The 72,089-nt window shown below is 47.7% G+C and overlaps 1 protein-coding gene across 4 annotated transcripts; it reads right to left on the bottom strand.

The window, feature by feature from the left end:
- Window positions 1-26,762: 26,762 nt before the first annotated feature.
- PER1 (period circadian regulator 1) lies at window positions 26,763-64,267 on the bottom strand. 4 transcript variants are annotated; one of them, XM_069216262.1, is made up of 23 exons: window positions 64,073-64,267; window positions 51,174-51,725; window positions 50,388-50,486; window positions 50,137-50,291; window positions 49,021-49,142; window positions 48,421-48,622; window positions 47,304-47,355; window positions 41,864-42,006; window positions 41,204-41,282; window positions 40,198-40,304; window positions 39,921-40,074; window positions 38,901-39,009; window positions 38,608-38,739; window positions 38,354-38,462; window positions 37,819-37,975; window positions 37,543-37,670; window positions 36,376-36,576; window positions 32,569-32,817; window positions 31,606-32,420; window positions 31,182-31,362; window positions 30,212-30,407; window positions 29,338-29,488; window positions 26,763-27,956 (listed from the first exon to the last, which is right to left on the bottom strand). In XM_069216262.1, exons 2-23 carry the CDS (start codon window positions 51,497-51,499, stop codon window positions 27,735-27,737), a joined length of 4,089 nt encoding a protein of 1,362 aa, XP_069072363.1. In that variant the 5' UTR covers window positions 51,500-51,725; window positions 64,073-64,267; the 3' UTR covers window positions 26,763-27,734. The 4 variants fall into 4 exon arrangements, with proteins under 4 accessions (XP_069072363.1, XP_069072362.1, XP_069072365.1 ...); XM_069216261.1 differs by having other exon boundaries at window positions 51,174-51,569; window positions 64,073-64,230; XM_069216264.1 differs by lacking the exon at window positions 36,376-36,576.
- Window positions 64,268-72,089: the final 7,822 nt, after the last annotated feature.

Here is a 72,089-nt window from a genome sequence, read left to right as displayed (position 1 = left end):
GCTAGCCCCTTCTTCACCTTGGCAGATGGCGGTATGGTTTGGTCCTTTGCAGGGGTTGGTGGTACACTGGCTTTCCTGATGGGTGCCCCCTTGAGCCTCTGGGAGCTGCAGGGTCCACATTGGACGGCGACTTGGTGGCTGAGGTGGCGTGCTGAGTTCTGGGCACCCTAGGCTGAGTGGAATGACAGGGGGAGGGGTAGGGAACAGGTCAATGTTAGCTAGGAAAAGTTTTTTAGACACACTGGGGCGGGACGAGGGAGAAGGTTTGGGAGTGGAGAAAGAAGAAGTGATTGTAGGAGGTGTCTGTCTGCTGAGTTTGGGTGAAGGTGCGTGTGCTGGATGCTGTTGTGAGGTCGGTGGATGTTGGGTGGGTGTGTGCTTGCGTTTGTGTACTTTGGGAGGAAGGGTTACAGACACAGTGGGAGAGGACACAGGGGACGTATGGTTGTGGGGGTGGTGATTGCTCGTGAGGGGTGTGTTATGATGGGCGTGCTGGTGATGGCGGTAGTGGATGAGGATGTAGTGCATGCAGGTGTGAGAGGAGATGATACTTGGAGGGAGGTGGATGACAAGGAGGAGGGGGACACAGTAGAGGCAGAGGATGTTGGTGTGTCTGCATGGGGATGGTGCTTGTGTGAGTGCCTGTGGGATGATGTGTGGTGCTTGTGTTTGCCTGAACCACTCCTGTGTGTTGTCTTGTGTACATGCTGGTCTGAAGATGTGCTTGGGATAGGCTGGGGTCGAGGGGATTGGGACTGGGTAGAGGAAGTTGGAGGGGGAAGGCTAGAGACAGGGACAATGGCTGCCATCAGTGCTGAGGCCAGAGCCTGAAATGCTCTCTGCTGGGCTGCCACGCCAGAGTGAATGCCCTCCAGGTATGCATCTGTTTGTTGCAAATGCCTCTCGACACCCTGGGCGGCATTCAGAATGGTTGACTGCCCAACAGTGAGGGATCTCAGTAGGGCAATAGCCTCCTCACTGAGGGCAGCAGGGCTGACTGGGGCAGGGCCTGAGGTGCCTGGGGCAAAGAAGATGCCCACCCCCCTGGGTGAGCGGGTACGGGAAACATGCTGAGGGGCTGCTGGGAGGGCGGTGCTGGTAGGGAGGGTGGCGGCTGTACCTGTTGTTTGGGTGGGCACAGAGGTGTCCGCCATGGCCAGGGAGCTGCCATCGGAGGAGGAGTCGCTGTCTGTGGTGTCCCCTCCTGTCCCAGTCATAGAGCTCCCCTCCGTCCCACTGGTGCCCTCACCCTCGGTGGATTCGGCCTCCAGGCCCATGTGGGATGCAGCTCCCTCCGTCGCCGGTGCCTCTGCTCCTCCGCCAGATGATGTTAATGCACATAAGGACAGGGTGACAAAACAAAAAGGTTGGGAGAGACAGAGGATACACTTGGTCAATGCCAACAACAACACTACCGTTGGCGGACACAACACACAGGGAGCAGGCCAACCAGTTCCTAAGATAGCCACCAGCCCATGGGGTACAATGCCTAACACCATCAGCTGCACCCCAGAATCCCAAAGTACCCTGCCCAGTAGTAGATGCCAACTAACACTATTGGTGTAGGTGTGCCTCAGAGCCTGCCCAACAAGGGACCTACCCTGCCATCTTCGCCCTAGCCTAGGGGCACAAATAGCCCCCACCCAGGTAACTCTTAATGTGCGCACAGCAGGAGTAAGATTCAGTACTCACCCCCTTGTGGCTGCTGTGATGCCTTCAAGCGCCCATCCAACTCCGGATAGGCCACCGCCAGGATGCGGAACATCAGGGGGGTCATGGTACGATGGGCCCCCCCTTCCTCATTGGGAGGCCAGCTCCAGCTGGGCATCCGCAGTCTTCTTTGCCCAGCGGCGCAGGTCCTCCCACCTCTTGCAGCAGTGGGAGCTCTGCCTGTCAAAGACCCCCAGGGTCCGCACCTCCTTGGCGATGGCACGCCAAATACCCTTTTTCTGGTGGGCACTGACCTGCAGGGAAAAGACAGCAGAAAAGGGAATTAGTCACCCGTCCGGACCATCACACTCATTGCCCACAAGATCCCACCCATCCCCTGACGCACATACATGGACCACCTTAAATGCTGCACTCTGGCCAGGACCCCTCAGCCCCCCCCAACATGTGGCTTACACACACAGCACTCCAGACAGTCATGGCCCACGCATCATGCTCACAGTGTACTCACCTGTTTGTCTGGAGGACAGTAGAGTAACTGGTACTGGGGTAGGACCCCATCCACCAGTTTCTCCAACTCCTCTGCAGTGAAAGCAGGGGCCCTTTCCCCAGACACTCGAGCCATTGTCGCTTCCAGACACAGGTCAAAGCAGCATGTGCAGTGTAGGTCCTCTCTTGTTGATGGCCAGGTAGCAAGTGAGTGGATAGATAGAAAATGGCAGTGACGTCTGTGGCGGTGCGTACCGTCACCTCCGGCGTACATCGCCATTGGCTCCTGGAACCCATAGGGCCCAATGATAACCAATGCGAAATTGCGCGGCGGTGCGCACAACGCCAGTGCAATTACCTCATTTCCACTTGTCCCTCCTCACAGGTCAGGCATCTGCCATTTCAGGGGGCTACAGGGCATGGCACATAACTGCGTCACAGCAGACATTGGCATGGCAAATGATTTTAGGATTCACATTTTGTTTCTGTAAAGTTAAAAAAACAGCATTAGTGCAATAGATGTGGGAATGTGACCCTCTGCTCACTGTTCTCTTCCATAGGCTCCAACCGCTGAGGCTGCATATGAGATGGCGGCATCCTCTGGTGTACAGACCCCTGGTGGACCTTGCAACAATGGAGGACAGACACATTATCATTACCTACAGACTTGATCGTGCCACAATCCAGGAACTGTGTGCCCAATTGGAGCCAGATCTGATGTCAGCTATCTGGCAGCCCACTGGTATCCCCCCTCTAGTGCAAGTTCTGTCAGTGCTCCATTTCCTGGCAAGTGGTCCCTTCCAAACAACAGTTGCCATGGCATCAGGAATGTCTCAGCCAATGTTCTCCAACATGTTGACCAGAGTGTTGTCAGCCCTGCTAAAACACATGCGCAGCTACATCGTGTTCCCCCAGGTGGACGATTTGGCCACAGTGAAAGCTGACTTTTATGCCCTGGGACATATCCCCAACATCATAGGTGCCATTGAAGGTACACATGTGGCATTTGTCCCCCCACCCCGGAGAAATGAGCAAGTTTTCAGGAATAGAAAAAGCTATCACTCTACGAATGTGCAGATGGTGTGTTTGGCGGAACAGTACATCTCCCATGTGAATGCCAAATATCCTGGCTCTGTGCATGACGCCTTTATCTTGAGGAATAGCAGCATCCCATATGTGATGGGCCAACTCCAGAGGCACCGGGTGTAGCTAATAGGTGAGCCCAAGGTCCCCACACAGTATGAGTAGGTGTCTGGGTATGGGGTTGTCCCTAAGGGTTAGTGTGTGCCTAACAGGTATCCCTCAATATTTGCAGGTGACTCTGGTTACCCCAACCTCTCATGGCTACTGCCCCTAGTGAGGAATGCCAGGACAAGGGCAGAGGAACGTTACAATGAGGCACATGGGCATACAAGAATGATTATAGAACGGACCTCCGGCCTCCATCTGACTGGTGGAGCCCTGTACTACTCACCCAAGAAGGTGTGCCAGATCATCGTTGCCTGTTCATGTTGCACAACCTGGCCTTGAGACACCAGGTGCCTTTTCTGCAGGAGGATGAGTCTGGAGATGGTGTTGTGGCAGCGGTGGAGCCTGTGGACAGTGAGGAAGAGGAAGCAGAGGAAGAAGATGTCGACAACAGGAGCAACATTATTCTGCATTACTTCCAGTGACACACAGGTAAGACATAGTACATTCATATTACATTTCAGTTAACTGTTGGACATTGTACAAGACAGCCTATTACCCTATGTCTCTGGCCACTGACTTTACCCTTTGTCATCTCTATTTTCAGATCCATGTGCCCCACTCTGGTTCCTGCTATGTGTACTGCTACCCACTACAGGTCATACCAATGTATATATAACTGGACATACGGATGGAAATGTTTACAGCTTGTTCACCTAATACATTTTGCAATCAATTGACAGACTCTGTACTTGTATTTGATCAAAGAGTGTTTATTTCAGTGCTAATAAGTAGAGGGGATGTGCAATGGGGAGGGGTGATGGTGGAGGAAGGTCCAGTTAGAGTCCAGTCTCTTGGTATCACAGGTGCATTGTCCAAGGGGGCATAGGAAGGGGAGTAATGGCAGTTCAAGGTGGACAGGGTGACATAGTGGCACAGAAGGGTGACAATCAGGAGAGTCTTATTTCCTGGCGGGGTCTTGGCAATGTTCTCTGCCTTCTGCCTGGATCGCAGGGACCATTTGCGGGGTGGTTCTCCTTCTGCAGGGGGTGGGGTGCTAGTGGCCTGTTGGTCCTGTGGCAGTGCCTCCTGTCCACTAGCGCCAGCGGAGGTGGAGGGCTGTTCATCTGTGTGGCTAGTGTCAGGGGCCTGTTGTTGTGCCACTGCCTCCCTCATGGTCTTGGCCATGTCACCCAGCACCCCTGCAATGGTGACCAGGATGGTGTAGATGTTTCTTAGGTAATTCCTGATCCCTAGCCCAGCCGCTGGGTCTCCTGCAGCTTGGCCAGTATCTGGCCCATGGTCTCCTGGGAATGGTGGTATTCTCCCAGGATGTTGGAGAGAGCCTCGTGGAGAGTGGGTTCCCTGGGCCTGTCCTCCCCCTGTCACACAGCAGTCCTCCCAGCTTCCCTGTTGTCCTGTGCCTCTATCCCCTGAACCGTGTGCCCACTGCCACTAACCCCAGGTTCCTGATCGTCCTGTGTTTGTGGGGTTGCCTGGGGTCCCTGTAGTGGTGGACACACTGCTGATTGATGTGTCCTGGGGACAGTGGCATGGGCCCGCTGGGTGGGTGCTGTGCTGGTGTTTCCTGAGTGGGGAGGCTCTGTGGTGGGTTGGAACTGTGGCAGGGGAACCGACTATCCAGAGGTCCCTGATGGGCCAGGCTGGTCATCCTGATCCAGGCATGCAGAGCTGCTGTCATCACTGTGGGCCTCTTCAGGGGGTGGACTGGTTGTAGCTGGCACCTCCTGTCCGGTGACGGTGAGTAGGGGTCCTGTGGGGATGCAAATGCAGTGTTAATGTATCTGCATGTGCCATCTTGTGCATGGGTGTGTTTCCCTGTATGATTGTGAATTCCCTGTCAGCTTGACCTTGTGTTTGTGGTGGATTTTTGTGCTGGGTGAATCTCTGTGATGGACATGCTGTGGTGATGGGTGTCCATGCATTGGTGTTGCATGCAGGGCTTGGTATTGGGATGGGTGGGTTGTGATGGTGGAGTATATGTGAGGTGGTGGAGTGATGGGGGTGAGGGTAGGGGTAGGAGTTTGTGATGGCATGCAGGTAGGGTGGGGGATTTAGTAGTAAAGATTTGACTTACCAGAGTCCAGTCCTCCTGCTACTCCTGCGAGGCCCTCAGGATGCATTATTGCCAAGACTTGCTCCTCCCATGTTGTTAGCTGTGGGGGAGGAGGTGGGGTCCACCGCCAGTCCTCTGTACTGCTACCTGGGGTGTCTTGCAACCACGGAACGCACCTTACCCCGTAGGTCTTTCCACCTCTTCCTGATGTCATCCCTTGTTCTTGGTTGCTGTCCCACAGTGTTGACCCTGTCCACGATTCTCCGCCATAGCTCCATCTTCCTTGCAATGGACGTCTGCTGCACCTGTGATCTGAATAGCTGTGGCTCTACCCGGATGATTTCCTCCACCATGACCCTTAGCTTCTCCTCAGAAAACCTGGGGTGTCTTTGGGGTGCCATGGATGTGGTGTGAGTGGTAGGTGTGAGGATGTGTGGGGTGATGTGTTGTGGTGTGTGGTGTGAGGTGCGTGGATGGTGTATGGATGATGGTGTCCTGTGCCTCCGATTGAGTGGGCGCTCCTGCCTTGTCTCTCTCTCAGTTGTCAAATCCTTTGGGTCGTAAGGGGTTGTGGGTAATGTGGGTGTGTGTTTTATATTGGTGTGGGTGTGGTGTGTGTATGTGTGTCAGGTGTGTGTAGTTTGAATTGTCCAATGTGGTGGTGTTTTGTAAGTGTGTGCATATTTTGAGTGAGGCGCAGTGTACTGCCAATGATTTACCGCGGTTGAAAGACCACTGTGGTGATTCGTGGGTCGTGATACTGTGGGCGTATTCCTGTTGGCGTAATGGTATGGGTTTTGGTACCACCAGTTTATCACTGACCTTTGGTGTGGCAGACTTGAGTTGGTGTCTGTATAGTGGCGGATTTCTCTGTGTGGGTCATAATACCTGTAGCGTATTACCGCCGCGGTCACGGTATGCTGGTGGGTGGCATTTACCACCAGGGTTGTAATGAGGGCCTTAATCTGATGTATTAATAAAGTCTGCAATTATTCATTAATTGCTTTTACACATTTGGATGGGATATTATTAATGTTGAACTCATACGTTTGCATATTATGTATTTTATTAATGGTGATATTAATGCATTGTATTTCTTGTGTTAGCATAACTAGACCTGAAGTCTTCACATTTGCAGCAGCAGTAAAATGCCGTCATATCTTTTTCTCTAACATGAATTTATCTACTAGGTTGTTTCACGCAATTACTCTGTGCCGGAATCAACAAGAAACTCCAAACTAGACTTCAGAGAATACAGTACACCGTGGCCAGACTGATCCTGGACATCTCTGCCCACCAAAGAGACCTCCACTGGCTCCCCGCAAACTAACGCATCACTTTCAAGCTCCTGACACATGCGTACCTGTCCCTTCACATCAGACCGCCTACCTCAACCACTGCCTCTCCTTCTACATACCCTCCAGGCAACTCCACTCTGCTCAACTGGCCCTCACCACCATCCCCAGGGTCCGTAAGAACACGGCTGGAGGAAGATACTTTTCCTACCTTACCGTGCAGACCTGGAACACGATGAAGCTCCACCTCAGGCAATCCCCCTCGCTGGCTCAGTTCAGGAAGGACCTCAAGGCCTGGCTCTTTGACTGACCCACATCCATCAGCTAGCACCTTGAGACCCATTGGGTGATAAGTTGCGCTTTATAAATGTTGATTGATTGATTGACTGATAAGCCTAAGGATGCTCAACCGCACTACCACCTTAAATGAGTATCTTGGAATTGCTAAAGCAAACCCTGTCCACTAGTAAAGGAATCCCTGGACTCTTTGCACGATATATCTCAGTTTGGAATATCATATAAAGAGCCAGAAGCCTACAATACGTTCTGCTTTTAATCCACCAGGAATTAAAATTAAGAAAAACACACCCATGAGAGACCCTTCTGTAGTATTACTGGTGGTTAGCTGGAGTTGGTGGAGAGAAGAAAGATTTGTCTTCTTGCCCAAATAAACAAAATAAATTCACTAAACAAGATAAAGGCAAACCTAGAACAGCAAAATGAACGTCTAAGATCTAAAGTATTTGAAGACGTCCGTGAAGCTAGCATTCGTCCCTAGTGGCGGGGGGGGTGTGGCCCATGATGGCTTGTATTTATGTGTTATACAGCGATAAAACCATTGGTTTCAATGTACTATACATAAACCAATTAAGAAACTTGTTACTTGTGGCAATTGTTTGGCAGTATGGATAGTATCTTGTGCACATGCTGTGGTATCCTGCCTCTTAGTGCTCGAGTTGGAAAAGACTATTTATTTTTCTAAAATGTGATTAGAGGTTCCCCGAACCCAAAATGTATTTATTCGGCTGCATTAATCTGTTACAGATGCACATGTTGCGCACTGAGAATCGGACGGCATCCATTGTGGAAGAGGGGCCAACGACTGGAGCAGGACTAAACATGTTTTTTAGTGCAGATGGTCCCACCTATAATACAATAAATAATGCGACATTAGAGTGTGAGCGGAGGTCCGTGTAGCCAGTTGCTTTATCGTGTGTAAAGAACTCCGCGAGAGCCAGGTTTAGTGCTGATTAAACAACTACAGGAAGACGTCGCCAGGACCAGCTCCAGGCATCACCTCACAAAAATACAATGCCCAGAGCCCCATCCTGGAACACAATGACATCGCAATGTATTATGGAAAGAAATGGAAAGCGGACTCTAGCAGACACAGAGCTTTTCTAGAACGGCGTCTGCGTGTGTGTGCAGCTGTTTATCCTAAGCAATACGATGCCTGTGGCAGCTCACACCCCACCTAGTGGGACGCCCCTTCTGTTTTTTTTTATTTTTATAATGTGTGCAAGAAAATGTGTGTAATCCTCTAGGATCTCTTTCTCCTAGCTAAACTGTATATTAGTGATCTTTTGACACTTACTTTGGGTAAAGTGGGTAATTCCATAGCTTGGCTGACATGAGAAGCCAGGAAAATGTTGACTACCGACCTTAGGTGTGTACAATAATCCTTCCGGTCCGTGTGGAACTGTACGAAAGGTCCCAGTATGGCAACGCTTGCCATTTACTCATCTTGTGTCATGCCAGGCCCTGCTGCATGTTTTTCTGCACTTATTATCACATCTTTTTTCCATCAGAATGTGCTTTCCTGTGTTTCTCCTTCCTAATGCTTTGGGCTTTTCTTTGATTCCCGTGGACTGCTTGAGAGGAAGGATCCCTGGTCTCCTGGCTGTGTCTGCAACATTCTCTTTGCTTGCAAATGGGTTAACAGTGAGAGATACAGCTTTGCTATATTATGTTGGTTCATAAAGGCCACAATGCAAAGCTGGGCCCGTATCTCTGTGCATGACTCCCTAAGCTGTCATCCGACACATCAGTGTTTGTGTCCCTAAAGGGATCTGACATATTCTTTGTGCTCGATTTTCACTTCCACTGTGGGCCAGTGACATGATACGATCAAAATAGCTGCAGTACAAATAATCAAGCTTTATTTCAAATAACGGTGAAGCCCAGCAGCCTGCCCAGCCGCCGCCTCAATCTCCTTTGCAATACCTCTCTCTCCAACCCCAACAGATGAAACTCCCACGAGGGGGCATTTCTCGGTTCTATATTACTACAGGGCAGGAAGCAGACTTCAAAATCCCTATATCATAAACTCAGTGACACAAAAACCCTAGTGCAATTCTCCCCCAGGTCACTCCATGATAACATGTCTTCTCTGTATATAACAGAAACAAATTACATTAAAAATGGAACTCGCTTCCAACACGTTCACTTACGAAGTTCTCTGACTCCAGAAAAATTCAACACAGAAGCAAATGTAGTTGTGCAGGTATTATACGACTGAAAGTCCCTCAAAAAAGCTTACTATTTACGACAACACAAAATTTGGTGGGAATACTTTCTTCCAGCCTACCTTTTACCACATTGCGGCCACGCGCCTCTTGCAATCCACGCTCAAGGTCCTCAGCTTTCATCATACTGCTGCGTTGTCCGCCACTCCCCCTCACAGACTCTAAGGCAAACCTCACCAGTGTTGCTCCTTTTTACAATAAAGGACCTCTAATCTCCACTTCCATGTCTGTCCGCCTTCAACACAACATACCAAGTATGCAAGGTTTCTACACCCAGCGGGTCAAAAACTATGTTGGGACCTTCGCCTCTCCTACTTAACTTGATCTTGGTCCAATCTCCAGGTTTAACTCTATGTACAGTCCCTCTGCCCTCCACGTATCTACCTTCTTTTTACTCTTTTTTCTGCCACCTGCTTCCAACCAAATGAGAAATCGCTTCTTTTTTGTCTCTCTTCCTCTCATTATCTCAAACTGTGACTTGCCTATAGCCCCACTTCGATTAGCGTGAGTCACAATTCGCCCTTCATTTTACCATAACATCGTAAATTGGGGTTCAAATCTCATTCCCTCTTCCACCCCATCTTTACAGAATTAGCTACGTTTTGCAAAATAATATCATCCGCATAGCTCTTTCCCATTCCTCATGCAAAACCGTTCCACCTTCTTCCTCTACTGCGCCTTCCACGCTCACCACTGCCACTCCAAGATGTTACTGTTTAAAGATGTGTGATCTGTTTCACCCCAGTTCAGTGGCAGTCTGGAGAGGGAGTCAGCTTGCTCATGTCTCAAACCATCTACAAACTCCAACTCGTACCGAATCTCTTGTAACCTGACAGCAAATATCGCTAACCTTGCTGAAACTTGACTTGCACCTCCCGGCTCTAGTGCCTTCAGAAACATTTTGAATTGAGTCCTGAATCTGAAGGAGATGCTCCACAGATATGTGCAAAGGCATTCTGCACCCCAGGTGGCTGCAAGTGCTTTCCTCTCTATAGCAGCATAGTTATGCTCAGATGCTCTAAGGGATCTAGAGGGAATTTCTACTGGTTTTTCAACACCACTCCATATTTGAGAAAATACAGCTCTAAGACTGTATGTGCATGCATACACTGTCGAGATTACTATAGCTTTAAGGTGAAATTGAGGGAATATTTTCACTCCCAATATATCTCTCTTAATTCACTCAAATTTCCCTTTCTTCATCTCAGACTACTTGATTTCTTTCACTTTCCTTAACAGGTCTCTCATAGCCTCTATCTTAGTTGCAAAATTATTTAAGAATTTGGGATAATATTCTGTATGTCCCAAAAAGGAGCATAATTGATCTTTCACTTGAGGTTCATAAATGGATTCCGGGTGGAGGTTGCACCCACATACAAGTACTTGGGATTCACTATGGACCGTCTCTTGACTTTCAAGCCGCAGCTTGCTGTCGCTCAAGCAAAAGCCCTCTCATTGACCTACGGTTTTAAAGTTCTAAAACAAAAACTGAGCTGCCCTTGATACACTCACCTGCTTTCAGTCTTAGCAGAGCGGCTAATGCCCACCATCACTTATGGCACCGAAATCATGCTGGGGAAGGAGGCAGTTTTTATCAATCAAGTCCAAACGAAGGCTTACAAAACAGTTTTTCAGATAACACGACTAGTATCTCCAGCTCAGGTTCCTTTAGAATTGGGTCTGAAAAACTATGAATTTCAGAGTAGATGTGGCTTCATTAAGCTATGCTGGAGGATGGGTGCAGCTGAGGCTGGTACACTAAACAACTTATGTTGGATGGAAATTGAGGAGCAACAGCGTCACAATGATAAAAGCACCTGGGGTCATCACTTAAATAACTGCATTACAGCACTAGGTTGGCTAGAAGCCTGGGACCTGATCTCGGACAAAAAGGAGTTTTTTCGGAAGGCAAACGCTGTCACTAAAAATAAATCTTTAAATTCTGACAAACAAAAACTGGCAAGTAGACAGCACGCCTGGACTATAATAATATCATACAAAACTTTACGGGCACAGGAATATCTAGCAGCAACCTTCAACCAGTCGCTGAAACATCGGTTCATGCTTTTCCACTTTGGGTTGATGGAAACAAAGGATATGGTCCCTTCAAGGAAACAGCAGGACCTGACACATTCCTTTCGATTGTATGGGTACAGTCAAGAGTCATTAGAACATATTTTTTGTGTGTGCCCGGCTTTGCTAAGCCACAGGACATTTTATCTGAAAAACATTTTAAAGACACTGAACATACGCTCATTTAGATTGCCCATTATTAGCTGGCTTAGCGGACTTTCAATCCTGTTTTCTTGTTTAGGGACCAAATTCATGGTTCAGGCCCAGAAAGAATTAGTGAATAAAGCTGAAGCCGAGTGTGCAAGGGCCATCATTTTATGATTAGTTTCAAGCCAGGAAACAGCCCTAGGTACTATTTAGGATGCTCGCTCAGCTTCACTCATCTACTATAATAGGGTTTGTAAGGGAGCAAGAAAGTCCTAAGGTTAAGTTTAAGACCAAGTTTTGGAATTAGTGGTGAACATTTTAGATATGCACAACTCTTTACCATGCCATGTTTCAGTTTTAAATAAGCTTTGATGTTTTTATGGGTCTCTACTAATATAATGAGAAGGCAAAGTTTTATGTCATTATGTATTTTGGAATTGCGATGGTTTTAATTAACTGTGTCAATAAACTTAAACTTAAACTTAACTTAACTTAAAACTTAACTCACTTGAGGTGAAGGCACTAATCAAATAGACTTAACTAAGGGCCTGATTTAGAGTTTAGCAGAGGGGTTACTCCATCACAAACATGACGGATATCCTGTCTGCCCTATTACAAGTTCCGTAGGCTGTAATGGAATTGTAATATGGCAGACAGGATATCTGTCACATTTATGACAGAGTAACTCCATCTGCAAAACTCTAAATCAGGCCCTAAGTGTCATTTTGGATTTACTCACCTACCCAAAATGATGTATTGCTAATATTCAATTTCTTGTAACAGAAATTGACACTTGCATTGCCTATGTGGAAGACCAACCTTTCCTAATATTTAAAGAACCTCTTCCAATGCATGATAGTATTCCTTTTCTGTTGAACCAAACATTAAAATGTCTTCAAGGAAGAGTCTGACACTGTTCAAATGGTGCCAAGGCAACAGGCAACCTATTGCACTGATTTGTACCTACCATAGTTATAAAAGTAGTAAGGGAGTTTGACTTTGGGATGCGGATGAATCTGATGGTAAGCTGCCTTTAAATCAAGTCTTGAGAAATACCTAGCATTATTGAGTAGTAATATAATTAAATTTATGTTCCGAAATATTTGGTAATGAGAAGCTATCCAGAATTATGTTTTATGTGAATGAGACTTCTCAAATTCACACAAAACCTTAAGTGCCTGTTGGCATTTTTAGTCATACCAATCTGGGTGAGCCTCTCCAGTGCTCCTCTGCCTCTGTGATGCCTTCCCTTTCCATACCTTCCAGATTGCTTTTAACTACACTTATCACTGCTACTGGAGTCTTTCTCTTCCCATGTCCCATGGCAGTACAGTGCCCTCTCTTGGCTTGATTTCATGTCCCTTCTCTATCCTACAAACAGTCCTATCTACTCCTGAAAGGAGTCATAATATTTAATTCCTTCAAGGACTGACCCCTCCTGTACAATTAACCATTGTTCAGATGACCTGGAACAAAGAACAACATGTAAATCACATTGATGCATCCACCACAGGATCATTGGCCCAGTTTCTGCAATGTAAACTTTTCTTTCAGCCCCCAGGTAATATACAATGTTCAATTCCATGCACATTTATATCTTCACCTCCATACTTCTTTGGGTTTATGTCCCTAGACTATAACTCTTCATTGGGCCACAATCAATTCATTTGAGATATTAGTATTCATTGTCCCCAGATGTACCATTAATTCAACTTCTCTATCATCAATTGTAAACATTGCCTTTGGTCTGGGACTTTTATTTCTTCCTTGTTCTCTGTGCACAAGAATTTAGATTCGACCACTATAATCTTCTTTCCCCTCCTACACTACTGTTACTCATACTCTACTTTGGTTCTTGCAAACCCTAACAATCTGACTTCTTTTCTCACACTTGCTGAAGTATTTACCTCTAGTAAAACATCCTTTGAAATGTGCTTTACTGGAAACACTCCCACACCCATGCTAGCCCTTGAATCACTATCTCTGATACACAGAATTGGATTTTGCAGATGCCATTTTTGTACAACTTTTCCTACGTTTTGGGTCTCCACTCCTAAAAGCTTTAAAAGAAGACATAAATGTTTTTAGACAAAATTCACTTCAGTTCATCTTCTAAGGTCTGACTGTTTCATCTCTTTCATACAAAATTCAGATTCCTCTACAATTTTTGCTACGCTGATGATTTACTGGAGGGTGGAGTTTCTAGCAGCCTATAATCTTTCTTACACCTTCTTGTTTCTGCTCTGGACATTTAACTGGTCACAGCATGCAGTCTACACCCAAGTCACCGCAGTATGTCAGCTATGTTGCCCCACACCTTCCACTGAGGAGACAAAATAGATGTCAGGCAAGAAGTGGAGGAGGGCCAGACACTTCCTGTCCAGCTAAGATCTGGGGAGGTAGTCATCTGTTAATATGCCTCTGTTGGCTGGGTGGTGGCTGCAGAAATAATTGCAATATGTGTTTTTTACATTGCACTTCAAACTTCACTTTTGCCGCTTTTATGCACTTATGTGATTTTACTACTACTCAGTTTAAAGTAATCAAATTAGTAATGTGCACTAAGCATAACTTCTTAATCGAATTTGAACACGGTCAACCCAGCCTTTCATCCTTCCAGAGTTGATAAATGGAATATCCATAAATTGGGGAGTAGACATGCATTATTCATTGCACATAGAAATAGTAGTATTATTTTCTATATAAATATTTATTATTGCATAGTTTTACTGTACTGCTTTTAAGAAAAATGTCTGCTGTTCTCTCGTCTCGGTGGGGCTTTAAAATCAGCCCCATGGAAGCCCTAACCAAGTACCTTTGTCATCAACTGCTGCATTTGAGGTATTTACCATGTTTTGCTCTCTGTTTTTGGTGAACAGGTCTAGATCAGAATATCTCCATGAAATGATTTGCTAATTTAAGCCTCTGCTCTAAGTGAACGTGCATGTGAGTCTCTGGAGATTAGTGGATTCAGCACACACAGCCATCGTGTGTGCGCAGATAATCCCCAAGTAAGGTAGTGACTGCAGCTCTGTGCTTTGAGTGGGTGCGCCGAAGGGGCCTTTCTTGGTGAGTGTGAGTACCGCCTGCTCTCCGGGCTTCAGGAAACTGACTGCGCTGGCGTAAACTCCTATTCGCAGGCAGGCCTTCTGACCTGCTTCTGGCGTGGGCCTCACTGTCCACATGTTGTTCTGTTCGTTACAGCGGGGGGTCCTGCCCTACATACCTGTGTGAGAGTGTAGCATGAGGAATGGATACATGCTTCGGTGTGTAGTATGTGTACAAAGAGCATGCGTACTGTGGTATTGACACTGCAGAATCCGTCTTGATCCCTATGCATAAGCTTGGGTAGGGGAGCCGGCCAGACCAAGCTAGCATATTGCTGGCATCGCAGAAGCTTCCGGAACACTCCAGACTCCAAGGTGTGCGTGTGTAGTGACAGGGGGTCTCATTAGGGATACAGCAGGAGACTGCTGCCGAGTCATGCCCTTTTCTCCGTGACAGAAGCAGGCCCATTGGTCTAGATAGTTGTGAGAACTGGCGACGGTGGTCCTTTTGTGGAGTAAGACTGGCCTTTCCAGTAACTAGGGCCTGCATTTCTCCAGCCAAAACTGCTATCCATAATGGTTGGATGGTTGTAATTCTAAAAGATGCTCGTGCCTTTCTGCCAGTCAGAGAGAGCCTCCCGACCCCCTCTCCTTCCTGCTGACTTGCCTGGAAGCCAATAAACCAGAAGATGGAACTGACTAGAACTCCAGTGCTGAGGCCAAGACTTTAAGTAACTGTGTGTGAGTAGACAGTATAAGACGTGGCGGGAGGCTCCCCTCAGTGCTCCAAGACTTCTCATGGGCCACGAGGGGTGGGAGGAACTTCCACTGTCCAGGGATGGGGGCTCGGAGTGCCAGCGTTCCAGGGATGAGGGCACATCACCCCAGCAGTCTGCAACTTGCTGCTGACAATCTGCCCAGGAAGATGGAGTGCCGATATTGAGAGAGAGGGGTACTCTCGCTGGGACCTGCACAAGAGTAAGCCTAGCGGGGAACCTAGATGACACTGCCTGTCTGAGCGGCAGCCAGGATACTGCTAGGAAGGGTGTTGGAGGTGCCCTTACAGACGACCACCACCAGGAGGAGGGGCAAGCAATGGAGCATAAGTAGGGTCAGTGCGCCTATGTACCAACAATGTGCCACTCGTGTGCCCAGCCCAGCTGTGCTGCTCATTGTGTGATGGGCGCGGCTCCAAGCAGCTCCTACGAGTCTGACATACCATGCCAGCATGCCTCAACTTGACCTTTGACCCGCACTGGGGCCTCGATGGGATGGAACGCCCTATTACTAGGCTGTCCACTCATTTGGGAGGGCTGGTTTGTTGGGGCCTGAGGGCTGCTCCTTACCAGACGGTACTTTTCTGCTGCCAGCCAGGACTGCGGCCCGCCACTGTGCCCAAGCAAAGGCATCTCAGAAGGGGGACATGACCAAGCAGGAGAAACCTCAATAAGTACCTGCATTCACGAGCAAATGTGACTTATTTCAACAATCCATTTAACAAAGCCCGGGCATGGGGAAAAAGATTGGAGAACACAAGAGACTGTAGGCTTGAGAGAGTACCCAAAGACATCACTGACTGGGGTTAGGGAGAGACCCTGATAGATGTTAAATATCTGACTAACAGTGATTGACACCAGCCCTGGGTGCTCCCTAAGAACTAGTTGGACATTCTGTGTTCGTGTGGGGGAGTACTGGGGTGGGGGGCCTGAGAGGGTGCAGGGTATTGTGTGCACTGTGGAGTCCAAGTCCCTGAATACGCCTTGGGTTGTTCACCCACATGTACCTTGAGTGTCAAGCACTAAGGGGGTGCACTTGGTGCCCAGGTTGCAGAGCTGTAATGGGTCTGGGCCAAGGGCATCAGTGGTAAAAGACCTCAAACCTACGGTTGGGGCCTAGTAACTCATGTATGCCGCGGACCCCCGAACCGAGCTTGACAATGCTGCCCTGCCACCATTTCCCATTCACCAGAGTCTTTCTGTCAAGAGCCTGTGAGGTCATAGACCCCTGCCACACGTTCTGCTGCACGCTTGATTCCACCTTTCATGGCTCTTCAGCTGCGCTTACTTTGGAAAAGGAGGGGGTTTGCTCCCACATTACTGAAGGCTATACATGTCATTATCTATCCTCATCCATAATACCTTCTGAAAGAGGTTCTTGCTGGACCGGAGTAAAAGAACTAGTTTTGCACTGCAGTGGGCTTAAAATGTAGCAGGGCTTCTGTCCTCATCCCATCAAAAATGGTCTCGAACTCGATACTATGGTGTACAACTTCTCTTTTGTTAAAAACAAGCTATTTACAGTCTTCACTAGTGTGTGATCATTGGGCCCAGATTTATTCATGCTTTGCACTATTTTTGTAAAGCAAATCTAGATTTGCATTAGTCAGTTTCCCCAAGTAATGCAAACTTGCAGAATGCACTGCTATGCGTTACTCTGCGTCAAAGGGCATTCCATGGGTGGTACATGAGCATTCCAACCAATCACCCATGGGCTTTGACACAAAACCCTATGGGCAAAAATTTGCAGACAAGCGTTTATGCCAAAATATTATGCAGGCACAGCGAGGAGAACTATTTTCATTTCTGTTTGTTTATCCTACTTTGCATGTGTGCTGCACTGTTCAGAAAACATAACAAAGCAGGAAAAAAAGTTAAAGGATAGTTTTTGTAATGGAAGATCCCTCCCCCCTTTACAGAAGGCAATATGGAGGAAGGGTGTGCGTCGCAGCATGGAATCCTAAATTGCACCTGCACAGGGAGGGAGCAAAGCAGCTCCATATCCAAGTAGGTTTAGCACTGTCAGCCCCCATCCGTTCACGCAATGCAGCGACTTTAGTGGGGTAGTGGCATTGCTGGCGGTGTTGATATTATTCCTACAGGTTGGCGGTGTTGATATTATTCCTACAGGTTTAGGACTGGCAATGGGGATATTGTGGTGATGTTACTAATGGTATTTTGGAGATACTAGAGGTTTGTTTTTTTATCACATCAGGGTGGCCTGACCCAAAGACAGCCGACTGACATGATAACCAAAAAGCAATTAGATCCACATTAGTGAACGGCTCACACTCGAGTCATGGAAAAAGCACTCATAAAACCCTGCTTCAGTTAAACATGCTTCCTCCATACAGTGCATGCACAACTTAAAGTATGTCATGTGACACAATGTCAAGGCTTGTGTGTGTTTTGGATGTAAAACATGCATTGTAATGCAAAATTGCTCTGCGCTGGGAAGTTCTTAACTGTAACTGATGATTCCTCAAGCCAACAGCTGATAGAGCCTGACTCAAGCCAGTGGTTGAAAGAGCTTTACCCTAAGCCCACTATAGGCATATCGTCACCAATCGACCTAGGCTAAAAAACTACACTTTCCAGTCCAACAACTAAATGGAGAGGTATGCACAACAGTGAATCTATGGCAGATTGCAACTGTGCCACCTAAAATGAAATAAAACATTCACTTTTGCCCAACCCCTTAACCTTCCTTTGTAATCAAAGTACGCACTGGCAGAAGTGTGCTTTACCATAAAGGGATTGAATTAAAAGCACACAGGTATACACAATAAACGTCCCAGTGTTAAAATATGTGGTAAAAACAATGGGCAGTAAGGGTATCACACTAATGCGCCAAAATCCATATCTGCTCATTCCACATCAGCAGACTGAGTGCATCTGTAGTCGTTGTTTGATGTAGGACTCAATCCATGTCTACATGTGCATTTTAATGACTAAAAGCACACTGAGCTGATGATGGCAATATCGGCCACTGAATGTATCTGTACTCAGTCACTGTGCACTGAGATCATCTGTGCTCCGTGAGAAAGCTAATTAACACATTGAAATGTATTTTTCTCATGCTGCTAACACTGTAGGCCATTCAAACGTGCAAGACAAATAAATGTGAAAGCATTTCCCCCCCTGTAAAAAAGAAAAATGTTGTGATCTAATTTTCAGCTACTGGTCATTGTGGTTCTGTTTTATCTTTTCCTTAGCGAACACGATTAAACTTTTCAAGTGTGAACCCCGCAGCGGGTTGGCAGAAGTAAATGTCTTAATTGTTTATTAGATAAAGGTTTCTTGTAGAATATTGGTATTTTAATGATACACGTGTCCAAGTGGAAAAAAGAGAAATTACTTTATATGTGGGCAACATGTCCTTTCCTAAATCCATTGGTGACAGAATGTTATGTATTACCAACACATATCAGATATTATTCTAAATATGGATTGTTCAAACCAGAATACATGGATTCGAGTTTATTGTCAGTACTGTTCTTTTTTGTTCAAGTGCATTCAGAGCTCATTTTGTTAGGCCAGTTTATTTGGTGCATTTGTAAGTATTTTTCTCTTAGGCTTTTTCTAGATCATTTTGCACACTTGCTGCCAGAGCTCATTTTAAAATCATTTGCTTTCAGCTTCTATGATCCACATGTACAAACGTTTTTAGCGGTCGTCAACAGCAACTTGGGCTGTCTGCGACTCCTAAAATGCCTTTTGACATGTACCAACCCTATTTCGCAATTCGGTAACCAATTACTGAATCGTAAAATAGAGTTTGTGAGCCGGTATTAGGAAGGGGTGTGTTAGGGGTGTCTCTTCCTAATGGTGAGTCACAGGGGTATGTATGAACGTTTGCGACCAGAAAGCGGTTGCAAAACATTAATCTTTTACTGACTCTGTGAAGGAGGTGGTAAACCATTCACAAATGGGAAGAGATCCCCAAGGGGCCCATTATCCTTCGTGAATGTGGGCACCAACATTTTTAACAGCAGGCAGTGGTTCCACAGACAACTGCCTTCTCTTAAAAAATGAAAAGAACCCAATACTTTTTTATTTTGAAATGGATCCCATTTTCCCTTAAGGAAAACGGGCTGCATTTTCAAAAAAGGCCACCCTCCCTGTAAGTGCAGACCATTCTCAATGGGTTGCAAATTGCAACCTGCCTCATTAATTTTAATGAGGCAGGTCCTTTTTGACCCATTTGGGAATCGCAAACAATGTCCGAGTCACTGTTGTGAATCGCATTTTGCGAATTCCTAACTGCGAGTCACAAAAAGTCGCAATTAGGAACTCGCAAAATGTTGCAATCGTACATGTGGTCTTAAACTCATTTGGTTGTTTTCATTTGAGCCCTCTTTGTTTGGCTGCCTTGCTTTACTTTAATAGGCCCATTGTCCTTATGGTTTGTTGTTTTGCATTAGTGTCAGACATACCCAACATGTGCACATATTATAACGGGCTCTCCGCCCACGCTTTTCTTGTACAGAGTATTTTGTAATTTATTCTAAATGACTTGGCTATTTGACTCTGCCTTTCTAATATGGCGTGTTTATTGTTTCCTAGACAATTTATGTGCTGTGAGCATTCAGTTGATTTTCTGTTTTGCACCTTTTCTTGCTGGATTATCACTTTGTAATGGCAATTGTATTTACCGAATACATCTAATATTGTGAGAAAAAAAAAAGTGAGAGCCTATGATGATATTTAAGGTGAAATTTTTGAACCCCCTTTGCTTCCCACTGGCCCTGAAGATCGACCATTTTAGAAAGAAGAAACGCATCAACGCATGCTGAGTGTATCTGTACTCAGTCCCTGTGACACTGACTCTAGGTATCCTCCGTCTACGTGCAACGTGTGTAGTGAGTGTGTATGCCCTCAGTCTTTACTGAAAGACCACATCGCTCTGCCCCTTATAACATGTACCGGTCACTGACCCAATGCACTGAAACCTGCTCTCTGCCATGAATGTATTGCAGCGGTCACCTTCCCCAGGGCCCTCTGGTGCTAAGATGTCTCCAACATTAGTACCCTTATGCCTTGCGATGGTGACATGCCTTTGGACACGCGGTGGGCTGCTTGGAGCACTCGGCACCCCCTAACTTACAACAATATCCAATTCCCAGCACCTTCAGAAGCTGCACTGGTCACGGCTCACACTCTCCCTATACAGTGTAGTGGTTTTATGGTGAAGTCCACTCGCTGTATCTATGGGGATGTGTACATTGTGAGCCTACACAGAGAGCAGCAGAGTGCTGAACATGGGCGAGGAGCCCAGAGTTACAATTCAGGATTATTTATAATGTTGCACATTAGTCATAGGCAGTGGATTGAAAATGTCACTTACCCAGTGTACATCTGTTCGTGGCATCAGTTGCTGGAGATTCACATGTTCTGCATAGCTCGCCATCTGGTGTTGGGTCGGAGTGTTACAAGTTGTTTTTCTTCGAAGAAGTCTTTCGAGTCACGGGACCGAGTGACTCCTCCTTCTGTCTCCATTGCGCATGGGCGTCGACTCCATCTTCGATTGTTTTCCCCGCAGAGGTTGAGGTAGGAGTTGTGTTGTAGTAATAGTGCCCATGCAATGGAGTGACTAAGTATGTACCTATTTAAGGTTAAAATAACATATATACAAATGTACAAAGTTGAAGCTAACTTCCAAACTGCTACAGGCTCCCGGGGAGGTGGGTGGGCACATGTGAATCTCCAGCGACTGATGCCACGAACAGATGTACACTGGGTAAGTGACATTTTCAGTTCGATGGCATCTGTCGCTGTAGATACACATATTCTGCATAGACTAGTAAGCAGTTATCTCCCCAAAAGCGGTGGCTCAGCCTGTAGGAATGGAAGTGGTTTGAAATAATGTTCTTAACACGGCTTGACCTACTGTGGCTTGCTGTGCGGATAACACGTCTACACAGTAGTGCTTAGTGAACGTGTGTGGCGTAGACCATGTGGCTGCCTTACATATTTCTTGCATTGGGATGTTTCCTAGAAAGGCCATGGTAGCACCTTTTTTTCTGGTCGAGTGTGCCCTTGGTGTAATGGGCAGTTGTCGTTTTGCTTTAAGGTAGCAGATTTGGATGCATTTAACTATCCATCTGGCTATACCTTGTTTTGATATTGGGTTTCCTGCATGAGGTTTTTGGAATGCAATAAATAGTTGTTTAGTCTTTCTGATGTTTTTCGTTCTGTCAATGTAGTACATTAATGCTCTTTTGACATCTAATGTATGTAGTGCCCTCTCAGCTACGGAATCTGGCTGTGGGAAGAACACTGGTAGTTCCACTGTTTGATTTAGGTGGAACGGTGAAACAACCTTTGGTAAACATTTTGGATTAGTCCTTAGGACGACTTTATTTTTGTGTAGTTGTATAAAAGGTTCTTGTATTGTAAACGCCTGAATTTCGCTTACTCTTCTTAGAGATGTAATGGCAATGAGAAATGCAACCTTCCAGGTTAGGAACTGTATTTCGCAAGAGTGCATGGGTTCAAAAGGTGGACCCATGAGTCTTGTTAAGACAACATTCAAGTTCCATGAAGGAACAGGTGGTGTTCTTGGTGGTATAATTCTTTTAAGGCCTTCCATGAATGCTTTAATGACTGGTATCCTATATAGGGAAGTTGAATAGGTAGTCTGCAGGTATGCAGATATTGCCGCAAGGTGTATTTTAATGGAAGAGAAGGCTAGGTTAGATTTTTGTAAGTGAAGCAAGTAACCCACTACGTCCTTTGGAGTTGCGTGTAAAGGTTGGATCTGATTATGATGGCAGTAGCAGACAAACCTCTTCCATTTACTTGCATAGCAGTGCCTAGTGGACGGCCTTCTGGCTTGCTTTATGACGTCCATACATTCTTGAGTAAGTTGTAAGTGTCCGAATTCTAGGATTTCAGGAGCCAGATTGCTAGATTCAGCGATGCTGGATCTGGATGTCTGATCTGTTGGTTGTGTTGTGTTAACAGATCCGGCCTGTTGGGCAATTTGATGTGGGGAACTACTGATAGGTCTAGCAGTGTTGTGTACCAGGGTTGCCTTGCCCAAGTTGGTGCTATTAAAATGAGTTTGAGTTTGTTTTGACTCAATTTGTTTACCAGATAAGGAAGGAGAGGGAGAGGAGGAAAAGCGTAGGCAAATATCCCTGACCAGTTCATCCATAGGGCATTGCCTTGGGACTGCCTGTGTGGGTATCTGGATGCGAAGTTTTGGCATTTTGCGTTCTCTCTTGTTGCAAACAAGTCTATTTGAGGTGTTCCCCAGAGTCTGAAGTAAGTGTTTAGAATTTGGGGGTGAATTTCCCATTCGTGGACCTGTTGGTGATCTCGAGAGAGATTGTCTGCAAGTTGATTCTGGATCCCTGGAATAAACTGCGCTATTAGGCGAATGTGGTTGTGAATTGCCCATCGCCATATCTTCTGTGCTAGAAGGCTCAACTGCGTTGAGTGTGTCCCCCCCGTTTGTTTAGATAATACATTGTTGTCATGTTGTCTGTTTTGACAAGAATGTATTTGTGAGTTATAATTGGTTGGAAAGCCCTTAATGCTTGAAAAACTGCTAGCATTTCTAGGTGATTTATATGCAGCTTTGTTTGATGTACGTTCCATTGTCCTTGTATGCTGTGTTGATCGAGGTGTGCTCCCCACCCTGTCATGGAAGCATCTGTTGTTATTACGCATTGTGGCGCTGGGTCTTGGAATGGCCGCCCTTTGTTTAAATTTATACTGTTCCACCATAGAAGCAAGAGGTAAGTTTGGCGGTCTATTAACACCAGATCTAGAAGGTGACCCTGTGCTTGTGACCATTGTGATGCTAGGCACTGTTGTAAGGACCTCATGTGTAGTCTTGCGTTCGGGACAATGGCTATGCATGAAGACATCATGCCTAGGAGTTGTAATATCATCTTTGCTTGTATTGTTTGTGTTGGATACATGCGTTGTATGATCTTGTTGAAATTTTGAATTCTTTGTGGACTTGGAGTGGCTACTCCTTTTGTTGTGTCTATTATGGCTCCCAGGTATTGTTGTACTTTGCAAGGCAAAATGTTGGATTTTGCAAAGTTGACGGTGAACCCTAGTTTGTAAAGGGTTTGTATGATTTGATTTGTGTGTTGTAAGCACTTTGTTAGTGAATTGGTTTTGATTAGCCAGTCGTCTAGATACGGGAATACATGTATTTGCTGCCTTCTGATGTGTGCAGCCACTACTGCTAGACATTTTGTAAAGACTCTTGGTGCGGTTGTTAAACCAAAAGGCAATACTTTGAATTGGTAATGTATTCCTTTGAATACGAACCGTAGGTATTTCCTGTGCGACGGATGTATTGGTATATTGAAATACGCGTCTTTGAGGTCTAAGGTTGTCATGTAGTCCTGTAGTTTTAGCAATGGTAACACTTCTTGTAGCGTGACCATGTGAAAGTGGTCTGATTTGATGTAGGTGTTTAGTATTCTGAGGTCTAGGATTGGTCTCAGTGTTTTGTCCTTTTTTGGTATTAAGAAGTACAGTGAATAGACTCCTGTGTTTGTTTGTGTGTTTGGTACTAATTCGATTGCATTCTTTTGCAATAGTGCTTGAACTTCTATTTCCAGGAGATCGGAATGTTGTTTTGATAAATTCTGTGCTTTTGGTGGTATGTTTGGAGGGAATTGTAGGAATTCTATGCAATAACCATGTTGGATAATTGCTAAGACCCAAGTGTCTGTAGTTATTTCCTCCCATGCTTTGTAATAATGACCTATTCTTCCCCCCACTGGTGTTGTGTGGAGGGGGTGAGTGACATCTGAGTCACTGCTTGGTTGTAGGGGTTTTTGGGCTTTGAAATTTTCCTCTATTCCTAGGGAATTGCCCTCCTCTGTATTGGCCCCGAAAGCCTCCCCTGTACTGTCCCTGGTAGTTGGACGGTGTTGCCTGCGAGGTGCTGGCTTGTGTGGCATGACCCCGAAACCCCCCTCTAAAGGGTGTCTTGCGGAAGGTGCTGTAGGTTCCTCTGCTCTGCGGGGAGTAGAGTGCGCCCATGGCTTTAGCAGTGTCAGTGTCTTTTTTAAGTTTTTCGATTGCCGTGTCCACTTCTGGTCCGAACAGTTGTTTTTCGTTGAATGGCATATTGAGCACTGCCTGCTGTATCTCTGGTTTGAACCCAGACGTTCTTAGCCATGCGTGCCTTCTAATGGTCACAGATGTATTAATTGTTCTTGCAGCTGTGTCTGCTGCGTCCATAGAAGAACGTATCTGGTTATTTGATATGTTCTGCCCTTCCTCAACCACCTGCTTTGCCCTCTTTTGTAGTTCCTTGGGAAGATGCTCGATGAGGTGTTGCATCTCATCCCAATGGGCTCTGTCATAGCGCGCAAGTAGTGCTTGAGAGTTAGCGATGCGCCACTGGTTTGCAGCTTGTACTGCGACTCTTTTCCCAGCTGCATCGAACTTGCGGCTCTCTTTATCCGGGGGTGGTGCATCCCCAGATGTGTGGGAGTTGGCTCTTTTCCGAGCTGCTCCTACTACGACGGAATCTGGTGGCAGCTGTGTGGTGATGAAAACAGGGTCTGTAGGAGGTGCCTTATACTTCTTTTCCACCCTTGGCGTTATTGCCCTACTTTTGACCGGCTCCTTGAATATTTCCTTTGCGTGCCGAAGCATACCTGGCAGCATAGGCAGGCTTTGGTAGGAGCTGTGGGTGGAGGAGAGGGTGTTGAATAAAAAGTCATCCTCGACTTGTTCTGAGTGGAGGTTTACGTTGTGGAATTGTGCTGCTCTAGCCACCACTTGAGAGTATGCTGAGCTGTCTTCTGGTGGTGAGGGCTTTGTTGGATATGCCTCCGGACTGTTGTCCGACACCGGGGCGTCATATAAGTCCCAAGCGTCTTGATCCTGGTCACCTTGGCTCATGGTGGTGTGAGCCGGGGAATGTGACGGAGTTTGCGCTGGTGAGACGTTAATTACAGGTGGAGGAGAGGGTGGTGGAGTCACCTTTTTCACCATTTTTGTTTGTGGCGCCTGGTCTGTTTGAAACTCCAGTCTCCTTTTTCTCCTAATAGGGGGAAGGGTGCTTATTCTTCCCGTTCCCTGCTGTATGAAAATACGTTTTTGCGTATGGTCCACTTCGGTGGACTGCAGCTCTTCCTCAAACCTATGCTTTCGCATCTGAGAGGACAGTGATTGTTCCTCTGTATAAGAGCCTGGTCCTGGGTCGGTTACGGGTTGTTTCGGCACCGAAACCCTGCCTGTAACTCTTTTCGGCTCCGAGGTGGCTTTTTTCTTTTTTGGCCTCGAAACCTCTCGGCGTCGATCTTCGTCGGTGCCGCTGTCTCGGCGTCGAGCTGCTTCTACACCGCTATCTCGGTGTCGTTGCTTTTCTCCAGCACTTTCTCGATCCCGAGAAGGCTGTGTGCCGGTGTCTCGACCGGAGTCGGACGATCTCGGCACTGTTTTGGCCTTTTTCGGTGCCGATGGTCGGTCACCGAATTGATGGGTGGAGCCATGGCCTGGTGGCAGTGGTGTCCCCTGGGCCTTGTCACTTTTCTTCTGTGTTGTTTTCGACGTCCTACTCACGGTTCTTTGATCGTCGAATTCCTCGGAGTCCGATTTGTGGATCGAAAAGGTTTCTTCTTCCTCTTGTTCCTCGAACTCTCGGTGCGCTGTCGGCGTGGACGCCATCTGAAGTCTCCTGGCTCGACGGTCACGGAGTGTCTTTCGGGACCGGAACGCACGACAGGCCTCGCAAGTCTCTTCACTGTGCTCAGGCGACAGGCACAGGTTACAGACCAAATGTTGGTCTGTATACGGGTATTTGTTGTGGCATTTGGGACAAAAACGGAACGGGGTCCGTTCCATCGGTGTTGTTCGACACGCGGTCGGGCCGACCAGGCCCCGACGGGGGATCGAAACTACCCCGAAGGGCACCGGAGCACGTCGATCTTCGATGCGGTGTTGACTCTAACTACGCCGATCCCGAACGCAACAATACCGACGAAAATCTTCCGATACTAACTAACTTTCCGTTCCGAAACTCGGAGCGACAGGAACACGTCCGAACCCGATGGTGGAAAGAAAACAATCGAAGATGGAGTCGACGCCCATGCGCAATGGAGACAGAAGGAGGAGTCACTCGGTCCCGTGACTCGAAAGACTTCTTCGAAGAAAAACAACTTGTAACACTCCGACCCAACACCAGATGGCGAGCTATGCAGAACATGTGTATCTACAGCGACAGATGCCATCGAACCTACTGAATCGCGACACTTGTGCCTCAATGGTCACAATATCAAACGCAGTAATTGCTACCAGGAGGTTACTCCTATGCTCCTGCAGTCACTCCCCTAATCTCACTCATGCGTCGCTTCAGTCACAACGCCTGAGGACTCTCATGTGCCAGCGTTGGCCGCGACCTTGGACGAAAGTGAGAAAGTCAAAATCATGAATCTGGACAACAATTTTTAAGATTTAAGGAAAAGAGTCACAGTAAATGACAGAACAGCCACTGAAAAATTGTCTTTTAATAAATACATTAAAACATTAACAAAAATCGTAAAAAAATCCTCTTGTAGGGGTGCTAGAGATGTCCTCTGATGGTTGACATGCCAGGCGACACTGGTGTGCTGCTGTAGTTTTGTTTCATCCAGCGGCCACCCTTGTGCGTTCCTCCACACACTTGGTGGACATCTGCGCACAGACATCTCTGGACCCATTTTTAAATACCCCTCCAACCCCCAATCATGGACAAGCAATCCCCTCATCATAAAAATAGATCTGTATGCCACATATTCACATATATTTACACACACCTGCCATCTACATGCTCGCACACGCGTGCATGTACAGGAGGACAGCATGTGCACGACACTGCAACATGCCTTCCACTGTTAGAGGGAAACGGTAGTGCTCCCTCCAGAGAAATGTTAAGGTTCAAGTAAGGACTCGGGAAAAGGCAAGCCACGCTTCAGTTCATCCGGCTACAGTCAAACGTCCTGCCATCTGTCTGGCCGACAGACTGCCGGAGCTGCTTCTCCCTGGTTGACCATGTCCAACAGTGTGAGGAGGGAAGAAGCGCTGGTCCTTTCCTGGTCATGGAAGGGTCCCCAGAAAGGCTGATGGTTCTGGGATCAAGCACTGGTGCCTCCTCGAACTACCCTGAGATGTGCGCGAGGATCCCTCCCACCTAAGGCTCTCCATTTGACGTCCCATTAGTAAATGTGTCCCAACTTTGGCACCAGGGACGATGGTCCAGGCCAGGCACATCAGGGTCCAGCACGGCGCGTGAGATGGTCCGAGTGGGCAAGCGCCCCTGGGGACAGCACCCCTTGCTGCTTCCACTGATCTGCCCGAGACTGACCAGGTTGCCCCAGTTGTCTCAGTGATCCCGTTCACAGTTCCCACACTTCGGGGACCCAAAGAAGGCAGTATCTGCTTCTAGTATGATGCTGTGATGCTCCAACAACCAGAGGCATGCGAGCTCAAGAGTTACCCGGCTGGTGCCGGCGCTGCTGCTGTATCTGCGGCTGACCCTCGTCACTTTTCTGACCAGCCTCTTCCTCCTCCATAGGAACCTCTGAGGTGGGTGGACACGTGGAGCTTTGGGAACCCCCGCAGCCTCCTTCCTCCATGGCCTCCAGCATCATCGTCATGTCGATGTCGATGTCGTAGTCACAAGTGCCGCTGTCACAACCACCACAGGCCTGGAAGGGGGAAGAGAGAAGCCACATGGACGGTCATTGCCACTTATCAAGTACAGTCAGCACAGGCATGCCCACCCAACGGCTGAAGGGACAACTGATTTGTTAGCCCCAGGGCCTCCCCACGATTAGCATCATTTTTGCAACAAGCAGAAGTAATTAAAAAAAGGCATAATATCGCCATGAACAGGGCAACCTCAGAGAGGGTCATTACGCAACAACCATTATAAGCAACAGATGGGGCGCCCGCACTATTGTGATTCTGAATATTACTGAGGGCGCTTTCTGGCTTATCTGTAACAATGAGGAGACACATTATCCACTTAAGGCCGGAAGCACTAATGGGAGAGGATTTTGAGTCTACCATTGGCAGTGCCTCAAAGGACAGTTAATTACCTATCAATATTAAACATTATTGGTAATATAGGGAACAATATCTGCAACAAGTTTAAAAAGAGCATGATTCACAAGTGATATACAATTAACAAGAAGTGAATGTTAGAACCAGGTTCAAGCTCTCACATCACAAGGCCTCTTTCTAGGACAGAGGTACATTATGGCTAACTCTCTCTTCTGCCCCTGTGAGCCCCTCTGGTGGGTCTCGCTGGGACTGAACATCAGAACTTCTGATTAATAGGCTGTCCGCTAATTTAGGGGGTTGGTTTCTTGGGGCCTGAGGGCTTCCCCTTACCAGACAGTACTTTTCTGCTGCCCAGCCAGGACTGATGCCCTCCACTGTGCCCAAGAAAGGCATCTCAGAAGAGGGCCAAGCAGGAGAAACCGCAAGATCTACCTGCATTTACCAACAAATATGCCGGTGCTGCAGGACTTGCTGCAACAATGCATTTAAGAAAGCTCAGGCGGGGGGAGGAAGACTGAAGAAGACGAGAGACTGAACCCTTGAGAGATTAGCCGGAGAAGTTACTGAGGTTAGAGAGTCCATGATACACTTTTGACGTAAGCCTACCTGCTGCATCACTCATCTGTCCAGAGCAAGCCAGCCATGCACTCACAGCCCCATGGCTTTTTATTCTGGGGTAGGATAGCTCTGCTTCATCACCCCCACCCACTCTTAACTCCAGGGACCTAGTGCCCTGCCTCAAAGAGCCCTCATTGTAATCACTCCAGCGCAGAAAAGCTCTGCCTCACAACATCCTCTTTGCACTGAAATGGGAAAACCCACACTGCAACTCTCTCTGTCTTTCTGTTAGGAGATGACAGCCCAGCCTTCAGCTCCACCACATTTCTTTAAGATCAGAGGACCCTATCTGACACCTATATTACTGTTTACTGTGGTTGTGGGAGCCCTGCCGCAAAGCTCTCTCACTATATTCTGCGGGACAGACATTGACTCCTTCCCCCTTGTTTGGGCTCTGGCACTCACCGTGATGTCAATGGCCTTGGGTAGGGTCCCTTTCTTCATCCACGGGTGCACCTCTGCCAGCTCTCTCTTCTGGTCCTCGGTGAACCTGGGTTGATACTTGTGCATCTGCTTCAGCTTCTCTCGGTCTTCCTGGAGCACCTTGTCCATGTCTCTGCATTCAAAGAAGAAGAACTTGAACTGCATTTCCTGTACATCTCCTATCTTTATCTCAGGTGATGATCCAAAATTATAATGTTTATCCACAATTATTAACTCTATACAGAACAAGTGACACCAACTAAGGGCATCTCCATGTGGCAAAATCATTGATGTCAATCAAAAGCATTGAATCCACTGGCTCTCCCTGGTTGCTATCATTCTTCACTGGTCTTCACCGCTCATGATCGTTTCCTCACACTCTTCCCCCCCACTCACAAAAGTTGTCACTGGCTTTTGTCACTCATGATTTTGTTAAGGTGCTCTCAAGAACAGCTCTGGCAGAAAGTGCATCATCCCTTCAGATATGAAAGCTAAACAAAACATTGGAGAACTTCATCACAATGCAAAATCCCAGCTTTCCAACTTGCCCATCTGACACTTGATGCTATCACTCCCTGCCGCTTCCTAAGTCCCTTCCTCCATCTTTGCTTATAACTGAGTTTGTAGTTGCCTGTGTTTCCCCATCCCTGTATGCCCCAGCTGGTGTCTTGAATGTTGAGAGTCAATGATGTACCATAATGTTGGTGTGTGGCCTGCAGTGGAAGATGGGAGATACAGACAGTTGTAGGGAGGACAGAGCCCTGACAGGACCCACCTGCTGTTGGTGTACCCTAAGGTCCTAACATGAAATAAAGAAAGTATCTCTTATTAGAAAAGCATCCCTGAATGTACTCACCTTGTGGGGATCTGATAAGACATCATGACTTTCTCATCGGCATTGGCCATCAGCAGCCAGATGGGGTCCTGCATGACGTACTTGATGAGCATTCTCTCGTCCTCCTTCATTGCGCCTGCCTGCTTCTTGGCACTGTGGTCATTCTCTGATGAGTCAATGCTCCCAAAGTATTTGCTGGTGTTACTGCTGCTGCTCCCTAAAGGGAAAAATATGGGAGAGGAAAACCTGTTGTCAGAGGATGAGTATACATAGTTTCACAGGGGTCAATAAACACATAGTATTAGTGTGGCACAGATGGGGACATCTGTGGTGGTGTAACCAAGAAAGAGTATTTTATCACTAGTAATCACTAGTTTGTCACGAATCATGTAATTTATTGTTTGCTAGTTCATATCATTTCCCCTTTCTAGTCCACAGCTGGCCTCGTCCCAGCCTGTGGTGACTCCTTGATAGTGGTCCTGCCTTCCTCAGTCTGTCATTTGTGGACCCTTCAAAAGGGCCACTCCCAAACGGAGCTAATCAGAATATTAATAATATGTATGATGCAATTTGCTAAACCCATCACTTCCTAAAACAGTCTATGAAATTAAAGAGGATTTAACTTGTGACTGTTTTTACAAACTGGTAACAAGGGGTGTTTCGATGTGTATCACTTCATAACACGAGCCAATCATTTTTCACAATCTCAAGAGCAGCACTCCTAATCTCAGCCAGTCAATTTGTTCAAATTAATTGATGACAACTCAGAAAATGGGCAAATCAGAAATTCTGTCCTTAATGTTCACATCTCCCCTACATGGGCCTAGCAATTCTGGGTGCTTGTTTCAGAGATGTCAGATTCTCAGCTCTTTCCTAAAAAATGTGTTACTTATTGTGTATTTTTAAAGCGCACTATCACTCGCAAGGGTGTGCTGGTGCTCCATTAAGAACCATAATGCAGGAATTTTGTTTTGGCAGTCGTTCAACTTACTTGTGCCACACGCGGAAGTGCTGCCCCCATTGGAACCAGATCCCATGGACCCAGAAGCGGCTGAACCACTGCCCGATGCTGCAGATCCAGTCCCAGAACGAGAGTCTTCCTGGAGTAAGAGGTCGAGGAGGTCACTGGAGCTGGAGAGTGCATCATTGTTGGAGGATTCTTGGACCTCTGCCTACATAGGCAAATATAAAATGCCATTTTACATCACAGTACTCCGAAGGACAATGAGCAAAGGTAAAGTGGGAAAAGATGAGGCAGACAAGTCTACACCAAAAATGGGATAAAGAGGAGAAAAATGCAACAGAGGACAGAAAGGGAAAAAAGGAGGGGATGCTGGGAGAATGGGGAAACTTGGGTTAAGGTGATGTGCCAGATTGCAGAAGAGATGCATTTTGCTAAAGGAAAGAGTTCTCACCATGCAGGCCTCTGTCTGGTTGACTTCATTTCCTGTCCCAGTGCAGGCTCCGTTCCAGTCAGTGTTGCTTCCTGTCCCGCCTCCTTGATTGCTGGCACCGCCTCCTTCCAGCCGATCAGAAGACTTGGGCGTCTCCTCCATCTGCAGCAGGTTGAGCTGCAGCGGGGAGCTGCAGCGTGACTCGAAGAGTGGAGATTCGGATCCGTCGGGCTGGCTCATGGAATGTGGTGTGCTGGAGCGGGATGCTGGGTGCCCTCCCTCTGCAGGAGCTGACATCGGGCCACTCTGTGGCTGGACTGGAGGTGGCGGTGGGGGTGGGGGTGTGAAAGGAAACATTGGGCCTCCAAAAGAGCTCTGGCTGGAAAAGAATGGCTGGGGCATGGTGCTGTTCATCTGTGGAAACATGTAGTTGGGCAGCACCAGGGCCACCATGGGTGTTACCATTGGTGCAGGATACTGTGGTGGTGCTAATGGGTAGCGCATCCCAGGGGAACTCTGGGTACCGCCAAATGTCCCCTGGTTGGGCTCAGAAACAGGAGGCATAGAGGTGCGAGTAGGAAACACAGGGATGGGGTATCCAGGCATTACTGTAGAATAAGGCATATTAGGCAGGCTGGCCTGTGATGTTCCAGAGGGGGGCCAGGACGAGTTGGCCATTCCAGCCGTCGGATGCTGGGAGTTGTTGGGTAGAGATGCTGTGCTGTCAGATTGCTTCTGGTGCTTGAGGCGCTTTGGTTTCGACTTCCCACTCTTTCCTCGACGACTGCTGCCTTGGCCTCCATTTCCATTCGCGTTTTGATGGGAGCCTCTGTATCCTGGAGAAGGGAAATGTGAAAGTTATTAAAGCAATCAAGTTACCACAACTCTTTATACCCACTACAGAAATGTAGTTTACCCTTTTGTAGGACTAATTCGGATTGTTTCCCTTCTCCTCCCAAACCACCAATGTCCCACTGCCCTTACCTTTGTCGGTGTGCTGTCCGGAGTGTCGTGGTTCCTGACGCCCTTGTCCAGTTGGTGGGTCGAAAACACGCAACTGACTGAGGTCCTTGAAGCGGGTCAGGAATGCCTGCTCCTCCTTTTGAGTATGAATGGACAGCACCTCCTTGGTCAGCCCAACCTTGCGGTACTGGTCCTTGTCCTGGGCTACACTGGGGGTGGGCGGCGCGGGGGGCACTGGGGTGCTGGGTGTCTCCTCCATCATGACGATATCTGGAAGGACAGTAAATGGAACAAAAGCAGGATTAGAAACGGGGGGCAGAGGTGAAGGTGAAACATTGGCAACAGAATACAAGACCTTAGGGCTAAGGTAAACAGAAGGACAGAAGAGAAATGTTCATCTTGTCCCAGTGCACTAAGTCTTATGCGCCTCACAGTAACCATCCAACCAAGAGAAATCATTGAAGCCAAGACACCGTGGTCACTGGGAGTCTGTCTCAGTCTGATGGGAGCTGCATGGTAGCCAATAAACTAAGGGAAGACTGCTTCCCCCATCTACAGCCATTCTGGGGAATCGGGTATTACATACAATCTGGGGGGCACGTAAGTGTGATTTGTTTTTTTATGTGCATATGCTGAGCTTGTGGATGTGTTCATCTTTCTGTGGGCATCATTGCATTTAACATTATGAAAAGAAACAGCCCAGTGGCTCTAGTGTCCACCAAAGGGCCATCTGCACATTCAGATACTATAGTCACTTGCTTCAAAGGGATTTAAGGCACTGAAAAAATACATTTCTTCATGAACACAGGGCAAATCTTTCATAGATTAAACGGTAATTTTAAAAAATTGCTACATCTTCTCCGCCTATTCATGTAGCAGATTTTTTCAGGATTTCAGGTTGCTAGGCACCCAGAACAAGGATAGAAATAATGACCTGAATAGGAGCCAAAAAACGGGTTTTTCATACCGGGAGGGAGGCATAGAAAAAGGAATACTTCTACCAGCATGATTAGGAATGATTATCCAAGGAGATTGGAGGCAGAACTGTAGAATATAGCCTCTGGGAAGAGACATCAAAAACACAACACCCATCTTTAGAGTCTATGAAAAATATTAATTATATATTTCTTGGCTGAAAGAATCCAGCACCATTTGCCAGCTGTCTTTAAAGAACAAAACTGAAGATTGTTCTTGCTCTGAACAAACGACAATGGAGGCAACTGTGCGAGGTCTTTCAACTGAGAAAACTTTGAAACGTCTCCTGAGGTGGGGCTAACCTGGAAAGCACCTGCAAGAGCATAAATGGCATTTTCACTTTGATGTGTAAGTTTACACGTTCATCTGTGGCCAAATAGCTCTGAACATTCTTGAACACTGTTACTGGAACAAAACGTCTCTCCACAACGATGCAAGTCCAGCATCCGCAAACAATTCTGGCTTTTTTTCAGAAACATGGGTCTCTTTCATCATTAATTCTGTTCTTCCTTTCAAGTTGAGGGACATATGTTAGCTGTCAACATTTGCTGCTAGGTATCTTCCTAAATGGATATAATGGTGCCGCTGCACGTTTAAGTGTTTGTTTAACTGTGCGTATGTGTTTGTGTCCTGCGCTCTGAACTCTTCTTGTTACAGCTCCACGATCCACATCCCCCACATTACAATGAAACTGTACTGGCAGCTCCCAAAGGACAAGACAAGCTCCCTGCAACCACCAAGAGAACACTCCCAGTGCAAGCCCATCCAACTATCACGCAAAGACTCCCGACTCCCACAGAGAGAGGGGAGAAAAGATGTACTGAAGAAGTGGGAGACGAGGCTGAGCAAGATGGGTGGAACAAAAGGAGATATGAGAAATGGAAACAAATGTTGAGTAAGTGCAACACAACTGCGATGCGAGGAGGACTGCTGGGAAGGAGTGGAGAAGAAGCGAGGAGAAAACAGAAAGGAAAGGGGAGCTACTGGGAAGAGTAGAGAGACACAGTGAGACATGGATTGAGAGAACAGAAGAGGTAAAAAAGTGGAATGGAGGAATAAGAGAGCAAACATAGAAGGTGGGTGATGGGGTGGAGTGCAAAAGAGAAAAGCATGGGAGCCAAAAGCTAAGAAGAGAAAAGGAGAACTATGCGCAATATGGTCCCACGGAGGACACTGCATTATCATTGCCGCTGGCAAAGCAAAGAACAAGTATCATCCTTGTGACGTGTGGCACTGTAGGGATGGGGAGGGTGGAGGTTCAGAGAAAGAGGTGACCTCAGAAAATATATCGGGGGTGCAGGGTCCCATTACCACCAGACTCCTTCCCTCCCCTTTGTGTGTGTGTCCACACCAGAAAACCACCCTGTACCACGGGTCGGGCCTGACACCAAGGGGCGAACAAAAGCCTGCATGTAGGCCAGTGAGCAAGGGGCAGCACCCTCTGCACATTCCCACACTGCGGACGACACTCGCTCCTGCAAAAACAAAACACTGCTCTTCAGACAAGGGGAGATGGAGAGACCGAAGCAGTTAGCAGCACTGCCCAGCTTGGACACTGTCTGATGCAGATATGCTAATTTTCAGTCACAGGTAGGAATGTCCAAGCAAGGCCCAGACTGCAAAAAGAACAGCATCTGTCCAGAAACCAAGACTGCTTACTGAAAACAAAGTACGGTCCCACACATCGACACATGCACATCACACAAACAGAGGCACTTGCTTGTAGGGCCCTGGAGGACTTCCTCGCCAGTTAAACTCTTGTTGGAAAGATATGCAGGGCAATATGTGGGTCCAGCACCCTGAACTTCTGACAACCAGAATCTACCAGCCAGGCATCAGCAGCATAAGTTGCTGGATCCATATACTGGCCTTGGTGGACAAAATCTGAATTGGGGGGCCTTATCCCTCAAGTCTGTGCCTCTTCTGGTCTTTTAGGGGAATAGCTTCAGAAACACTACTTGGGCAGTGAAGATATTCAGCGTGTCATAGTGTCCCAAATCAACGAATACGGACAAAATGATCCAGAATATTGACAGTTTCAGTGTGGAAGGGTCTTCGGAAATGAAATAGGTTAAAACTGCATCTGGAGAAGATGCGAAACTTCAAAATCTGCCCTCTGGAATGATTAAAACTAAATAAATAAAAGGCAGGACATGGAAAGAAGGTCTGAAGCCTGAAAATGGGCGCCTAATAACAAAAATCAGCTGAGGTTTAGAGATAGTCCTTAAAAGACTGAAAAAGCCAGCCGATAAAGAGAACAGGGACATAAAATGTAGGGGACATAAACCAGGACTATGATTGCCATCAATGGAAGTGTTTTGTAAGGGAGGTTACGATTTTAAGTAGATCCAGAGCTTCTGTGCCAACCTCAAAGCGAGTCTCTGCTCCAAAATGGAGGTGTGCCGAGATGCACACAGGTCTTCAAAAGTGGCATCAGAAGAAGCACAGTTAAAGGGATCATCTGGTGGATGATGTCACAGCAGACTTTAAAGGCCAAGCTAATATTAGCAAACAAAGCAACATCCTGGAATGCTTATAGCTGGAGACTGTGAGTGATGAGGCAGTGGGCAATAAGTACTAATGATATCCCCTCGTTGGATTGCCCTTTTAAATTGATCCGAGTGGAGCACCAGTCGTGAAGCGCTAGAGACGTTCTTCAGAACCGAGAGAAGTTCAGCAATCTCCATGTGCTGCTGTCGAACCCACTGTCAGAAATGGAAGGGAGGTCCTTGCCCGCGAACACATTCTTCCTGCCAAAGAGGGCATGGCTCCTTCGCCCTCTCCAGCAAGTCTTCTACCCGCTCCTCCCCAATTTCCCACCCCAGTAAACAAGGCCAAAGGAGAAGGAAGTACCCGATTCGGGGGGCTTCTTGTCTCCCACGTGGACGATGGTACTGCTGAAGCTACACTGACTGGTGATGGAGACCACACTCTCGGCTTTACTGGGCAGGGCCAGCGGTGTGAGCGGCGCTCCCACCACTGCCGCGCCTGACGTCTTGGGGTCCTGTCGTTTGGAAGGGCTATCCGTGGTGGCCAATACCTCCTTGGCGGAATCTGTTCAGAGAGACAAATACCAGTTAGTGCAGAGCGGGTGGAGGGGTGGATGGATATGTTCAAAGGTGTTCTCCTGCTCAACCTGGTTCCGCAGACTTCTTTCTCCAACCCACCCCTCCCTGACCCGAGGTCTACACACACTGAGATGATAGTGGTTACGCAAACGCGGGCTGTACCCTCCAGTTCTTCCCAAGTATGGCTTCATAGTCCTCAGAACGTGGTGGTGATGAGATCAGGTGCAATTAAATAGGGATAGGGTCCTTAAATCGTACCAAGAGGCAAAATTGACTCTAGGAGAAAACACAAACCCCAAGGCTGAGAGCATAGGGCCTGGCCTTGAACCTCAAACAGGGATGCTTGTCAATGGACCACAAAAATAGAATAAGGGCACCACAATTGTTTGCAGTGCAAAAAGCTGTCCAATAACTCGCACATGCTGCCAGGTGTTGAATTCCATGCTGCTTCATCAATGCAGGCTTTGTGGGAAGTGGGGAAAGAGATTAAAGGAGAAAGCTGGGCCAGCCTCTTCTCCATTAGATAAGTGGATACTTTAGGATTTTGAGGGACATTGGGAGGATGCTGGCAGAAGGACCATATTTGAACAAAGAAAAGAAGGCTGGTCGCAGGAACGAAGTCCAGCAAGTCATTAAGACATTAAGAATGAGAAGGAATGGTGTGGTTGTGGGTCATAAGGGCATGGAGGAAGGGCATTGGGCGAGCAGAACATAACCTTCCAAAAAGCATCTTTCTTCTGCCTCCTACCCCATACCACTACCTGCGACCCCATACCATAACCTGGGCTCTCTAAAGGCAGTGGTTGAATGCACACATGCATACACAGAACAATCATCGCCAAGTGACGTGCAATAGAAGTATTCATTCATTTATTATCCAGCCGCTCATTCACAATGGAACGAAGATGTATGTAATGGGTGGGGGGAGAGAGGTTCAGACGCAGCGGGTTACCTTTCTTGACACCAGCAGCCTCCTTGCCTGCCTTCTGCTTGTCATCATCTGAGGCAGAGGATGTAGTGTAGGAAGACGAGCCACACTTCCTCTTCACCGTACAAGGGATGTTGCAGCTATCTAGGTATCTGGAGAAAGAACGAGGGATCATGGTAAGAGCATGACAAGGTCAAATATAAAAGCTCCTGTTCTCAAGGAGATACCCTACCTAAAACTGCACCATGCAATACCCTACTCTACCCACACAAGGCACGTACACGCCGCACAGCAACTCACCGAATGATGCTGTCCAAGCAGTTGATCTGCTGATAGGAATAGTTGGAAGGCTCTTTCCTTAGCGATTCCTCGGAGGTCACAGCTTTCCCAAGGCTTACGGCAGTCTCCTTCCGACCTGGAATCAAATAGGACTCCAGGGGCTTCGGTGGCGCCAACACTGTAACCACAAACAGGAGATTCCATTGCACACGTTCGCAAAAGTCAGACGCGCATCACAGGAGCAGTACTGGAGCAGCTATACTACTTCAACCCTAGCACACGGGGGGGGTACATTCAGGTCGAGGCTTGGACACAGAGGTGCAAAGCCAAAGGGGGCGAACTGGTGAGTGCCAAACACAGCTTCACACAGACAAATGTTAACAGTAGGTGTTAAATTAAAAAAGTCTAAAAATAGAAGAAACTTTGCTCAGATGCAACTGACAAGCCTATTACTTAACGCTGCCTTGAACGCGGGAATGCTTGTCTGTCCCACTGACGGTTCAGCACTACAATGCCCTTGCTTTAGGCTTGATCTTAATAAATAATAGAGACTTACGTGGCATATGCGGGTTCTGGGGAGTCATGTTCAGCCGGGAGTCAATAAAGATCTGCTGCCCCTGGTGTTTCACCGCGTGCACGTCCTGGTAAAACTGCTGGAAGGCCATCTGTACACAAGCAGACAGAGCATGGTTAGCATTCGTGAAGGGCACACTGTAACCCCACCCCTTCTTGGGAAGAGAACTGAGCAGGGGGCCAGCGAGTTGAGAAATGGAAAGGGGGACAAGGATTCAGTGACGGCTGGAGACTCACTGGTTTGAGGGCCTTCAGATCCTCCACAGGGAGCCCGTTGCCATCGCTGGAGGAGGCGTTGCTGCGAAGATGCTCGTGCGACGCGTTGCTGCCTCCACTGCCGTTGCCCATGGTGTTGGTATTGTGCACAGGCTGAAAAGAGCAAGGGAGGGGTTATTAGGGCCAGAGGATAAATCACAGGCCAAACACCCAACATCTGAGATGCGAGAGGCACTGAGAAGAACTCATGGGTTGAACGCGCTGCAAGACACTCAAGCCAACCAACTCCTCATGTTGCCCAGAGCTGAACTCACCTGCAGCAGGATACGGTGAATCTGCTCCGACAGCTCCTGGACATCAGGGTCCAGAGGTTTCATCTCAGACCCCTTGGGCGCGGTGAACACATCTTCATTGAGGGGACCACTGTGAAAGTCAGAAGAAAGACATGGAAGGCAGTTAGTGTTTGAGTTACCTTTACTGCAGAGGGGTGAGGGACTTTAAGCATGGACAGTGGAGCTAAGAAGTTCAAGATGGAAAAGAAAAACCATCAGTGTGAACAGGCAACAATCCTCAGAAGATAAGAATCTAGAGAGGAGCCCCTCAGAAAGTGAGAGGGGAGACCCTAGAAGTTAAAGGGAAATCTTAAGCATGGAGGGGAGACACCCTCAGCGTGAAGAAGTAAGATCATCAGAAGGAAGATAGTGACCATCAGCATGGTAAGGGGTCAGCATAGAGAGAGGGGATCCTCAAAATGCAAAGTTGTGACCTTCCACGTGGAAAGAAGTGACCCCCCCTCCCCCACCGAAGATAAGAGGTGCAACCTTCAAATGGTATAGGGAATATGAACAGGCAGGAAATGGGCCAAACCACAACAGAGAGAGGGAGAACCTCTATCCCAACCCAAAGACAAGAAAAGCAACCCACAGACGAGAGACAACAACCCACAGAAGAGAGGGTACCCACATTCGAGAGAGGGGCAACCCAACTAGCCTTCAACTAGCAGGGGTAACTTGTACCCATGTAGAACGACCTTAAACAGAAGAGGGTGCCTTTACATTAAAAGGGGGTGGTGTTCAAACACAAAAAGGGACAACCTTCAGAAGGGATGGGTAAACTAACACTTGGGAGCTCCCTTCAACTGCGTGCAACCTAAGCACGTGGAAACTTCATCATTACACGTGATGGCAACATTTAACAGCAAGAAGTCTGCCTTCGGTGATGCTGCTTCATATCTGAAGAGACCTTCCCTGTTTTGTCCCCCTGCCGTCAGTGTCTCCCCTTCCATTCCGTCCTTCCCAAAAACAAAAAACAAAAAAGATTACAGGGTTACTCACGTGCGCACTTTATGCCGTCCCAGGATGAAGGATACTTTTCGGCTCCAAGGGTTGACGAAACTGGACCAGCTGGTGTCAATAGTGACGTACTCGCCATTGCGGGAACAGAAACGGATGGGCGAGTGGTCAAAGGGCTGACCTGCATACTGCAAGACTGCAGGTGGGGAGGAAGATAACAGGTCAGAGGACTGAAGGAAAGAGTCCCCTCCCTTGCTCTGAAACACTACGCAGCACCCCTACTCTAACTGCCCCACCCCAACTCACGAACTGGACTTACTTTTTTTGTGGATGGCCAGCATGAGTGGTCGGTCTTCTGGATGCACGAAGAAAAGTACGGGCATGCCGATGAGGTCCTGTGGGAGGTAGCCCAGCAGAGGAACAGCCCTGGAGGACAAGAAGACACCACAGATGTGAGAGGAAGCCAAGCCATGGACAGGTCACCAGGTACGGCCTTGCACCGGCCCTATTAGCAACTACTGCACAAGTCGCAAACCAGAACAATGTGCACTGTAAATGCAGTCCGTGCCTGAAATGCCACAATCCCACACAACTAAATAAAATGGCACACAGCACAGAAACCAAAAAGACACCTCTACATTTAGACACCCTGTCCCCAAACCAAGATCAGCCTATCGTTGTTGGTATCACTGCCTGCTTACACCCATCTTCTCAAATCTCACCAAGAAGCCTGCCTCATGATCCCAGGGTTCCCACCATTCTTCCTAGACTGTGCCTCCGACCCAGAGTTTCACATCCTATACCCTCCCAAAACAGCAACCACCCGTCATCTCACTCCAGACAGACACTCCCACCCATGGCTCTCACCCTCTCGCAGAATGACCCTGTCAACACGTAGGGCACCCGCCTGACACTCTCCAGACTGTCCACCATAAGCAGAACTAGCCTACAGTTCCACCACAGTACCAAGGGCCCCATACACTTCCACTGACACACAGGGCACTGTTCACCCTCCACACTAGGGTGGCATTTCCAGCCATGACCACATCTAATATTCTGCACTTCTAGAAGACATACTTTTCTTTTCCCTGCACTGTAAGCCCTGAAGGCACTCACCACTTGTCTCACCAGACTTCCCATACACACAAAGAACTCAGGCAGTGTCCCGGCACTGCTCCAGACACCCCTCTCTCACCCAGCCTGTCGCCCGCAGCTCTGAACACTCTTCACATCACACAATGCACACCAAGCCTCAAGGCGCATGGAGGGATTGGGGTGGCACTTAGCTGAAACCCCATGCACAGCCCATAACCTATGAAACTCACCTCTCGTCCACCTCTTGGAACATGCAACTTGGGGTGTGTCTGGTGGTAAAGATCCTTTTATCAGCTGGAATTCTGGGAGCTGCAAAGAAAGGGAACATGAGTTGCACGGTTATTCGTGGCGCCCTTACAGCCTTCATTGGTTGCAGCTCTAAGAAGCGCATGGTTGGTACGACTACAATTCAGCGCTCTCTGTAAAGCAGACATTAGGACTATCCGCAAGGCCACACATTAGCTACTCCAGACCCTCTCAGCTCAGCTCCCACACCACAGAGCTAGTCCTCAGGTTACACTTACAGTAAGTATCAGAGCTTTGGCTACTCTCAGCTAACCCAGATGTCACTGAGGAAGGACTTAGGAAAACACTGCTATTCGGACGCGCAAAAAGTGCTAAGTGGTCAAACAGTCGATATTTTATTCAAGCAGCAGATATCTATCATGGCGTAACAAATCACCCAGGTAACAGATTTTACAGGATCAAACCCAAGCACCGGATAGATCCCAAAGCTGCTCCTGTATACATCTAGCCCGGTAACTCACACTCACATCTCTCATATCATCTATAGCCCCATCCTTAAACCCCTCCTCAGCTGAGCCAGACGCGCCACGACCGAGCACCTGTGTATGCAAGCACTCTCCGCCCGGGCCCTCCCCTCCACTCACCTTCGTAGCCAGAGTGCACTCTCTCGGCGATCAGCAGGCAGCAGGGCTGTCCCTCGGCGTTGTCCGAGTCGCGCACCTTCGTGAGGTACGGCGTGAGGCGGAAGGGATAGTAGCGCAGTTCGTGCTCGCGACCCCGACCTCCGCTGTGAAACAGACACCTGCAATAAGACCAGAGGCCACAGGAGACCAGGGCTGCCAGCAGGGGAGCAGTAGAACAGCAGAGGTGCTCAGACCATGGGAGGCACGGGACTGGTTCTCAAGTCATTGACCCGCCCGATGACAACCCCTCAGAGGCCCCCCTGCCGCCCGCACCCCGTCAATGACTACTGCTGCTCCCAGAGCTGCTGGGAGGGACACCTGGTGAGAGGCGCCCACTCCCCCAGCCCTCGGAAGCTCATGTGGGTACAAACTGTGACATTACAGACTGTGACACGGCAAACACCCCCCCCCCCCTCCCTACACACACACACACACACTCTGCAGCTCCCAGCACCAGGTGTACAGAGCAGGGTTGGACAATGTGTGTGGACGTGAATGCCGTCACTGACAGCAGCTCAGGGGGGCATTCACTGGAACTGGTTCTGAAACCACCACTGGTGAAGGCCCGCTGTCTTCCCCTAGCTCCTTCACGGACTTTCACTCTCCTGATCTGCAGGCGGCCTTCAGCTTTACAATCTGAGCAGTAAATGTATTCGAAGTTCTTCCGAGGGAGAGGAAACTGCATCATCGCCAGTATTGCTAGACACTAGCATGTGCTCTCTCCAGCGTTGGCTGCATCACAGCCATGCATTACCTCCTTGTCCGTCTTCCTCATCTCACTCCTTACTGGGTGAGATGCCAATCTCATTGACAGAAATTATTTCTCCCATAGCCACCAATAAAAATACCACCAAGATAGCTGACTTCCTCTTCCTGCTATTACTACAGCAGAGGAAGTTGTCACACTAAACTTCCTGTAAAGTACAGGGCAAAAATGCACATTCTAAAGCAAGCTTTTCTTGTTGACTCTCCACTACACGGTTTCTACCAAGCTATAAGTGCTTCATTGTATGTTCATACTGAAACAACACTAAGCAAGTTTCAGAAGCACAGGACCAGCATATTCTGAGGAATACGGCTGAGAGAGGGGGCCTCAGGGGGCCTATTATAGGTAGCCTTTAAGAAACCAGAAGTAGAACATTTGACTCCATTTGTGTCCAGATTGTTAAGGGGCTATTTTCAGAGATGCCCCGTGATTCACTGTCTTGTGCTAAATTTGGATTGTACTTTGGTGTCGAGAACTTTGCAATTCAGACTTTTGTATCACAAGGATCAGTAGATCTCATGTTTCTTTCCTTTAAGATTCCTTTTCTGGTTACTATTTGTTCAGGTCGGAGGATTGCGGAATTAAGGGCATTGCCTTGTTTTGACTCTTTTCTTAGTTTCTTTACAGACCAGGCTATCTTAAGACTGAAGCCTTCTTTTCTGCCCAAGGTTCCAGCTGACCTCCATCTATCCTGAGATCTGGTTGTTTCTTCCTTGCCTCTTTGTTCTGCTTGGGCATTATCTCACTAAGGACTGGGATGAGGAAGATGGACAAGGAGGTATTGCCTTGGTTACTTACCAGTAATCCTCCTTACTGCTAGTACAGATGTTCCTCATCACAGTCCTGCATGAATGGGGGTGGATTAAACTAGAAACGTTTGCCTTTAGAATAAGAATTTTTGCTTGGTACTTTACAGGAGGTTTAGTATGACGACTTCCTCTTTTTATAGTACTGGCAGAAAGAGTTGGTTAGCCATCTTGGTGGTATTCTTTTATTGGGGGCTAGGATAGAAACATTTTCTATCCACGTGAATGGCATCTCACCCTGTAAGGACTCGGATGAGAAAGGCAAGGACTCGGAGTAACATGCATGTTCTCAGCCCTCAACGTACAATGTTTCTTTCAACAGTCTCTCCAACATTTCCTTTTCGCCTCTGCTACTAGCATGTGTCTGAAGGACCAATACAGAGCCCTCAAGTACACTGCAATAGGTGAACTGGTGTTGCACTTACTCTAATTCTCTTAATGCCGTTTCCGGTAGTGCTGAACCCTAATTTCATGTATAGTGATTGTGTGAGCTGGAGGACTCATGGCATAAAAAGCTACAGAAAATCTCTGGGCCGTTTCACAAAGAGATGTAGGAGTATTTTTAAAGAGTACTTGTATAGTACTCTTAAAGGCCTTCGTGAGTCAGCACCAAAACATCTAAAATGGAACAAAGTAGAAATATCTGGGTGATGGCCATGTACAAGTAGTTGGTACTATGGTGCATCTAGCTCAATATTTGATGTATGGTACGTGTTTGAAGTTCTGTAGCTTCAAGAACAGCTGAGGCAGGCTACCACACAGTCCTAAAGTATTTTCCCATCAGATAGGTGACAATTTGTCTGTTGGAAGTAGTTATTGTTGTGCTTTGTTTCTTTAAGTTCCACCGACACTGATTTTTGCTTTATTTATATTTGTATTTGTGTGGTCTCTGTTTCTATACTTGTAGACCCTATTTTGCTGGGATACTCAACACCAACTGTATCCACCCTCTCACATGTAATCCCTCCGTTTTACCAGCCGTCTAGGGTAGAATTCAAGGCGGTCCACCCAGGACTGACGGACATAATTCAGGTGATTTGTATGAATACTCAGGGTCCAGGCCTTCTTCTCTTCAAGGAAAGAGCCCTAGCAATTCTCATTAGCAGAAAGCTACAGAGGAAAGGCAACAATGTGCCATGGCCAAGGGAACCACCGAATTAGGACTAAATGAACGTGCTATGAAAGAAACATGGCCCATTCTTGCACGTTCTATCCAATGTATATGCCTCGTCAGGCACTGTGCATGTCTAGGAAGGCTGGTCTCCTATGCACCCCGGGGGCACTTCAGAGTCACAGGGGGCCAAAGCACCCGAGTCTGCGTCAGCAAGACAGCTGGGTGATACAGGCCTCGGAATCTAATCCGCCTCCCATATCCGGCATGAGGGAGGGAACCGTCCATCACCCTTTCCGCAATTCTACACAAAGGGCTCGATCGTACGCAGGATGTGACGCAACCACTCCATGGATAAAGAGGACAATTATCCTGTCCCTTGCCCGCCAACGCTCCTGTCTTGTCCCCCAGCTCTTAGCTGGAAAGCCTCCCAGTGAAGGTTAAGAGAGGAGGCAGGGTGGAAGCCCCCATACAGCGCACGCGGCTCTTCTAAGAATAGGTGTCTAAAAATGTGCCCGTTTCTTTTCCAAGCTGCAACTGCCCACGACTGGCAGCAAGGCAAGGCTTACTCTAAGAAGGGCACAAGTTGGAGACCGGAAATATGGGGGAGCACCTACTTCCCGCCCAATGATTAGTGGTATAACTGGGTATAATCAGGGCGGTCTAACTGCATCATATTCAGTTTAAGCCAAAATATCGGATTTAGGCTTGCGTCTACCTTCAAATAGCCCTTGTTTACACAGTAGAAGGGCCATTCTGAAGTATTTCCACACTGCATGTAAAGATTGTTCCGGGCTCGGATATTAGCCGCCGCAAATAAATGCACCATTGGAAAGTGTCACTGGAAGGGAGTCGTCCTCCAGCATAAGCAATCGCATGGGAGAGAATGGGGCAGAACTTGTACTTCCGAAATGAAGAGGCGTCAATTAAACACAGAGATGGCTTTTTGTGTCACAACACTGGACCCTAACGTCTCATCATAGGGACTAAACTACGCTGAAGCACTGTGACCTTCTAGCAAGGGGTCACATGGAAAGAGTCAATGTATTTCCAGGAATGCTCCTCTCCAGGGCAGCTGATAACCAGCTTCTGGCAGGTAGGGGCAGCCAGGTCTGCCAGTCTCACAGATGCAGGGCAACCCTGGAAGCAGCCCCTCGCCCTCCGAATCTAGGGCTCCACTGGGGTCACCTTTGCAGCACTCTGTGCTAGCTTCATTTTCTGCTCTCTGTGTTCTCCGAAACGGCCCACGGGTGGGCCACTGGCCTCCGACACCTGTTTTACACTGTTCACAGAGCTGGCAACCAACAGGACTGGCCTGAAGGGGCAAAACTGGTATTTTTGTACGAAAATGTGGTACCACGATCCAAAACTTTTCCCCTGCATCACGTCAAGAAGGGGGCTCGGTCTACCTTGTTTGCTGGACATCTCTTGTCAAACAGGCCTCTTAAACGCACTGTACAATTTTTAACTTTTTTAAATAGACTATAAGAAACAGGGTCCCTTCTGCCCTGTATTTTGTTACACTAATACTGTTAGCTCGAGCAAACTGTCTATGTCCTTTCTCAGATTTGTGTGTGTGTGTGTGTGTGACCCTCTCTCTCACCCTGCTGAGGGAAGCAAGGTGTCACGAGTGCGGCATCTCACGAGAGGGACGGCAATCAGAGCCACACCACCCCAGATTCCCTATTCCCATGTTTGTCGCGCAGCTCAAGCGTCACAAAGTTTCCTGGTACAAAAGTGACAGGAGGTAGGCGAGAGAATGGCTTCAGAGCTGCGAGTCCTACAGACACAATCTGTGTTTATTAGCAAATCACACTTCAGCAGATATGAAGAACGTGATGCATGCATGGTTCATACGTGTGCACTCGGACACAGACATGTAGAACGCAATACACGGTTCGTATGAGTGTCAACCTGGCACAGATGTGCAGGACATGAATTCAAACGTGCGTAACCAAGGCACAGACAAATAGGGCAGTTGCATGGTTTCATATACCTATCAATCGTGCACAGATGTGCAAGACATGATGCACGTTTCAGCATAGCACAGATGTGTAGGAAATGATGCATGATCTAAATGTGCATAACCCAGGCACACACAAGTAAGACACGATGTATGGTTCATATATAAATATACCAACCAAGCAAAGATGTGGACACGATGCATGGTTCAATCTTGCACAGATGTGCAGGACACAATGCATGGCTTCTGCAAGCATCAACTGTGCATAGTTGTGAAGAACATGATGCATCGTTCATATGTGTCATCCAGGCAGTGACAACAAGAACAAGACACATGGTTCATATTTATGCAACTTAAGTACAGATGTGCAGGACAGAATACAGAGTATGTGTGTCAACTGGTCACAGATGTGCAGAACACGAGACATGGTTCCTACAAGTATCACCCAGTCACAGACAAGTAGGCATGAAGCATGGTCCATATGTGCGTCACCAGTACACAGATGTTCAGGACACAATCTACAGTACATTTGGCAGTGTTTTGCTGCACACCTGGGAGCCCCACGTCTTGTACCCCTCACTGGCAGTGACTGTATAGTCATAAATCCGACTTGTGCTTACAGAACAATGTATGGAAAGAAGTTTAACCCTCACCCCTTCCTCCGCAGAGGAACCACACCACAGGGCCTAAGGTGGCCCTTCCCTCCCACCCGCAGGCCTCCCATCCTACACCCCCTCCCTCCTGAAGACACTCACCTGATCCTGCAGAAGACAGATTTTTCTTGCGTATAGTCCATGGGTGCAGCATCTGCAAGGGAAGACAGAGAAGTGTGTCAGCATCCTTCACTGTGTGTTGGCTGGTGTAGACAAAGTATCCACAATGGTCCAGTCCCTCATTAACTGCCCCCACCCCCAAACTACTTAATTTATCCCTGAAGGCTAGACACTTTGTACATACATTTAAAAAAGGTGTGGACAGCTATAGGGGCAATGGTACTGAGACTGAAATGTATAGGGCAAGCAGTAAAGTAAGTAGACAGGGGATGGCAGAAGGGCAGAGTGAGGCCCTTTTAGACCTTTTGTGACATACAAATATATTTCTGAATGTTCACTATTTTTAGGTCGAGCATAGCAGCGCACAAGCGCTGCTTTTCTAACGTGTTGGTATGCATCTGGACTTTTAACAATGTCCACATCACACCCATCACTACCACTCGTTCATGGACTTGCCCTTCAAAAATCCTTTGATGACATTGGTAAATGGTTTACGTTTGTCCCTCCTTGGGTAGGTTTTGGTACCTCCTTGGCCATCGCCCCTGTTACATGGCTAATTGCACTTTTGCCGCTAAGTTTGACTGTGAGCAAATTTCTTTGTCCTTTTGTGTCTCTCCTTATCGCTGATGCTCATGGCGGCCGTGGCGCTGTGGATCAGCTCGCTCATGTGAAACGGTTTTACATTTAATTTTCAATTTATGTGGCAAGAAAAGTCCGGTTAGGAGTTTACAGCGCTAATAGCTCTATCTCGAGCAAATGCGAGACCCGTTGCATTGCAAATGTTTGTTTTTTTATATTCCCCTGCTAAAGGGATCCTCCAGTGTAGAGAAAAACACAATGCTCTTCTCCCAGACCTTTATTTCTAATAATCACCAAGAGGCATTCTAGAATGTTCCTTTGTTTGATGATATCAGCTAGGGTTTTAAGATGCATTGTGACATAATCTATCGAAAAGACCCATTGCGTTTTACTCCTGCGGGTCAGGAGAGACTGTTCCGTTCTATGGTAAGAAAATAACGTTCTAGCTCTGTCCTGAGCCATAGCGCCCAGGTCTGCTGTGTACACAGCAGCTTCTGTATCTCTAAAAGCTGGTTCTTACCAGCAGACGTGCAGGCACTCCAAGAGGGCAGATGAAAAGGCGCCGTTGAGCCATAGAAGACGCTGACATCCTGTGGTGCAAGAAACTCTGCGAAGGTGGCACCCTTAAAGACGTCCCTCTTGCATCGCAGGATGAAATCTGCCTGGTCTGAAATGTAGACGATCTTCCCAGTGATGAAAGAAACAGCCACAGAAAACGTGTCCTAGGTGGAAAGAGGGACAGTCATTATCATACTCACTCAGGTACCTTGACATCATCCACAAGCTGGACCCTCACGCGGAAACTAGAGGTGCAGAATGGGTTTCCCTGCAAACTTCCCATAATTCTAGCACTACAAGATTGCAACCATCCATCAAGCTTCAAACTTGAAGGGCAAAATATTTTAAAATTAGCTTGCATGAAAATGGGCCATCCATTTTAGCGCCAATGGCTCTTGGAAAGAAATATTGGCAGTTTTCATAGGTAATCAGGATCAACAACACCTGATAAGTCAATCATCACCAAGACACAGCAAAACTACCTAAAATCCTCACCCAGGAAGGATAAATGGGCTGGTGGGAGTAATCCACCAGAGGAGAGCTGGAGGGAACAGGAGCTCACCTGGTTCTTGAGAGTGTACTCGGATGTGATGTTCTCCAGCTCCTCAATGGTGTAGCTGGACATGTCCAGACAGCACGGCTGGCTGTCATCCACCGTCCATTGCTGGTAGTATTCCTGGTTGGCTGCAGAGGGAAAAACAAGGCCCAGATCTTTTAAAACGAGTTACACTCTTGACATATGATTGAGGGGAAACTCTGTTCCGCCCTCTGCAAAGACACACAGCTCACTCAACAGGATACTCGAACAAGTGGTGCTGCAGGGCAGGATAGATGAATGCTGGCATATCTTTAAAATATTCAATCATGTTACCGCTGCATGACTTGCACTGGTAAGCATTAACCCTTGGCTATGTTTCGCAAGTAAAGTTCTACCATTTTTTTTTTAAGTGGTAGTTCCTTTGGGACATTTGTTTTAAATTAAGGAAGCATAGCTGAAGCACAGTAACCAAGAAGAACTTGAGTCATCAAATGGTTGCCCTTTGGAATCTCGGAATAGGGAAGGAAACTGCCCAGGTGATCGCTTCATATTCTGCCTTCTTCAAATGAAAGTTGCTACACACCTCACACTTGACCCTAAAATCTGTTCTCCAAATCTACAAGGAGGTAGAATGCAAACCTCTCTGCATCCAGTTTAAATGGTAAGCTGGTGGTGGTGCATGAGTTCATCTTGGGGTGGAAATGACTGAATTTGTTTCAGTGTATGTGTTTTTTCAAGCAAGCAGTGGGGTCAGCTGGGTGTTTAAAGTGCCAGATTGCCACCATACTGAGACACCTACAAAAAGACTAGGTCTTGAAGGAAGGATCATTCCTCTAAAGACAACCCCTGAAACAATGGGGCTTCAAGCACATACTAGCCTTACTGTACTAAAACTGAGGAATGAAGCAAGACTGAGGACCACTGGCAGAGCTGCCTATGATACCAAGTACTGGAAAAGCAGGAAGTGCAAAGGGTCAGGATTGATGTTCTCCAATCTAGAGCATAGACAGTACAGGGCTACCCTGGCTGAGAGTGAACCATTTGTGTTTTCATGACTGTCTTCTCATTATTCACTATTTAAAAGCCCCTTATTCTCCACAGAGGATTTGCAGTAGGTGTAGTCCAAGGGCTAAAACTCACCTCGGACCTGCTTAACACAGGACAGCGCATACTGCAGGGTCGCCAGCGTGCCTGACTTGCCCTTGCCACGCTTTTCGGATGGTAGCCGGATCTTGAGTTCCTTTAGGGCCTTCATCAGCTCTTTCTGGGTCTTCTCACGGGCAGACTGTTCGCTGCTGTAGAAGAGAAGAGAGAAGGATGCAGAGGGTCAGCCTTGTGGTGGAAGGGGCACTGTGTACATGGCTAGGGAAGAAGGCAGGGCATGCACATACCTGCATCCGCTGGTGGAGGGGTTGTCCTGCTCCGAGCTGGCACTCAGCAGGCTGTAGGCAATGGAGCTGCTGGGAGGTGATGGACTCTGAGAGTTCGTGCTGCAGAAAAAAGAGTAAGAAGCTTTAGCAAAGTGACTGAGATCTCATGGGAAAGAGAGGCAAACTTTGAAGAATCAACTCAAGAACAAAACAAACTTTAGCCCTGGAAGAATTGAGGGGGAAGAGAGAAGAGGACTATGCAAGTGATTGCTCAAGAAGCCGTACGAGAAATATGTGAGCAAACTGAGGAGAGTCTAAGTGTAACCAAATGCGGCCAAGTGCAGCCCCTCCTGCAGTGCCCTTCTCTGCCACACGAGATGCATGCATCCTGGGTTAAGCCCACTACTCCATGGACAGTGTCCTTTTCTTTTCTCCTACAGGAATTCTGAACAGCTTCATAACCATATTTTCCCCACTTAATAAACTTATTGGACAACACCTAGCTCCATCTCTAGACATCCCCAGTGCTTCACTATGTGGGGTAGCATACTCCATAGTCAAAATGGGAACTTCTGCCACTCTTGGGTGGTTTAAGGCACTTATGGGTCGATGAATGCAGCCCATCCTCTACCTCACAATGTGCAGACTCCCGCTCAAATCTTACCACTCTAAAGGCCATCTAACAGTTTAACAGATTGACAGGTAATGACAAGAAGCTAAACTGTAGACTTAGTTCTAAGGCTCAAAGCTGAGAGGTGCCTGATAGAACCTGCTCTTACCTATTTCAATAGATTCCCACTTTCTTACCTCTTATTACTCTCTGTCGTCTCCAGAAGGGCTGAGTCCTTTCCGTTACCACTCGTGCTACTGTGGGAGGAGCGGGAGTCCCGTCCCCGCGATTCCGCACCGTTGGACTCGTTGCCATTGGACTCGTGGCCATTGGATTCGTTGCCACTCGAACCATTGCTGTTGGCATCAGTGTCATCATTGGACTGGCTCTGCTGCTCCACCACCACCTCCCGGGTTGGTCGTGGGCGGCGTGCACTACTCGTGGCGCCTGTACCCCCATTGGTGACTTCAAAATGTCCCGCGAGTTCAGCGAGGGCGCTTCCCGTCTCGCAGCTGGCACTCATAACTTATTTGGGCCGGTACCAGTTTATGTCATTCTCGTTCCAGAAGAAATGGGTACTGTAAGAAACGCACCTGGAAAAGGAACCGATACGGCTTAAGCAAAAGTCATCAGATGGTGGAAAGAGAAGACAGACCACCCCTCCCTAGCACCTGCTGCTCCCCCAATCTGAAAAACGTAGAGATGGGGACAGCGGGGCTCATCCAGTCTAGGCAGATCGAAAGATCAACCTGTAGTTTCAAAGAAAGGGGCGAGAGAAGGAAGGAAAGAGAAAAAGAGCAAAAGATGAGATTTAAGTCCAGATGAAACAAAGCAGTAGGCCGGGCACACAGGGGATAAAGGGAACCCCCCACCTATCGCAGAGCCAGGCAGAGAGAATCCATTCACCTATTACCAGGGGCACATACTGAGGGTTTCGTATGGGATCCAAATGCCCAATGCCTACTGCCAGGTTCTCCTCACAACACACAACCATGAGGCAAGCAAATCACAGGGGAAACCCACTCTGTAGCTACATGTACTTGAGTAGTTCCTACTAGCACTAGCAAATGCTGAAAACTAGTGGCAGAACTTCACAGGTGAATGCCTGGCTGGCCACGGGCATCCATGACTCCAGAACCCCCTTGGCTTAGGTCTTCTTCCCTGTATGGGGCCCCCATCGTTCTCCCCCTCCCACCAAGTCATGAGCTTCCTGCGCAGAAACAATGTAACACTGTACAACAGCAAAAACAAAGTGCCACTGTACAACAACAATCATCATGGCTACACTAGCAATGTTGCTAATTGCGAGCTGCAGGTGACCGACACTATTCCAGCACATTCTTGTCACATTCTGTCTTGTAAACAATGCGCTGGCCACCCGCCCGCCACTTCTACACACCTCAAATGCAGTATTGTTGGGTCTAAATTTCGAAATAATAAAAAAGAAGTGTGTTAAAAAATGAAAATTGTACATAACATGTCAAATGGCTGAGGAAAAGAACTGGTGTTAGCTTCTGGTTACAGCAAGGTGTCCTCTATGGATAGGAAGTAACGTGAGCGTAGGGTTAGAACTGTGCACAGCTGTTATGGGTGTTGTCAGAATAGGTTGACGTCTGGGTTAGGTTTAGTGACAGGATTGTGGCTAAAGATGAGGTAAGAGGTACAATTAGGATTAGGATAATGGACAATGCTGAGTTCAGAGCTAGTGACAGTGACAGATTGGGTTAGGGTTAGCTACGGTATTATTAATGCAGTTAGCATTAGCGTTTGAATAACCGGTAAGTGATGAGGTTAGCACTAGGGTTTAAGAAATGTGGATACGTTACAGCATGAGTTAGATTCTGTAAAAATTAAATAATTTAAAAAAATCAACTTTTGGCTTTCTGACTAATTGCCTAATGCACTGACGGTACTAAGATTCCCTGGCAGAAGACTTCTTTATTGTTTTCTGTACCACACCACTGTGGTGGGCTTCCCTATGGGTATTTAAACTGTATACAAGTACATCCACATGCAGGTTTTGTACTTTTTAAGTTCCGCACCTTGGCACCTCAGCAAACAGGACATTCTTTGAGCAAGGTTTGGCAGGGGACTGCGTGTGGGTACTGGTTACCCTCCAGGGACCCTGAGAGAAAGCATGTTGAAGCCTCAGTTATCAGGGAAGGAAGACCTGGTCACACACATCCCCTGCTTTTCTCTATTCCGGCACTTTCAGGAAAGGGTCTTGCAGTGATGCACATTTGGTTTATATTGGAAACATCTACAGATGTAAACATTCACCACGATAAACCAAAGGCCGGAGTTTTGAAGCAACATTGGTCGTCCCCACTAACTCTGCCTGGCAGTGGTATATTTCACCGCCCAGGGGGACTCTGCGTGTGCCTGGTCACCATTGCGATAATTCACTTCGCAGCGTGAGGCAGGTTCTGCTCTGTCGATCTAGGGCCAGAGCTGCGTGACGTTGCCAGGTCGTAGAGTCCCAAGAGCACACACGGAGAGAGAGGGTGAGCTGGCAGCGCCTCAGGTTGCCTTGTCGCGCCTTGTGTTACGGGGCCGGAACGCGAAGAATTCTTATGACGTTTTGGTCGCCGGCCCCCGTGTCACCGGGTAAGCAGTGACCCCTGTTTTTCACTGTATTTCTCGGTCTGTGTGTTTGTGGGCAAGTTGCGAACAACCTTTCAATTTGACCCAGGGCTGGATATGAAAAAAAATCACGTTTCTGCCCCATGTTACTAAAGTCGACAAAAAATGGGCGAGAAATCTCTTTCCAAGCCACTCGCTGCCATGGCAACCTGTTCCCAGGCCCCGTTCCATCATTTCAAGGGAGCTGTTGATCAAGGGAAGCCATGAAGGGTTCTGCTCATCAGTGAATGCTTGGGAGAGCTGGGGCACAACAGAAGACATGGAGAGATCTAGTGAACAAAGCTCACATAGGGAGCTGGTGGACTTCAGATGCCAGGAAGAGAGCTGCAAAATGCCCCCACATAAGTGATACCAGGGAGGAAAGAATGATGCTAGAGGGAGAGCTGTGAACCATGGGTCCCGGGGAAAAGGGCTAGTGAAGCATGGATGCCAAGATGGAAGCAGGCGAAGGATAAGAGGAGGGAGGTGGTAAAGCATTCTGCCTGGGAGGGAGCGTGCGACGAGGGACAAGCCTTTGTGCAAGAGGCTTGATTCCAGGAAACGCACCTTGACAGATGTGAACGCCAGCTCCTTATGCCACTGAACCTGATTACTGCACGCTGCAGGAGGCTCTCCCTGCTAATCTCTAATGCAGAGGGCAGGTTGGGCTGGCACGCTCCTACCCACAGACATGACCAAGCGGAGATGCCGTCACTTAGGAGCCCACCGGGGAGCCGTGCAGACATGGTCTGAACTTGCACCATGCTGGCGCTCTCGTCGACGGGGGCTTGATCATTAATTATGTGCTGTCCTATAAGGGCACGTCCTGTCTAAACCCTCCCCCCCCCCCCCCCCCCCACACACAGGCCCCACTACAGAGCCAGGGGCCATGCAAAAGTCTTGTTATATCAACACAGGGGAACATTAGGAGATGTCTGATCCTCCTAAAAGGCTGTGTCAGCTTTTCATCGGGTGCACACAGCTGGCTTCAAATGGAATAGCTTGTCCCGAACACAATGTGTCACCCTCACCACTATCGAACAAGCTCATACGGACCACAACAAGCCCCCAGGCCATCACTAGAGTTCATCTCGGCAGCAAAGTGCCACTAGCCCAACACTGCAGGAAATCGTAGCGGCCATAACACACCACACAAACAACCACTGGAGGAACTCATACCTCCGATGAGCCACTCTGAAGAGCACCAGAGTAGCTCATTGATGCCATACTGCATCTCCCGGCCGCCACTAAACAAGCTTGTCCCGGCCACAAAAAGCCACCCTGGCAACCAATAGAAAAACTCATACAGCCAGAATGTGCCACCTAGGAGACCACCAGAGGGCAGCACACCCTGGCCTCCAACAAAAATCTGAGACCAGTCAAGATATGCATGCTTGCCACCAGTAGTGGAGCTCGGAACAACCATTATGAGCCATACTGGCTAAAACTACAGGAGCTCAACAAGAGCAGAGCACGCCACCCTGACTGGCAAAAGAGGAGTTTATAATGGCAAAAAACACAATATGGCTTCCCCGTCATAATAAAGAACCCGGACATTACCTGAGGAGATCCCACCAGAAATAATGAGCCACCTGTGCTACATTTGGAGGGTCTTACTCCAACCAAAATATGCCCTAGTCACACTACAGGCGCTCTTACATAACAAGCCTGGTAGCATCCTCACTGTGATCAGACAGGCGACAATGAGGGATCCTGACCGTCACTACAGGTTATTCTAGCCACAAAGAGTCATCCTGGTCTCTAATGAGGACCTCAGACCAGCCACAATAAACCATATTGGCTACATACAGGGAAGCAAATAGCAACTGTTGTAGGGTGGAGTGGATGCTTGCAGAGACGCTCACATCTACCACAGTGAGTCATACAGGTGACCAGAGGTCACATTAGCCGGCGTAACTTATCCTTTCCACCTGTAGGGGAGCATCACAGCAGCCAAAACAAGAGCTCATAGAAGGAGTAACAGGCATCATGGCCGATGCTGAGGAGCTCATTCTGCCCAAAATTAATCCATCCTGCCTCCAAGCACTACAGTTGAAGACCTGTAGGGAACTGTCTATTAGCAACACAGCCATTTACCAGCAGGTGCTACTACACCACCCCAAATGCAGAGCACCTGCATCATTAGTAAGGCAGTGCTTTTACACTGTTCCACCGCCAGCACTCATTCACTACCCTGTAAGCAGTCTTCCTAAACCACTGCACAGTATGTGTTCCAACACCAGTCCGCAAGCAGAGTGCCAACACCTGACGCAGGTGCTCCTTCACCATCACACAACCACTGCACCACCACAACTCCATACTCAGAGCGCCTACAGCATCCCAGAGCAGATGTTCCTACACACAGTCACACATTAAGTGCTCCTACACCATCACAGCCAATACTCAGAGCGCCTACAGCATCCCAGAGCAGATGTTACTACACACAGTCACACATTAAGTGCTCCTACACCATCACAGCCAATACTCAGAGCGCCAACACCATCCCAGAGCAGATGTTCCTACACACAGTCACACATTAAGTGCTCCTACACCATCACAGCCAATACTCAGAGCGCCAACACCATCCCAGAGCAGATGTTCCTACACAGTCACACATTAAGTGCTCCTACACCATCACAGCCACATACTCAGAGCGCCTACAGCATCCCGGAGCAGATGTTACTACACACAGTCACACATTAAGTGCTCCTACACCATCACAGCCACATACTCAGAGCGCCTACAGCATCCCAGAGCAGATGTTACTACACACAGTCACACATTAAGTGCTCCTACACCATCACACAGCCACATACTCAGAGCGCCAACAGCATCCCAGAGCAGATGCTCCACCATCCCACAGCAGGTGTTCCTACACACAATCACACATTAAATGTTCCTACACTATCCCAGAGCAGGTGTTTCTACACACAATTACACACCCAGTGCTCCGACACTACTGCAAAAGCTCCTATACACAATCACACATTCGTGGCTCCTACGCCACCCATAGCAGCTGCCCATACACCATCAGCCTTCACTCCCACACACCCCCAGCGAGCTCTCTTGGAACACGTGACACCTGAGGCTCTCCCGCCACACCTGGCCCCACAGAGGAAGTGGCAGCATACCAAGACTGATTACAGCCCTGCTTAGCAACGCTGCAAGTGCCTGTTAATCTAGTCATTCAGCTATAGATGAATCACAGGGATAAGTGATTAGTAATCACGCCCTAGAGCTCTGCTGTGCTGACAGTGCAGCCTCGGCTGTGGTGGCCCCATTGAGAGAAAAAGATGGGTCTAAGACTCTGGACAGACCCTCCCTTCTCTCAATGAGGCACAAGGAGAGGCTTATACTGTCCAGCGCGGGGAGGGCGAAGAGGCGGGCAGGCCTCTCGCAGAGACAGTGCCTGGGTTTAGGAGGTGTGCCCCTGGCAGGGAGGATAGCCAGGTAATCAGATATCTGGAAGAGACAGGCCGGCACTCACTGAGACACAGAGAAAGAGAATAAATAAATACGTTTATGAAGACACTTGTCCATAAAACAAATACATAGAATTAAAGTTAAAAAAGACACAGGAGGAGCTGCACACGGTCCAGCACGGGGGCGGGAAGCGACAGGCAACCCTCTCAGAGAGATAACAGATGGGTTTACGGCTGTGCACACCTTGCAGGGAGGGGAGTCGGGTAGGCAAGTAGGCAGATGTTTGAGGAAAGGGGAGGGAGCGCGTGGTACCCACTCATCAGCAGGCCTCCAGCACTGGACCTGGAAAAAAGAAGAATTGCTCGGATGCTTTAGCACAGCAGGTTGTCCGTCTTGGGAGGGAGGAGACCAATCCTGTCACCATGAGTGTCTCAGTGTGTGAACGCTGGGAGGAAGTAACTTGTAGCCAGGTCTGTGAGAGCCGCAGCCTTGACCTAAAAAGAAGAGACATGTAGCCACCCCCTTCGGCCGGCAGGCCTCATCCGCAGGAGGGAGAAGAACGGGTAGTAAGAGACAGGTTGACAAGCTTCCTGATATCGGTAGGCCCTCGAACCAAGGAGGGGGGAGAGACAGACACCCAGTTCAGCGAGGCCCCCAGCCACAGGAAAGAAGAAAGGAGCAGCAGGCCATCAGCCATAGAAGAATACAAATAAATGCTGTTACATGACATCTGGGGCATAAGGACTGCTGGTGCAGGTAACCCCTGGCTTACAGAATCCTCCCAGCCCTCACAACTGGAGGGCACCGTCCCCACAAAAGGGCCACACGCTGTGCCTCCACTGGTCAGCTGCACCTGAAAGGTCCCAGACACCGCCAGGCGCTGACCTTCAGCTTTAAAGGTTCCCCTTTCAGGTGTTTTTTTCTGTCTGGCACCTTTCATCTGACTCTGCAGTATCAAAGAGAGGTGTGAAGATATACTTTAAAAATAGCCTCTGCCCCCCAGGTTGGACTCAGCACCAGACAGAGAGGGGGCGGTCAGGGGAGCCCCGGAGGGCGTGGGAAGAATGCCAGAGAGAAGGAACGCTATATCTGCTATATCTGACTAAGGAAGTCAGATATCGGATCTATTGGGATGATAGACTATAAGCAGAAAATAACCTAAGGTGTGACATATGCCCGTCTTCGCTAATATGATTAAACGTTTTCTGAAACCAAATAATCTTACTGTTGTGACAAGTAACAATATGAGCATATGCGCCACAGAAAAGTGCACTTGAAAATAAACACTACTATGACAACAACTTTGCACAAACCCTAGCCAGGGATTTCAACTAGCAAACAAGGCACAGGAACATGTGTTAGCTGATTTTCACTCGAAAGCACTCATGTTTAGGCCTTGTAATTCCCAAAAAATCAGGTCTATGTTATTGGCATTGAGATATTATAAATGAGTGAGGAAAAACAGCTGCCTGTAAAAGAAGAGCGAGAGAGGCTTTCTTATTGAATGTTTGCCAGTGGTTTCAAAACTTGCATTTCCCTGAAAAGAGGTACCCTTAATTCACAGTGATGAATAAAATTGTAAAATATTCCCTAAGCAAATAAAATAAATGGATGGTTCACACATCATCTTGTATTTCTTTAGTACTGGTGAAAAGAAGCTTTCACATTGACACTGGTGCTCTCACATACACCAGCACACCTGACAAGCGCACTCTTACAGGCCTATCCTTGATGTAAGCATCTACCAAAGACTTCTGTTCAGTGAGTGAAAATAAACACTGTAAAGGAAAAATCAGTCAACTCAAAGTCATTATCCACAACAAATACACACATTTCTAAAAACACTGACAGCCATATTTACAGTCTCAGGTAAACAATGAATACTAAGAAGATACTACTCAAATATTTACAGAGTGTAGGAATATCAATGAATAAACCATGTAATATGTGCTGCATTGTGAATTCCACACACACAACACACACACACACACTCATTGGTGACAACATATACCACAATGCTGATCGGGTACCTAGCTTGAAAAGTGTTTTTTTCAAACAAGGGAATGTTCATTGAAAATAGTTAGTGAAATTCTAGACTTTATAGAATTTATATAAGAGTCTAATACTTCAGACAAAAACACCCTTAGTGTTATCAAAAAAACACATTCTTTCTGTAAAAGGACTAGTGAAGCTGCTCTCATCGGCTGCATCTAACAAAGGAAGCGGAACAGAATTAGGTTTTACTTTCTAGAATAAATTGTTTTATCAACAATGTTCAAAGGCCTAGACCTATAGAATTATGCGATTCTAAGGCTGTGGCATTTATCTCATAATCGTTAATTTAGTGCACTTGCCACATAATTTGAACAGCTGAATAAAAATATTGTTTCAGCTCAAACTGATAAAAATAATACTGCCTGACAATGTGCCAAACAAACATCCATAATTTGTTAGCAGTGTATTAGATAATTCTGCCACATAACTTGGTCCTTCTTTAACTCAGCATCAAATAGGATACTCGTACTACATATGTGTAAAACCGCGTTATCCTGTTCTAACCACATTGAAACATCGTAGCCCCATGTGCAATACATGAACAAGGATATGGCACGTGTGCTGTACATGTGTAAGAATCAGCCCTATGCCATGTATAGTCCCAAAATTATCTCCCATGTATGTGTAAAAATAGGGCCCCTTAGCTCTATGTCTGCAAGAATAAAAAAACGATGCATGTGCTATTTATATATGTGCGAATAACAACAATCTGAGAGGCAAAGTACGCCACAGCGATTATTTCTAATTTCTGTCCCACAACATGCAGCTGGGCCTATTTTCGGCTGCCATTACCAAACACGACGCAGTCAAAGCAGCAAAGTAAGTGAGACTGGGTAGCACGCTCCTCTCAAGAGCGCTTTTAGCACCTACGTGCCAAGAACCAAAAGAAAACACAGCTTACGCCCACAGCCTCCAGTCGCGCATGCTTGGTGAAGGTAGAGCCCTGAGAGCTCTGCAAACTCCCCGCCCACTGCCCGCTAGCTCCCACCAAGCCCCTACCATTGTGGCAAGACACAAAACAAGATTACATAAGTAAACATGAACTTCTGGAAGGGAAATGTTTACTTCTTGTGTACACAATCCTATATTGAGGCTTCTTATGGTGTAGGAGAATCAATTGATCCAGCTCTGGCCCAGCACCCCACTATATGCAAGGCCACTCTAATTATGTGACTGCAGGGTTTTTCACATAATTATAGATTTGCGCATTTGCCACATAAACCATCGTCTGGCATAATCTGCAGATTTCTTACCCAAAAAAATTGTTCCTTGCTCAATCGGTTCAAAAGTTATTAAAATGCAGCGACGTGTGGTCACTGAGTGGAAGGCCCACAGCAAAGGTTAACTGTTCATCTTTCTGTTGCTTATTGTTTTAAGTGGGTGTCAACCTGGTACTAATTAGGTGCAACCACTGTACACGCAGAGCTAACAAGTGTAATTTTACAAAGTAAAGAAGTAGTACTATCAAAAAATGTGTCACATAACGCCGCATAATTTGTTTTTTTCCAGCCGCATAATGTATTAAACCCTCCCGCATGAATTGGTCCTTCCATGTCTCATAATTCCAGATGCCCTGACTATAGGCAACAATTCACTTCGCCTAATCATTATTTTAACCCAGACACTAACTAATAGGCCGATCGCACCGCCAATCAGAGCAAATCTCTATACACTGCTCCAATGACACTATGAGCACAGTGCATTGAAATCGACCAATGCCGCCACAAGACACTGATTTCAATCGCTCTGTGCCATTCAAACTGTGGTATGAGGCAATGCCAGCACCGTGGGAGACTACGACCACTCTTCTTCACTACCACCACATGCAAATACACCCACATTTCGCCACTGCCACCACTATGTGGAAAACACCTACGCATCACCATTGCCACCATGCACGCATGCAGCAACGCGTCACCACTGCCACCACTACATGGAAATACAGAAAAAAACTCCCCAATCCCATACAAAAACCACGGATAACAACACTAAGATAATGACACCAAGAGCCAATTACCTACTTTAACTGCATAACATAGCTGTGTGCCATTCACATTTAGAGGTGGGCGAGCCACTGAAATCTCGAGCCAGGCTCGAGCTAGGTGCCTGGCTCAGCTCGAGGTCCTCTTAACCTTTCGAGCTCAAAATGAGCCGTGCTTTCATGTAACTGCTGCCTGCCCCTCAGGCTGTCGCCTCATGCACCAAGAAATAAAGATACACGGAAAAGACAGAAACAGGTACCCGTCTAGTAGCCGAGCTACACTGTATAAAACAAGAAATCCCAGCGTCTTCGCTTGACGAACTTGTATGATCCTGGGTAAATATTTTATTTCACCAAGACTCCTTTTATTTCATTATCACAAATGAGAGAACCTTTTAACAGTGCATTGAGCATGCGCGCGGCAAAAAAAAAACCTCTTTTTTGGTTTAATAGACTATACGTTTGTTTCGCCTGCAACAAGAATCTACACCACATGTATAGGGCACACCTGACGGCTCGCATGCATCTTAGTTCACGAATGGCTTTGTTGGGCGAGGGCTGGGGGATTGCTTTTAAGTTAATGTAAAAATAAATAAATATCAATGCACGTATATAATATGCACTGAGACGCCTTCGCAAGTTAAAGCATACACTTTTCTAATTCTGAAGCGACTTCATCATATTTTAACATGATGTTTGTTCATGACTCGCATGCCAAATACTTTCAGGGCTCGGCTCGTGCACGGGATATGAGAGCCGAGCCAGACCCTCGGCTCTCCCAGATAATTAATTTGTTGGCTCTCCTTCCTCTATGCACATTGAGGTATGAGGCAATGTTAGAAGCGGGCGAAAATACACCAACAATTCACACGGATCACCACAGAGCGCCCATTCCGCCACCGGCTGCAGACTTGTCTGTTCAGTCCCACAGGTGGGCGGCATTATCAAGCCAGGGAAGGCTCTGGAGGTCGGGGGTTTATCAGGAGGGAAGCACATCTGGAGATGGATAAATTACCGAGGGAGACGCCGTCCTGCTGAAGCCAGGGGTCTTAAGGTGCGGGAATTACTGGGAGCAGGGCAGGAGCTGGCACAATCCTGCGGTTTGCGGGCATCTTCGCAGAGGGCATTACCGGAGCATCGACAGAACGTCTTATCACGCATCTGTCTAGTCCAGACACTGACACATCTATCAGTCGGTGCGGCAGCTCGACGGGCCGGTGCCTTATCAAGGAAGGGGCGGTTTAAGAGGTAATGACATTATCTGGAAGGGACAGCATTATAGGAGGCTTGTTTTCGGAAACCGGTTAGGTCCAGAGGCGCAGGCATTACAGGGAACGGAAGAAAGGTATTCCATGTTAAAAGATGGAGAGGAGGACGTTAACGGGGACTGGTTCACAAAGGACAGAAGAGGGAGGGCAACAGATGGATAAAGGGAGAGGCATGGGAAGCGAAAGATGAGGCAAAGGTCCAGGACAGATGTGAGAGGGCGATGGATACATGGATCACTGGAGCTCACAGGAATGAATTTTAAATCGAGTCGACCCACCCTGTGAACTCCCCTTCAGTGGCAGTAATTGCCTGTGCAGTCCTCAGTCCCTCTCAGCGCGCCCACTTCCCTGCACCTGAATCCTACACAGACCACTCTTTGTCGGGAGGATCATGTGCAGCCCGCCCCCCCATGCACAGCCCCATACACGGCAGCACACCTTGGCACATAACTATCCTGTGCAGCGCCTTCCTGTGCCACCAATTTGAATAGTGCACCTCCTTCCAGTGTAGCCCGGTATGGTGCAGCCCCTCCCCTCTGTTGTGGATTCCTGTGCTGCCCCCCACATACTGTACACCACTGCCGTGCAGGCAAACCTGCGCAACAGCCCCCGCCACCCTGTTTATCGCTCGCTTCCACAGACCACCCCCTCTGCAAGCCCCTGTTTGGCGCCAGCTTGCAAATCCCCACCCATCCCGAAAGCCTCTAACAAAACCATACACAATGCTTGATGTACAACCTTATCATGAAATGCAACACCCCGAGTGCCCACCAGCTTGCTTCTACCCTCTGCAGCTCCCCTGTGCAGAGCATCTGATTCCGTCCCCAATCCATACAGTATCCATGCAGCCCCCACCTGTACAGCGGACTGCTGTGGTCTGCAGTGTCCCCAGTGCGCCCACTATGGAAACCAAAGATACAGCACGTATACCCAGAATAGAGACGCCCAGTGAGGTACCTGTAGAGATCGTTGTTCAATAATAACAACGCCAGTCACACGTATGCATGAACCCCCCAATGTCGCCTAATTCACCGAGATCACGTATCAACTGATCAAGAAAAAATATTAAAACTCCCCTTTGCAGATCTCCTTGTGTAACCAACCCTTAAAGCCTGAAGCGCCATGAGGCGATACACGCCCCGATACCGCGCTATACAATTCTAAACAAGCTTAGAGATAGAGGAAAGCGGCAGCTGGCACTGTGTCGCTGGGCAGCACTGAGCAAACAACAGCAACAATTAAGTCTGGCGACCTGTGGAGTCGCTCCAATACCTGCCAGTCACGGGGGTCTCAATCTATCCCGGAGAGAAAGCACAGCCGAAGCAGCAGTGAAAGCACACCAGGCACAGTGCTACAGAGGAAGGACGAGCCAGCAGTGGGAACTATGGCTCGTATGTGGTCTGCGCTATGGGTCACTAATGCATGGACTTCGGAAAGGTTAAGGGTTAAATGGAGACTGCCTTGACTCGAAGTCTCGAACCTCTCATTTTCAGGTAACACAAGTGTCTACAACTAATCTATTAGACCACGTAGTTATCTTCCCACAGGATAACAACATACATGCAAAACATGACGACACTTGCAACAACCGGGGAAGGCGGCGAGGGCGCGGCAGGACACAGCAGCAGGAATGGGCGCACGCAGGAACGGGAACACCAGTCCAGGGGGGTGCTGTGCCACACAGGGGCAGAGGGGTTCACCAGGAGAGGGGTAGGGTATCTACAGGGGAGCGGACGCAGTCTCCTACCTGTCCTCTGGCATACTTCGCCTCCTCTGGCAGTTACTCGCAGTAGTCCTGGCACGTCTGGACTGTGGGCGCGCCAGGATCAGAATGAGACTCAGCTGCTGAAGCGCCTCCTCTCTTGCTCGAGGTGCCCGCCGTGTCAGACATGTGCAGGGCTCATTGCATAAGATGCTGTCGCGCGCAGCTATTGGCCCAGATGGGCAAGTGATGTCACTGGCTGGGGCTGCCTGCTGCACGTGGACCGTGGTGTGGCCGGGTGCGGGGCTGCCAGTGCGCTCATTGGCAAAGGGCAAGGCCAATCAGAGCTCGCAGTCGGAGCAGACACAGGTCCACGAGGAGCTGCAGCAGGGAGGCGTGGCCCTGCGTCCGGTCCGCCAATGAGTGCGCCGATGCAGAACAAACAACAAGCGCCGCGCGGCAGCAGGCGAAGCCATGCGCCTACTCTGGCCGCGCGCCAGCTGTACCAAGCGAAACAGAGAATCCAATACAGCCTTGGGGGAAGCGGCTTACAAAAAGGAAAAGATGGGCCCCTGATTTGAAAAGGGATAGTTCGAGGAGGTTTACAGGAGCGACTATTGATCGAAAATGTTGCCCTAAAATAATGTTTTTACAGCATGGAGGCAAATGTATACCGTAGTTTAAAAAACTATCTGTCGATAGGTCCAGCGTAAACATGCCAGCATTTTACAACAGGAATGTTGGAGATTTTGGAGAAAAAAACGGGGAATGTATTTTTTTTTTTTGACTTCTATTGCAGTAGAGGCAATTTCAAGAGGCAGACAGAATAAAGCCATTTTTTGCTTCAAAAACAGTGTCTCTCACCTGAATCAGATCTATTAGCATATATGCCAGCTTGTTCTGTTGGAAGAACTTGTTGCATGGCCTAAAAAGGTTCTTTGAAGATGAAACGAGTGTGTGTAGTTCCAACGTGAAAAAAAACGAATGTCACTCTCCGCCAGAATGACAGGCCTCCTCTATCCTGAGCTGAAAACAGTGTACTCCTTAATAAGAATCAAAGGGTATGACACTCCAGAGTTGAAAGGAGTGTACCACTTCATTCGAAGTGATAGGGCTTGTCATTCTTGATTTGAAAGGGGCACACCACTTTATAAAGATGTGTCAGGGTTTGTCGTTCCTGAATTAAAGGAAGGTATCACTTCACAAAAGCTTTTAGGGTATATCATCCCTGAGTCTCAGGGAGTGAACCCCTCTGTGGGCATAGGCCGAGTGGCCTACCTCTCAGCAAGGTCAGGCAAATACTGTCTAAGTGGGTTACAACACTCCTCCCAGAGGCGCTCTGTTATCATCACCTGATTCAGTAACTGGTAATCATTTGCTTCCATCCCTCTCACCCACCCATTTCAGCCTCTCACAATATCATGGGCCCAATTCTCAAAAAGAAACCTATCCACCTTCGTGTTCTCATGGAACCTCTGCAAGTACTGGGCTGGTTTCAACCCAAACTATCCAATCAAAGCATCCCTCATGCATTCATATGTCAGACTGTCTTTCTCAGGAATCCTTGCAATTACTTAAGTCCCTTCCCGTGGGAGGCTACTCAATAGAGTTGCTGCTTTGGACTGACCATTCAGATACTGAGCCTTAAATCAAGATCAAAAGCAAGCATCCAGCTGAGAATATCAGTGCCTAGGACATATATGTGTATCAATTATTTTGGTACTTTGGTGGTGTTTTCCTTGCCCTTTGACTTTGAAGACGACTCACCATCTTCAGAGCTAATCTCTCTCAGCTGCTAACTTCAGCTTTTCCTTCTTTAGGGCTATCAGCTCTTTTACTAGTTCCCTATCTTTCTCTTTCTCCTGTCTTTCCCCCTCCTTCTCTACCTCTCCCTCTCCCTCTCCTTCTCCTTCAAAGCCCACTCGTCCTGCCTGGCCTTTCGCTGCTCCACTTTTGCATGGCGGGTCATCCTAAGCTTCTCCCTCTCAAATTCCCTTGCTTTCTCCTCTGCTAAATCCTTAGGTTCTTGGAGTTTCAGCTGGAGTTTCAGGGTCTCAGCTAAGTCAGTCGCTCCTGAGGTTGTGAATCCTGGTGCAGGGGAAAAGTTAGCTCTACAAATAGGGGGAGGTGAAAGTCTAAGGGCAGGTGCAGGGGAAAACCTTGGGGAATGCCTAGAGGCAAGTGTAGAGGAAGCCTGCACTGACAGACTTGGCAGGCTTGTGACAACAGTGCTTTCCAACTCGTCACTGCAATGACCGCCTCTTCAAAGCACTTTGTCATGTGGTTAATCACATTGACATGTGTGTTTCCTGTCCGTAGACCTTGGGACCTTCCACCCCCTGTCAGCACACATTTGCTTTAATTCCTCTATGATCAGGTTCTGCAGTTCAAATTAATCCCCAATGTTATCCTACATTTTACATGTACCTTATGAGTATCTGCTGGACTTACCAACTGGCATCAGTGTCCACTGAGCCTGAAGTCTAGTGATCCAACAACGCTTGCCACCAATGTTAGACCCTGTTTCCTGGGCACCAGGGCACTCAGGGGTTACTATGCTCAAATTGCATCAACTGGAGTGTTCCCCGCTGGTGTCCTGTTGCCTCAGTACTCGAGGACTCAAAACTGGATAACCAAGTACTCCTCTCCAGCATTTGACTCTCTCAGGGTAGCAAGACAGAGCAGTCCAATGATTACTCAAGGAAGTGAGGTGGGTTTAGACATTCAAAATACAGTGCACACCGTACTACCAGCTAATAAGATCAATGTCCAGGCACTGCTTTACTTTTTAAAATGAAAAGTACTTTAATGCACATAAGAGAAATATACTGTACATAAAACTAGGATAAATAGTGAAAACCAGACATCTTTACACCCCTCTGGGCCAGAGTTCTGACCCCAATCAGCATCATAGTGCCGAGACCCTAAGCACAATAAAACATAGCATGTAGACACACAATTAGCATTGCATATTACAGAATATGTTGCACAGGGTTGCTCTCATTTGCTAGAGCCATTATACCAATCCATGTATTGCAATAGTGCAGTTTCAGCATGTTATGTGAAGTCAAATGTTCCAGATCAGCCTCAGAATCCACCACCCAAAGAACAGAAGTGCCCTCCCGTCTTTAGCGAAGACACTGCTCTAGTGGTATCAGGGTATCAGGGTTTTCATGAGACTTGCTCATATTATTGTGTGTCCCTCTTTAGTGTCGTTCGTGAGAGACACTGCCGATTGAACTAACGAAGCCTTAAAACACACCGGCTTCACGTTTCTCCTGTCTTCGGGGACGCGCCCCAGGGTAGGTGCAGTGCTGACCAGCGACCATTCTCAAGTAAGTCAATGACGAAGAGGCAGTTGCAGCGGTTATCGCTTGACTGTTTTCTTTTTCACTCACCCGCGAATTCGCGAACAAGCGGTCTCGCTAAAAATATATGGCTAATTCCTTTTTACTTACACAAACACGCGACACAGCATATTCCACGATTCGCTTAGCGGTAAAATAAGATCGACATTGTACTCTCACTCCCCGGGCATTGGACATTTGAGATAGACGGGACTTTTCTGTCTATGGCTGTATGCTTGCATGTCGACTATCTGTTTTTATAGACTAGTGTGGGCCATGAGCTCACTTGTAGTTCAAGGTTGGGGTGATGTACCGAACTCCACCTTCATACTACATTTTTGACAAAGTGGTTTTGGACTATGTGACAAGATTAAATGCATGATCAGACTTGTTTAATAATACTTTTTGACTTAATTGGTCCCTTGTCTATACTTTGTACTCTTCTTTACTTACCTTTGATAGAGCGGTTCCGTCTCTGGTCGGGATTTTAGCGTCCTCATGAGGCCCTTTCTCAAAATGGGATGGTAAGCCCCTCTTTTCCATGCTGAATGAATTTGATCACGTTTTTTGAGCGATAATTGATTTTTTATTGTATTGATACTGGGCTTTTTGACTCACCTGTATATATCAATGCATATTTTGCTGTTCTCTATGTCTGTCTGTGTGTCTTCTTTATTTCAGGGCGACCTAATAGACGACTGACAGCGACTATTTAATGCATACACTGTAAGTGACCTTCCAGCACTTATTGTTATTTGTTTTTAAGGAGAAGTTATCTTTTCTAAGGTCCTGAAGAAACGCCGCTGGATCTTTAACAGACCATTTAGGCGTGAAACATGTCGACCCCTTAATGTTAGGATTGAGCAGTTCTCCTCCTTTCCTACCTTTATGTTAAGGAGTGTGGGGCACATTACTCCCCTTTAGACTCCTTGATTCAATTTTTTAATCTTGGCCTGACTCCTACATATAGTATTAAAGACATTTGGTGTTCAGAGCCAATTTTAATACACCGTTTACTCTCCTTTCTTATCACCACACATTATCACATTTCACTGACTCTACTTGATCAGTAACATCATTTTCGGTCATAGAGCCTACCACCTTCAAGTGGTGGCCCGTCGGATATTGCAGTGCCGGTCCGGCGAGGAGTCAACCCGATGATGATGCTCAGCATCGTAATTGATGCTTGAGGGTACTCCTAATGACACTAATTGCCTGTGATGATTAACATAGGCAGACACTCTTGGAACAGTATACTTTTTGTTATATAGGCTTATATGTAGGGAGCACGTATACTGGACCTTTAATTCTCCCAGTCCCTCTTTCTTATTAGCATTTGATCATAGGTGCCTGATATCTTGGCTCAGTTTCCTGGAGTCCCACTAGTCCAGCAGCCACTGGCTAGCTGTCAGAGTGTAGTGGCTGGCCAGAATGCCAGTACACCCTGAGACCCCCAGGTGTCACAAAAAGAAAGGTACAGTATAGGAAAGTACCATCTTTTTGGCATGTTACCCCCAATTTCTACCTGATGTCAGTGTGTTTTTGACTATGTCAATGGGATCCTGCTAGTCAGGACCCTAGTGCTGACGGTTTATGGCCTGCTTGTAAGTGTGTTTCACTGTTTTCTAAATTGTCACTGGAGTCCTGCTAATCAGAACTACAGTGCTCACGCTCTCTCTGTTTCTAAATTTGTCACTACATACTAGTGACTCAGTATTTCACTCTAAATTCACATATTGGACCCCCCTTATAAGTCCCTAGTATTATGGTACATAGGTACCCAGGGCATTGGGGTTCCAGGGGATCCTTATGGGCTACAGCATTTCTTTTGCCACCCATAAGAAGCCCATACAAAGGCTTCTACAGGACTGCCATTGCAGCCTGTGTGAAATAGTGCATGCACTATTTCACATTAATTTCACTTCACCAGGTCACTTATAAGTCACCCATATATCAGGTCATCCAACCCTGAAGGCTGGGTGCAAAGTGCCTGTGTGTGAGGGCACCCCTGCACTAGCAGAGGTGCCCCCACGTCATCCAGGCCCATTTTACCAGACTTCGTGAGTGTGGGGAGGCAATTTTAAGTGTGCACTGTCCATAGGTCAATACCTATGCACAGCTTCACAATGGTAACTCCAAATATGGCCAAGTAAGGTGTCTTACAACTGGGAATTGTACCCCAATACTGATTCTAGTATTGGTTGCACAATCCCATGCACTCTGGGGGCTCCACAGTGGACCCCCAATACTGCCATACCAGCCTTCTGAGGTTTCCATTGCAGCCCCAGCTCCTGCGACCTCACAGACAGGCTTCTGCCGTCCGGGGGCTTGAGCAGCTCAATTCCAGGAGGGGAGAACAATGCATTTCCTTTAGGAGAGGGGTGTAACACCCTCTCCCTTTGGAAATAGGTGTTACAGGCATGGGAGGGGTTTCCTCCCAGAGCCTCTGGAAATGCTTTGAAGGGCACAGATGGTGCCCTCCTTGCATAATCCAGTCTACACCAGTTCAGGGACCCCAGTCCCTCCTCTGGCGTGAAACTGGACAAAGGAAATGGGAGTGACCACTCCCCTGTCCATCACCACCCCAGGGGTGGTGCCCAGAGCTTCACCAGAGTGTCCCTGGGTTCTGCCATCTTGTTTTCAGGACGGTCAGGGAACTCTGGGAGCATCTGAGTGGCCAGTGCCAGCAGGTAACATCAGAGACCCCTCGTGATAGGTGCTTATCTGGTTAGGTGACCAATCCCCCTCTCAGGGCTATTTAGGGTTTCTCCTCTGGGTGTTTCTTCAGATCCGGATTGCAAGACTCCAGCAGGAATCCTCTGCATCCTTTACTTCATCTTCTACCGACAGATCACCGCTGACTGCTCCAGGAACTCTATAAAACTGCAACAAAGAAGCTAAGACAACTTCTGCAACATTGTATCTTCAGCTCCTGCCAGCAACTGCAACAGTTTCTAGGTCGTGCATCCCCTGAGGACTGCCTGTCTTTAGCCTGCACCAGAAGAACCAAAGGAATCTCACTTGGAGTGATGGAGTCACTTCCCTGCTTCAGCAGGCATCTCTCTGCAGCAACAACTGGTGGCTTGGGTCCCCTCTCCAGACAACAGGTGAAGATCCAGCGACACAGTTGGTGGTCTAATGTGACTCCGACAGTCCCATCATCCAGCTGTCCAAGTTTGGAGGAGGTGAGAGCTTGCCTCCCCACGCAAGAGAGTACCCCCGTGCACCGCATGACTTGCAGTTGCCAAGGCTTGTGTGCGACCTTCCAAGAAGTTCTTTGTAAACAGCACAGCTTAGGCCCCCAGCACGCCATCCTGAGATGCACAGCTTCCTGAGTGGTTCTCTGGCGGCGTGGGAATCCTTTGTTTCATGCTGCATGGGCCTCCATTTGCACCTTTATTTTGTCCCCATGCTGTGGGACTCCTGTGCATGCTGCCTGATCTTCTGAGGGCTCCCTGAGTTGCTGAGAGACCCTTCTATCTCCTCCTCCTAGGTAGAGGCCACCAGGTCCCTCCTGGTCCCGGTCAGCGCCATTTTCTGCCAACCGCAAGTTTTGTGTGTGCCAAGGCTTGCTGGCAGAATCCAGTGATGCAAACCAAACTGCATTCATCCATCCAGCGTGGGACATCTTCTGCACCAACCAGGAACCTGCATCTTTCTTCTTTAGTGCAATAATGACTTTGTCTTCTCACCGGTGGTTCTTCTTTTGCACCTTCATCCAGGTTAGCAGGGGCTCCTGTTCTCCCTGGACTCTTCAGTGCTTCTCGGACTTGGTCCCCTTCTTCCACAGGTCTTCAGGACCAGGAATCAATTGTTGGTGTCTTGCAGTCTCCTCTTGTTCTTGCATTATCTTCTATCACAACTTCTAGTGTATTTTAGGAAACTTGCTGTGTTTTACTCCTGCTTTCCTTTGGTGTTTTCGAACGCTCCCAGCGCCCCTCTACACACTACACTTGCCTAGGTGGGAAACCAACTTTCGCTTTCCACTATTTTAATATATGGTTTGTGTTCCCTCTAGGCCCATTACAACCTATTGTGATTTTCACAGTTTGCACTATTTTCTGAATATTTACTTACCTGTTTTTGGTTACTAGTGTATATATTGTGTAATTTGCTTACCTCCTAAGGGAGTATAGTCTCCAAAGTATTTCTGGCATTGTGTCACTAAAATAAAGTAACTTTATTTTTGGTAACACCGAGTATTGTCTTTCATGTGTGTGAGTTTCTGTGAATACAGTGGTATTGCAAGAGCTTTACATGTCTCCTAGCTTAGCCTTGGCTGCTCTGCCTACAGCTACCTCTAGCCAGCCTGGCTTCTAGACACTGACTACATTTCACTAATAAGGGATAACTGAACCTGGTATAAGGTGTAAGTACCGTAGGTACCCACTATAAACCAGGCCAGCCTCCTACATTGGTGGTGCAGCTGTGGGATAGGTACTTGCAATTGCCTTATCACTCCGTCACCTGTGCTTTCCACAGTAAAGTGTACTCTATACTTAGGGCTATACAAAAGTATACCTAGCAGTTGCACTTGCATTCTAAAATTCTAGAAGTTAGATAAAGTAGGTATTTTCTTTCCTTCAAGTTTACTCTAACTTTTCTATCACTATGTCTTCCTCTGAGGCCACCCATAGGGTTATCAAAACTACTTATGAGAACCTAAACTTTAAAAGTTTGAGGGGGCTTTGCTTAGAGAGAAGCCTAGGGATTGG

Source organism: Pleurodeles waltl, chromosome 12 (genome assembly GCF_031143425.1).
Source record: "Pleurodeles waltl isolate 20211129_DDA chromosome 12, aPleWal1.hap1.20221129, whole genome shotgun sequence".
Lineage (NCBI taxonomy): Eukaryota > Metazoa > Chordata > Amphibia > Caudata > Salamandridae > Pleurodeles > Pleurodeles waltl.
This window is presented reverse-complemented; position numbering and strand designations above follow the sequence as displayed.

What these genes read in the sequence shown, in the direction of transcription:
- PER1 (XM_069216262.1), bottom strand. Translation starts at nt 51,499, where the DNA reads ATGAGTGCCAGCTGCGAGACGGGAAGCGCCCTCGCTGAACTCGCGGGA. An exon ending in GAGTGCCTGCACGTCTGCTG is followed by an intron (nt 47,356 to 48,420) that starts GTAAGAACCAGC and finishes CTTCCCTTGCAG; the next exon opens with ATGCTGCACCCATGGACTAT. An exon ending in CCAGAACCCGCATATGCCAC is followed by an intron (nt 37,976 to 38,353) that starts GTAAGTCTCTAT and finishes TTGTGGTTACAG; the next exon opens with TGTTGGCGCCACCGAAGCCC.